The 72,089-nt window shown below is 35.2% G+C and overlaps 5 protein-coding genes across 6 annotated transcripts; 2 read left to right on the top strand and 3 right to left on the bottom strand.

Annotated features, from left to right (window-relative positions):
- Positions 1–4,112: 4,112 nt before the first annotated feature.
- Positions 4,113–5,985, bottom strand: LOC139849187 (uncharacterized). Its single transcript, XM_071838849.1, has 3 exons — positions 5,584–5,985; positions 4,774–5,364; positions 4,113–4,631 (listed from the first exon to the last, which is right to left on the bottom strand). The coding sequence occupies exons 1-3, from the start codon at positions 5,983–5,985 to the stop codon at positions 4,113–4,115; spliced, it is 1,512 nt and encodes a 503-aa protein (XP_071694950.1).
- A 12,405-nt stretch (positions 5,986–18,390) lies between these two features.
- Positions 18,391–22,971, bottom strand: LOC139849186 (CDK5RAP1-like protein). The gene is made up of 5 exons (XM_071838848.1): positions 22,661–22,971; positions 21,211–22,262; positions 20,007–20,502; positions 18,877–18,963; positions 18,391–18,502 (listed from the first exon to the last, which is right to left on the bottom strand). The coding sequence occupies exons 1-5, from the start codon at positions 22,960–22,962 to the stop codon at positions 18,391–18,393; spliced, it is 2,049 nt and encodes a 682-aa protein (XP_071694949.1). The 5' UTR covers positions 22,963–22,971.
- A 22,223-nt stretch (positions 22,972–45,194) lies between these two features.
- Positions 45,195–46,607, top strand: LOC139847948 (epoxide hydrolase 2-like). The gene is made up of 4 exons (XM_071837683.1): positions 45,195–45,497; positions 45,579–45,758; positions 45,865–46,106; positions 46,292–46,607. The coding sequence occupies exons 1-4, from the start codon at positions 45,195–45,197 to the stop codon at positions 46,533–46,535; spliced, it is 969 nt and encodes a 322-aa protein (XP_071693784.1). The 3' UTR covers positions 46,536–46,607.
- A 1,775-nt stretch (positions 46,608–48,382) lies between these two features.
- Positions 48,383–51,330, top strand: LOC139846965 (epoxide hydrolase 1-like). Of its 2 annotated transcripts, XM_071836551.1 has the most exons (5): positions 48,383–48,491; positions 49,706–50,036; positions 50,137–50,316; positions 50,386–50,627; positions 50,915–51,330. In XM_071836551.1, exons 2-5 carry the CDS (start codon positions 49,734–49,736, stop codon positions 51,156–51,158), a joined length of 969 nt encoding a protein of 322 aa, XP_071692652.1. In that variant the 5' UTR covers positions 48,383–48,491; positions 49,706–49,733; the 3' UTR covers positions 51,159–51,330. The 2 variants fall into 2 exon arrangements, with proteins under 2 accessions (XP_071692652.1, XP_071692653.1); XM_071836552.1 differs by lacking the exon at positions 48,383–48,491 and having other exon boundaries at positions 49,610–50,036.
- Positions 51,331–51,334: 4 nt separating this feature from the next.
- Positions 51,335–54,407, bottom strand: LOC139846966 (folate transporter 1, chloroplastic-like). Its single transcript, XM_071836553.1, has 11 exons — positions 54,226–54,407; positions 54,048–54,124; positions 53,849–53,925; positions 53,255–53,345; positions 53,059–53,152; positions 52,829–52,902; positions 52,596–52,706; positions 52,326–52,397; positions 51,996–52,016; positions 51,772–51,839; positions 51,335–51,664 (listed from the first exon to the last, which is right to left on the bottom strand). The coding sequence occupies exons 1-11, from the start codon at positions 54,344–54,346 to the stop codon at positions 51,532–51,534; spliced, it is 939 nt and encodes a 312-aa protein (XP_071692654.1). The 5' UTR covers positions 54,347–54,407; the 3' UTR covers positions 51,335–51,531.
- Between the last annotated feature and the right edge of the window lie 17,682 nt (positions 54,408–72,089).

Below are 72,089 nucleotides of genomic sequence, written 5' to 3'. Positions count from 1 at the left end.
TTTATGTTTTACACTTGACGTTTGTGGTGGTTGTGTTAAATACACCACTTTTATCTATTTTATTTTGTGTGTTTGTTTATTTCTTATTGTTAAGGTTTAGTGATGCTGGCATTAAATTCAGCGAAGTACAATCAATTTGGAATTTGTGATAGGGATCAAGGAATGAACGTTGTTCTTATGCTGGCATTAAGTTCAGCGCCATCGTTCACCTACATTTCACGATCTCCGGCTTTATGCCAAGATTTTTCAAACTCTTTTCACACTAATGCCCTCGTGAATTTTTAAATTATTTCTGATTTTAAGTGATGAGGGCCTTACTTAATCTTAAGTGTGGGGGAGGGGGTAATTCTCTCAGATATGCAATGCAACTTGTAATTCTCTCGGATATGCAATGCAACTTGGCTTATTGTCGCATTTTATGAAAATTTTTAAAATTTTGAACTAAAAGTATTAGCGAAAAAGCCAAGTGTAGGGGATGTTACTAATCTTTTCAAATTATTATCACAAAGTTTTGCAAAGTTAAAACGATTAAAGTACTTTTGGCTTGGAAATAAAAGAAATAAAAGTCACTAAATGGAAAGGATGCATCTAGTCCATCCTTGAAGGAAGTAAAGTCTTTCGAAAGTCACCTTACTTGATATAGCAAACTTCCTAAACTATGTCATTTCATACCGATATCATTTCACGATATAAGGTACAGTGGGAAGGGAAAGTCTTGAACTTTCAAACCCGAAAATAAACTTGGTAGGGTAAATCCAAGGAGCTGTCCAGTGTAAAACCGATTACGGTATATAAGCTGGAGCAGGATCTGTCCCGCGCGATAGCTCAGTCTTCGCAGTTTTAATCCTTGATCTAAATTGTACAAATTGACATGCAAGACCGATATTTATATCGCGTCAGGGGGCGCCCGGTTAAGAGTTCCATGATACTACAATCATGGGGGTGGATAGCTTGCTAATCGCCGACTGAGACTTCGGTTTTCAGTTACCCTCAACCAGAATTTGAGGTTAAAACCGGAAAACATGTCTACTTTAAAAACTAGCATTGACATTTTCAAAATCTTAAAACGTTTTCTCAAAGATCCAATTTTCCCTAAGGATCCAAACTTTTAAAGAACTTTCACCGAAGTTCGTCTCTCCCAAATAATCCAAATGTGTGCGTGTGTTTTATAAATTGTGTGTGTACCTCAATGAGTGTGTATTCCAATTGTGTAAATATGTGTTCATAAAAGTGTGAGTGTGTATTCCAATTATGTTTTATGGGTTTCATATAGCATGAGTTTGTTTGTGTTTTGCGTGGTTCGTGTGATTCGTGTAATATGTACTTCAAATAATGCGTGTGATTCATTTATGTTTGTGTTTTGTATACGAATGATTAGAACAAGACTTGATTGAGGACAAGCAAGAGTTAAGTATGGGGGATTTTGATATTACTCAAATTAGTCATATATTTATTCGTAATATCACGTCCTATTATTGTTTATTTCGTATGTAAACATAGTAATTCCGTTTGTATTTCATATTATTGTAATATAGTCTAGAATCATTGTAAACTTGAAGAAATATGGAAGATTATGTATGATACAGCTCAGAGATCGAAAACAAGACCAGAAATCCAAAGACAGAAGGGTGCGCTCAGCGCACCACAAAGGGTGCGCTCAGCGCACAATGCATAAATTTGATCAGAAGATTTTTTGGCCAAAACCAAAGTGCGCCAAGCTTTGTGCGCGCCGCGCACAGTAGTGCGCTCAGCGCACCCCTACGCGCACTTTTACCAGAAAATAAGATTTGAACGTGCGATGTCGAGCTGTAAAGAAAAACTGGGTTAGGTGAAGAGTGCGCTCAGCGCACTCTTACTGTGCGCGCCGCGCACAGTGCTTTTCACCAACTGTTCAGCTTATTTAATTCCATTTCCAGCTTCATTTCTTGGGCAGCAGTTTCCTTTCTGCTCAGAGAGGAAAACATACGATTCAAAGCAGTTCTTGGGCTTATCAAAGTGCATCTAAGCACTCAAATCATTGAAGAATTAAAGATCATTCAAGAGCTTCATCCAAGATTACTCCTAAAAGGTTAATCTTTTATTTACAATGAATTCTATCTTTGTTACTGTTGTGTTTAAGTTTTCAAGCATGATTGTTGGCTAGTCCATTTTATGTTCATCTAGATAAATAATCGAGATGTTGAATGTTTACTATTGATTGATTGTTATTATGCACGATAGTTTGATGTTTGAATACAAGAACCATTCTTGTTAAGTTTAATCCTTTCGATTCAACTAGTTGATATGTTCATTTGATTAAGAAACATCATCTTATTAAGTTAATATACTGATTTACACCTAGTGACATGTGTTTATCCGTCTTTTACCAAAAGGGATAAGTTGAGTTCAAATGGTTAATTTACATAAGAATGTAAGAACGACTCTTGTAGATACTTTGGAATAGCTTAATTAGTATGTGTAATTGTCTAGGAGAATGACCAATTCCTTAGAATCTATTATACACACTTTCAACTACCTAGTTCCATTAATTAACATGTGTTAGTGATTTGCCTTATCTAGTGACGTTTATAGGGATCTTATTATAACACTTAGTTAATTATTTGGGTTGGGTGAATTGAGCATTTAACCAGACCAAGGGAATGAACTAAGTTAAACCTTTAGTTGATATAGGAGTGGATCATGTACAACACACCATTGACTTGATCATTCTTCAAGTCTTCAAACTAGTTGAATTAGTTGATTACGAATAGGAGGTCTTAGATGACAAGAACATCACTTACGTCGTGTAATACCGTTTGAGTGTTTGCGCAAGACTACTCTTGGTGAACCAATTAATTAGTTCTCGTGCATAACCAATCAATCCGATCTTAATCCTAAATAACATTCAACATTAAGAGTAAAAAGTCTAGATGAGCATATTTCCTTAATTTGATATCAAAACTATCTTTTACTTTCATAAACTTAAAATACCAAAAATATTGTCTTTTTAATCTTATTCATCTCTTGATTCGCCCATCGTAAAAGGGCAAACCAAAATATATCTTGTACTTGTAATTTTATTAGTTAATCACAATTTAGTCTATAATCCTAATTTGATTTAGATATTGTTCATGGAACGATACACGGATTTTACCATTTACTATACTACTACACGATCGGGTACACTGTCCGTTAGTGTGTAGCAATCTTTAATCGGTATTTTTCCATACTATTTCATACAACAATTCATATACCACGTTTTGCACATCAATTCCCCATATTTTCACGAAAGCCATCACGTCACCCCATGTTATGGGACCTTTTGGTAGGCTTCTCGATGTTGCCGAAGGTGTGGGGCGTCTAGAAACGTATACCGTTATGAACGAATAGGTCACGCTTCCGGATCCGTTACCAGACGCGGTTAAGAATAGCATAGATCTGGATGCGTATGATAAGTATGACGCGGCTGCGACGTAAGTGAAGGCGGTTAAGGTCCCCTTTATTGAGGCCATTGGGAGTCAACCAGGATTGGACGCAGCCAAGATTGAACAGATGATTCCCAAGTAGTTTAGGGCCTTTGTAATTTTTTTTTGTTTTTATTGTTGATGGATGTAATCAAACAATATTATGAATGAAAATATGTAATTATATCTTCCGTATTGCAATTACTTTCGTTGATTTGTATCATTTAGATAATATTCGACACGCTGTCGTCGTCATGGTAGCGTGGCATTTCAAGGTTATACTTGATAAAATTGTCATGACTTGCATGTATCTAGACCATGCTGGGATGGACACGACGGGTACGAAACCCGAAGGCATCCCGTTACGGTGCCACTTCGACGTAGGTTCAACGCGAAGTGCCGTTCATGCTGTTAGAAAGCTAGAATATTCTTTGTTCAAGACATGTGTAACGTATGAATGGACTTATATTTACATATTTTTTTACAAAAACACCGAAGTGATGCCAAAAATAGTTACTTAGCGCATTTAGACAAACTGAAATGCATTTAATTCAAAATGAAAATCAACCAATTCATGGCGCATCGCGCTTATAAAGTTGTGGTGATCAGTCACAAACTACAGTAAAAAACACTGAATGAAAAGACAAAATTCGAAGTGCTAAAAATATTCTAGACATAGAATTTCTTGAGATTGGTTGCGTTCCAAATGCGAGGCACAAACTTGCCATCATGCGTCTTCAAATTGTACGCTCCGTTACCCAAAGCGTCAACAACCACACACGGACCCTCCCATTTAGGTCCCAGCTTACCAGTGTCCTCAACCCAGCTAGCATTGTTGTTGCGCCATACGTAATCACCGGGACGGAAACTACTGTCCTTTACGCGTTGGTTGTAGTACTTGGAAATTTTCTGTTTATTAGACGCTTCCCTGATAGCGGTGATTTCATGCCTCTCTTCCAATAAATCCAAATTTTCTTTCAAGTTAACAATGTTAGACTCATCATTGAATTCTAAAACGCGTTGGGTAGGCACAGCGATTTCTGCTGGTATTACTGCTTCCGAACCGTAGACGAGGCTGAATGGCGTTTCTCTGTTACTGCCTTTGGGTGTTGTCTGGAAAAGCCCACAAGACTTTCGAGAGCTCATCAGCCCAGCCTTTCCTATCTGTGTCCAACCTACCCCTGATCCCTGCAACGATGTTTATGTTGGTAACTTCAACTTGTCCATTTGCTTGCGGATGGGCAACAGAACTAAAAGTTTGTTTAATGTTCAATCTGCCGCACCAAGATCAAAATGGGTCATGAGCAAACTGCTTGCCATTGTCGCTTACGATCTCATGAGGTATCCCGAAACGGCACACTATTTCCTCCCAGACAAAATTCACAATTTGTTTTCCCGTTATGCTCTTCAATGGTTTCGCTTCAACCCATTTGGTGAAGAAGTCAATCGCTACCACTAAGTGTTTTCCATCCGAGAATGCACCCACCAAATTGATTGCCCATTTGTAGAAGGGCCAAGCCGATGTGACGGGAATCAATTCATGTGGCGGCATGTGAATTTGTGGGGCATGGCGCTGACAAGAAGCACATGCTTTAACAACTACTTCAGTGTCACGGTACATGGATGGCCAATAGTACCCCAACCTCATTATCTTTCCAACAACAGTTCTAAACCCTGCATGCATGCCACAAGTCCCCTCATGTACCTCCCTTATAATCGTTTCCGCCTCGTTTGGACCAATGCAACGCAATAACGGTTCCGTAAAAGATTTTTTAAATAGGACACCGTCCTTTAGCGTGTATGAGGGCGCTTTCATTCGAATTTTCCTTGCCGCTACCCTATCGACAGGTAGCGTACCGTGTTTGAGATACAAAATAATTGGACTTATCCAAGTATCGACCTCCTCCACAGGAGCGACTTCCTGCAACACGTTTATGTTGCCAGAAAATTAGCATGTCAGGTGGTATTTAAGAATGATTATGCGTATAGCGTACATATTAACGAAGCGCGTCGATACATGTACCACGTCAGTAGATTTTTAATCCAAGACTTCCAACCAAACATCCTTGGCGAAGTGGCTAAACACGCTCTTGGCGAGTTTACTTAGTGCGTCAGTCTTCTTGTTCATGGATCGCGGCACTTGAGTGATTGAGAAATGTTCGAATTTGTTAGCCATATCTTCTGCCAACTTGAGATATTTTTGCATAGCTAGATCCCTAGCCTCAAACGTCTCGTTCATTTGATTTGATACGAGCTGAGAATCGACCGAGACTTTGAGGGCTTTGATGCCCATCTTTTCATCAATTCTTAAGCCTGATAGGAGTGCCTCATACTCAGCCTCATTGTTGGAGGCGTGGAATGTAAAACGCAATGCGTAAGTATGTTCCTCCCCTTCTGGGCCTGTTAAGATTAACCCGGCACCTGCGCCATCAGTGCTCGACGCCCCATCAGTGAATAGTTCCCACGTGATTATGTCAGGTGCTTCTTCAACAGTTGATGCTGGTGGCGTGGCGCAGATACATTCGACCATGAAGTCCGCCATGATCTGCCCTTTGACCGCGGTACGGGGGGCGTAATTAATTTCATGTTCACCGAGTTCGATTGCCCACTTAGCTAGCCTTCCAGAGACATGTGGTTTGTTTAACACTTTCATGAAAAAGTGGTTAGTAAATTCCTCCAAACGTCATGGCTGTTACTGTCATGTCGTACCTGCTTGATGGGCGAATCCGTTAACACCAGCATCGGGTGCGCCTGAAAATAGCGTCTTAAATGCCTCGCGGTGTTGACCAATGAAAAAATTAGTTTCTCAATTGGCTTGTAGTTGACTTCGCTGTTTTGCAATACTTTGCTAACAAACTAAATGGGTATCTGCGTGCTGCCTCTCTCCGCGATGAGCACCGAGCTTACCGTTTCGGCCCCCGCTGCTAGGTAGATTGTCAAAGGTTCTCCTGAAAACTTGAAATGTTAACGTCCAAATATTTGTTTCACAATCGTAAATAAAAGTTAAAACGTATACGTTACCCGGCACCGGGGCGGTAGGCGTTGGCAATGTTCTGATTAGTGTCTTCATGTCCTGAAAAGCTTGTTCCACTTCAGGTGTCCAGTTAAAGTTCCGGCCTACGCTTTCCTTCAACACTTTGAAGAACAGCAATGACCTTTCCGCCGCTTTGGATAGAAACCTGGACAACGCCGCGAGCTTTCCGTTCAGGCTTTGCACCTCTTTCTTTGTTCTTGGCGCCGTCATCTCATCGATGGCTTGTATTTTCTTGGGGTTTGCTCTAATGCCACGCGTCGTGACTTCGTGTCCCAAGAATTTTCCTTCTTTAAATCCAAAACTACACTTCTCCGGGTTGAGCTTCATGTTAATGCTTCTCAAAGAGTCAAACGTTTCCTGGACATCTTTCAAAAGGTTCGCTTCGCTGTGATTCTTGATCACAATGTCATCAACGTACTCTTCAACATTTCGATCGATCTGTCCCTTGCACGCGGATTATATCACCCTTTGGTACGTTGCCCCTGCGTTTTTTAATCCGAAAGGAATCTTTTTGTAGTAGAAAATGCCTTGATCTGTGTGAAACGTAGTTTTATCCTCGTCATGCTCCGCCATTTGAATTTGTTGATAACCCTTATACACGTCGAGGAAACATTTGAAGCAAAATCCTGCTAACGATTCAACCTTCCAGTCGATTTTCGGCAGCGGATAATTATCCTTGGGGCAAGCTCTGTTAATATCTTTGAAGTCTACACACATTCTCCATGATCCGTTGGCCTTTTTGACTAGTACCGGATTAGCGACCCACGTCTAATACTTGACTTCCCTCAATATGTCAGCTTGTACTAGTTTTTCTACTTCATTTTCGAGAAAAATGCTACCTTCTACGGCCATGCCTCGTTTCTTCTGCCGTACTGGAGTTAGGCTGGGGTTAGCATTTAGATGATGTTCTGCGACGCTACGCGGCACCCCTGTCATATCTGACTCCTGCCACGCGAACATGTCAGCGTTGTTTGCTAAAAGTTCACATAGTGCGCTTTTTGTCCCGTTGGTGTAAGACCCTAATATCGATTGTAAATAGAGTTTAAATGATGTACGTATAGTGGGCAAAGCGTAGTATGAATCTAAAGCTCAGAAACTGCCCAGATCATTGTGCGCGCCGCGCACCCTGCCAGCGACAGATTCCTGTCTTTTTCTATTTTTAGATATTTGAAGGGCTTTTTGGTCATTTCACTTGAGGTCGGATCTGAGAGCTTATCAGCTGGTTTGGATCCACTTTTGGATCACATTTCAAGTCCACAAACACTCTCATTTCATTCTTAGAGAGAGAGATTTCTAGAGAGAGATTTGGAGATTTGGAGAAGAAGGAGCTTGAATTGATCAAAAGTCTAAGTGTTAAAGTTGTTCATCTCTTCTTTGACTACGTTTTGGTAGTGTTGGTAAGTTCTAACTTCGAATTTTAATTGTTAGATTTGATTTCCAAGTTAGGGTTTTGACTTGTGTGTTCTTGAGTAAACCAACTAGTTGATGATTGGGTGATTGAGCTAGTAAGTGGTGTTAATAACCATTTTTTGGTGGGTTTTGGGTTGGATGATGAAATTGATTAGTTGATAATCACGTTCGGGTGTTAAAATCACTAGTTAACTTAGGTTATAAGTGATTAGAGGTGTAAACTTGCAAATGGGTGTTTTGACTTGAGATTAGGTCAAAATGGGTTTTGTGTTAAATGATGCAAGTATTGTGTTTTGTTGGTTAAACCTTGAGTAAAATGAGTTGTTAGAACATAATCACTAGTCGATTGTGATTATGGGGATTTTCGGGTGAGATTTGACTTAGTCAAAGTGGAAGTAAGTGCAAATGGGTCAATATTGCACTTAATGGTGTTTTGGGTATAAGCTAGAGTGTTTAGCTTATTTGTTTGTGAATTACTTAGGTGATTGCATTTGGACGATTAGGAGCTCAAGCGGGATTGCTCTTCAAGTAATCAAGGTGAGTGGAATATTTATACGTTTATGTATATAATTTGGTTGCTTGTGTACGATGTGGATGTGTTATTCGGTAGAATACACTTCTCTTAGGCCACATTGGGGCCGGGGTGCGGGAAGAGGGTTTAAGTTCGCTAGTGTCGATACCTCATATCTATGGATTTTAAGTTCGCTAGTGTCGATGCCATACCACCATTTCGTTGTTCGAAGAGGGTTTAAGTTCGCTAGTGTCGATACCTCATATGTATGGATTTTAAGTTCGCTAGTGTCGATGCCATACCACCATTTCGTTGTTCGAAGAGGGTTTAAGTTTGCTATTGTTGATACCTCATATGTATGGATTTTAAGTTCGCTAGTGTCGATGCCATACCACCATTTCGTTGTTCGAAGAGGGTTTAAGTTCGCTAGTGTCAATACCTCGTATGTATGGATTTTAAGTTCGCTAATGTCGATGCCATACCACCATCTCGTTGTTCGAAGAGGGTTTAAGTTCGCTAGTGTCGATACCTCATATGTATGGATGTTAAGTTCGCTAGTGTCGATGCCATGCCACCATCTCGTTGTTCGAAGAGGGTTTAAGTTCGCTAGTGTCGATACCTCATATGTATGGATTTTAAGTTCGCTAGTGTCGATGCCATACCACCATCTCGTTGTTCGATGAGGGTTTAAGTTCGCTAGTGTCGATACCTCATATGTTAGGATTTGGATTTTGGTACTATGTGATGTTGTGAACATCCGTGGCTTCCTAAGGGGGATTATTCCCTTGTGATATGGTGTTAACCGGTGATTTGTATGTATTTCATATTTAGCATTGTATTATGGGCGTGGCCCTTATGTTATCATTGTTGGCTTGTTATACAATTGAATACGTGATATTATGTTTTGCTAATCATGTGTTATTTTGTGTAGGGGAATGCAAGTAATTAAAATATGTATGTATGCGTATAAGTATTGCATTCACTAAGCATTAGCTTACCCTCTCGTTGTTTACATTTTTATGTTCGGAGGCGGACGTGGCAAGGGTATGCTCGGGATTAGATGATTTCCCATTTTGATGCTTGCTTGGATTACTTTTGGTTTCGACTTAGGATTGGGTAGTTTATCCCCAAAAATCATGCTCGTGGTTGTGTTTGGAACTTAAACTCATGTAGTCGAAAACTTGTATTTTGTACGAAAGTCGTAAAACGGCCGATGTGGGCCCGGTGTCGTAAATCTTGTTTTATTATTGAAACGTGTTAGTTTTACATATTATAAAATGTTGTAAAAGCATTTTGTCTAAAAGTGTCGGAAAGTGGGAGATCTTTAATCGAAAAATGACAAAACCGGACAGAACTGATCAGGCCTTATGCGCGCCGCGCACAATGGGTGGTGCGCGCCGCGCACCTTATCTGTATAAAAAAAATATATATATTTCGTGTTTAAGGTTGGATAACGGGTTGGGTTGTTATAAGTGGTATCAGAGCATGGTCTAAGGGATTTAGGTGACTTGAGATAGGCGCCTAGACTTAGACTTTTTGTGTGTGCTTATTTGTTGCGGGACTTGTAGGATTACGGGTCGGTTCGGGTTTTAGCTAGTGCCTTAGATTGTAGGTGAACTAGCTATGTATTGATTATGTGTTACTAATCATGTTGTTTTGTGTTGAGCATCTAGCGAGATGGTTGTTGTATTCATGAGCTCGGCATGGCGTGTGAGCGTAATAATGCTTCACGACCATTATTACGGTTGCAAGCCAAGTCAAGTAATTGATGTACAACAAGTATTGAACTAGATGGGATGTGCGAACGGTGGCATATTTACTTGATTGTGATTATTGTTCGCGACGGTGTATATAATTTATTCGTGTTGCGTTCCTAACCGAGTTCATTTCTTAGAATGAAGATGAGGAACGGACATGATAATGGAGATCAAGGTGAAGACGTCGAGTTCACGGCTAACGTTGAGGACATCTTTAAACGTCAAAAAGCGGAGTTTCTCGAGGATGTTAGAAAGGTCTTCAAAGATTCGGTTGATGGGAAATAACCGATCTAATTGATGAACGAATGAAGGTCGCAATTGAAGAGGCGTTCGAGGCTCGAAACATCCATCCTCGTGATGAAGGGGGTGATGGTAACGGTGGACATGGAAGGCGAGACTTCCATTACAAGAATTTCAAGGATGCTCAACCCCCGATGTTTAATGGGGTACGAGATCCGTTGAAAAGCACATGTTGGATTTCCGACATCGAGGGGGCTTTCCGTACTAGTGAATGTCCTCCCGAGAAGAAAACGAGATACAGTTCTAGTATGTTACGTGAAGAAGCCAAGTTGTGGTGGGATGACAAGATTCAATTGTATGGCGAAGAACAATGTATGAGCTTGTCATGGGAGGAGTTCAAAAAGGAATTTTTCAAACAATACCGAACTTCTTCCGACCTTGATAGAATCCAGGACGAGTTGCACAATTTGCAACAAGGTTTAATGGACTTGGTTACTCTCAAGTCTACCTTCTTGGCAAAGACTCGTTTTTGTCCAGAATATGTTGGTGACGATCACAAGTTGATGAAAGATTTTTATCGTACTTTAAGCGATGAATTGAAACGTAAGATTAGTCGTGGGATGGCTAAGTCTTTTGAGGAGCTGTTTGAGTTGGCTCGGGGTTTTGAACCGGAGGTGTCAAAGGAAAGTGTTTCCGATGTTAGTAAGCGAAAGTCCGAAACTACTATGCATTCGAACAAGAGGAGTAAAAGTGTGACCGAAGTTGTTGGTGGTGTGAAGAAGGGTGGATCCTGAAATTATCTCCCTACTTGCTACAACTGTGGATTCCGGGGTCATTTTTCTCGAGATTGTACAGAGCCATTTTCCAATCAGGCTACATGTTTTAATTGTCAGAAAAAGGGGCACCGAAAGTCGGAGTGTCCCGATTTGGTGGGTGATGCGCGGAGGAACTAGCCATAACATTTGAGGTACTTTTCGATTATGTTAATGAAATGTACTTATGAATTTTGGTTGATGCATTGTGTTAATGCGTAGTGTTACGAAGGGTGGCATTCCTAATGGAATTACCCTATGTTGATGGTAGGTGGATGTTCGAAGGGCGTAAGACTTGGTGCTTCCAAGCATTCCTTAGTGTGGGGTAAAATATTTCACCAAGCCATGGGTGTAGGCTTTGGTGTTACTTTTTAGTGCGTGGTCACTTTTGTGTTGTGAGATTAAGAAGCATAAGGTTCGACAAAAACGTATGTCTTGAGGTCATTCTAATTATAATACGGGTGTCCGCGGGCGGATGGAACCCTAGGTAACAAGTCTTTTGACTTTGATAATGTTAGTAGTGGAGTCTAAATGACGCGATGTCAGGTGCCTCTTTCATACCTGCAAGCGTAATGTTCGACTCCGACGATGTCGTGGTTACGTTGTACTTAGGGTACCAGAGAGAAACCCTTAGGTACATGAGTGACTAGGTGGAACTTTGACAAATTATGGCTTTAGGAGGGTTGCAAGAATAACGTTTGTGTAATTTGTGATTAACTCTTCGTCGAGTTGATTAAGGCTAGGTTAAGATCCTTCGCATGCCCAAGATTGGAGCAAAGTGTTGTGACGGGTCGGGCGAACCCACTTGTTAGAAAAGTCTACCTTTCGGTAGCATTGTACGGTTGTACAAGGTGCGTGTTGTGTTGACTTTGTGTCATTGTTAAATTAACACCAACGGGAGACGATGAACGTCAATCTCTAGTGTGCTAAATGAATTCTTGAGAATTCAAGGACTACAACCGATGGAGTGATTGGTCACGTATTTCGGAAAATGATAATTATCGTTGGATGATATTATCTTGACAATGTGATTATGGGACGAGATCCTAAGTGGGGAGTGTTACTCCCGCACGAAGGGTTTTTAATGTGAAATTCCGAATGGTGTTTGTGTTAAATTGGAATTAGTGTCGAGACCTTGAATGGTCGAATGGTGGAAAAGTACGATTCTGGGTGAAATTTCATTTATTGATTTTGATATAAGTTGCTACTCGAGGTAGTAACATCGATAACTCATTGGGAGTTAAGTGAGCGGAAATTCCAAGTCGAGTGGAATTATACTAAGTATGTGTACATATTTAGCTTACGTGCAATGAGGGTTAAGTTCGGTTTGACGATACCTCATTTGCAAAAAGCGGTTGAAGGAGATATGGGTTTAAGTTCGGTTTGGCGATACCATATCAAGGCGTAAGTTGGCATGAGATGTGGGTTTAAGTTCGGTTTGGTGATACCATATCGATAGGTGCGTTAGTATGTGACGTGGGTTTAAGTTCGGTTTGACGATACCATGTCACTTGGTGAGCTTGCTTTCTTGCAAGTATTATGTCGAGCGCTATCCAATCGGGAGGATACACCTTTTGTTGGCTCCGATGAGTCGTTTGTGACCATGTTAGTGGTACAAACGTTATTTTAGCAATGTACGTGATCGAAGTACGCTAAGGAAATTACTAACTCGGTACGAGATTTTGAGTGTTAGCTTCTGTATGCCGGGTGTTTGGAGCATGAGTTCGTTCCGGTTGGGGAATGAAGCGAGGCTGAGTGCTCGAATTTGATAGATTTGGTTAATGGCGAGTGACGATTTTGTTGTTAAAGGTGATTCATTGGGAAGAATTGTTTAGGAAAGTCGGATTGGGACTTATGTTGAGGACCGTGGAGTGTAGGTCCGGATGGTTAAGTGACGAGGATCACGAGGACGTGATCGATTCTAAGTGGGGGAGAGTTGTAAGACCCTAATATCGATTGTACATAGAGTTTAAATGATGTACATATAGTGGGCAAAGCGTGTTATGAATCTAAAGCTCAGAAACTGCCCAGATCATTGTGCGCGCCGCGCACCATTAGGTGTGCGCGCCGCGCACCCTGCCAGCGACAGATTCCTGTCTTTTTCTATTTTTAGATATTTGAAGGGATTTTTGGTCCTTTCACTTGAGGTCGGATCTGAGAGCTTATCAGCTGGTTTAGATCCACTTTTGGATCACATTTCAAGTCCACAAACACTCTCATTTCATTCTTAGAGAGAGAGATTTCTAGAGAGAGGTTTGGAGATTTGGAGAAGAAGGAGCTTGAATTGATCAAAAGTCTAAGTGTTAAAGTTGTTCATCTCTTCTTTGACTACGTTTTGGTAGTGTTGGTAAGTTCTAACTTCGAATTTCAATTGTTAGATTTGATTTCCAAGTTAGGGTTTTGACTTGTGTGTTCTTGAGTAAACCAACTAGTTGATGATTGGGTGATTGAGCTAGTAAGTGGTGTTAATAACCATTTGTTGGTGGGTTTTGGGTTGGATGATGAAATTGATTAGTTGATAATCACGTTCGGGTGTTAAAATCACTAGTTAACTTAGGTTATAAGTGATTAGAGGTGTAAACTTGCAAATGGGTGTTTTGACTTGAGATTAGGTCAAAATGGGTTTTGTGTTAAATGATGCAAGTATTGTGTTTTGTTGGTTAAACCTTGAGTAAAATGAGTTGTTAGAACATAATCACTAGTCGATTGTGATTATGGGGATTTTCGGGTGAGATTTGACTTAGTCAAAGTGGAAGTAAGTGCAAATGGGTCAATATTGCACTTAATGGTGTTTTGGGTATAAGCTAGAGTGTTTAGCTTATTTGTTTGTGAATTACTTAGGTGATTGCATTTGGACGATTAGGAGCTCAAGCGTGATTGCTCTTCAAGTAATCAAGGTGAGTGGAATATTTATACGTTTATGCATATAATTTGGTTGCTTGTGTACGACGTGGATGTGTTATTCGGTAGAATACACTTCTCTTAGGCCACATTGGGGCTGGGGTGCGGGAAGAGGGTTTAAGTTCGCTAGTGTCAATACCTCATATCTATGGATTTTAAGTTCGCTAGTGTCGATGCCATACCACCATTTCGTTGTTCGAAGAGGGTTTAAGTTCGCTAGTGTCGATACCTCATATGTATGGATTTTAAGTTCGCTAGTGTCGATGCCATACCACCATTTCGTTGTTCGAAGAGGGTTTAAGTTCGCTAGTGTCGATACCTCATATGTATGGATTTTAAGTTCGCTAGTGTCGATGCCATACCACCATTTCGTTGTTCGAAGAGGGTTTAAGTTCGCTAGTGTCGATACCTCATATGTATGGATTTTAAGTTCGCTAGTGTCGATTCCATACCACCATTTCGTTGTTCGAAGAGGGTTTAAGTTCGCTAGTGTCGATACCTCGTATGTATGGATTTTAAGTTCGCTAGTGTCGATGCCATACCACCATCTCGTTGTTCGAAGAGGGTTTAAGTTCGCTAGTGTCGATACCTCATATGTATGGATGTTAAGTTCGCTAGTGTCGATGCCATACCACCATCTCGTTGTTCGAAGAGGGTTTAAGTTCGCTAGTGTCGATACCTCATATGTATGGATTTTAAGTTCGCTAGTGTCGATGCCATACCACCATCTCATTGTTCGATGAGGGTTTAAGTTCGCTAGTGTATATACCTCATATGTTAGGATTTGGATTTTGGTACTATGTGATGTTGTGAACATCCGTGGCTTCCTAAGGGGGATTATTCCCTTGTGATCTGGTGTTAACCGGTGATTTGTACGTATTTCATATTTAGCATTGTATTATGGGTGTGGCCCTTATGTTATCATTGTTGGCTTGTTATACAATTGAATACGTGATATTATGTTTTGCTAATCGTGTGTTATTTTGTGTAGGGGAATGCAAGTAATTAAAATATGTATGTATGCGTATAAGTATTGCATTCACTAAGCATTAGCTTACCCTCTCGTTGTTTACATTTTTAGGTTTGGAGGCAGACGTGGCAAGGGTATGCTCGGGATTATATGATTTCCCCTTTTGATGCTTGCTTGGATTACTTTTGGTTTCGACTTAGGATTGCGTAGTTTATCCCCAAATATCATGCTCGTGGTTGTGTTTAGAACTTAAACTCATGTAGTCGAAAATTTGTATTTTGTACGAAAGTCGTAAAACGGCCGATGTAGGCCCGGTGTCGTAAATCTTGTTTTATTATTGAAACGTGTTAGTTTTATATATTATAAAATGTTGTGAAAAGCATTTTGTCTAAAAGTGTCGGGAAGTGGGAGATCTTTAATCGAAAAATGACAAAACCGGACAGAACTGATCAGGCCTTGTGCGCGCCGCGCACAATGGGTGGTGCGCGCCGCGTACCTTATCTGTATAAAAAAAAAAAAAAATATTTCGCGTTTAAGGTTGGATAACGGGTAGGGTTGTTACAGTTGGACAATGTGTTCCCAATCTGTATAACTTTCTCTGGGAAGGAGTGATTGATAATAACGTTCCTCCCCTTTTCAATGGGCGTCATCGGCTGTCTTGACGGCTCAACTTGAACTACAATCGGTATTCGGTCCGAGAAAACAGTTGCAACGCCTAGCGGTGTAGGGAATTTCATCATTTCGTGAACAGTGGATACAATCGCGCCAAACTCACAGAGTGCTTCCCGTCCCATGATAATGTTGTATCTTAACTGACTTCTAACTACCACGAAGTTCAGGGCCACCGTTCGACGCTTTTCATTTTCCTCCAACGTAACGTCAATACTTACCCGCCCAAGGGGCCAAGTGGTTTCACCTGTAAATTCCGCGACGGGATGCAGTGGCGGCTTCAACTTGTCCTGCACGTGTTGGGGTAGTCGTAGGAAACAATGTTCGTATAAGACGTCAAATGCGCTGCCCGTGTCGACATAAATTCTAGAAACCTTGCATCGTCCTACCGTCACAGTTATCATAACGGGAAGGTCAGTAGGGCATACTCGCCAAAAAGCCGGGAACGTGATCGGGGCACATGCCCATTCTTCCAACACCTCAGCCTTTCGGACGTGGCCGGCGTGCCACATCTGTATCATGTGAATATGCTTTTCTGGAGCATTATCTTTTCCTCGTTGCCAAGCGAATTTTCTTATGCCGGGAACGTTAACACGCGACGGTTTGAGGTGGTCAAGTTCACCTAACTTTAATTTTTCACGCGACGGTTTGAGGTGGTCAAGTTCACCTAACTTTAATTTTTCGATTATTACCTTCTTAAGTTCTCTGCAGTCATCGACCTCGTGACCTTTATCTTCATGAAAAATGCACCATTTATTTTCGTCAACCGCGAAGCGCGGCTGCATTGGCTTTGGTGGCGGGAAGTGTTTGCTTACCTCCTCCGTCGCCAAGATTTCCTTCGGAGTTTTAGATAACGACTTTATCAGACTTTCCTCCTCATATGACAACCTCTTAGAACCGTAACATTCATACGGGCGATAGTTGTGGCGATCGCTAGATTTATGGTTAGAACGTCCATAGTTGCCGCCGCCGCTACTGTCGCTGCCCTTATAATTGCTGCCAGCGTGTCCCTTACCATTGCCCTTGTCCTCTTTATTATTGCTATCTGTTGTCATGTGTTCACCGATAGCAGCGTCAGCGAACTCCTCTGACCGTACATAGTCTATTACCATCTTCACCGGCCTCAACATACGTTTTTGGTAACTTACGCCGCATCGTTTTCACCAGGGACAAATGCCTAACTTGACAGATTGCCATGATATACGCAGAAATTTGTTGTGACTCCGGCAAATCTGGAATTTTCTGGCATTTCGCCGTGAAGCGGGAGGTGAAGCTCATCAGGGACTCGTGTGACCTCATTTTGATGATGTGCGCATCCAAGTGGGTCAACTCCGTTCGCTTAAAATTCTGGAAGCGTTGCACGAACTTGGTCCTGAGGTCCGTAAAGCTAGTGATACTTAATGTGGGTAACTTGGCAAACCACTCCTGCGTGACGGACTGAAGTTGTCCCGGGAACATGTGGCATGCCGTCGGGTTATTCCAATGCTGCGTCTTGACAGCATGTTCGAATTGCTGCAAAAAGTCTTCTGGATCCGTGCTACCGTCATACATCCCTAGAGTGAGGGGAGTGGTGAGTACGGCGGGTAACAAATGGGTAGTTATTTCTCTGGTAAACTTTTCCGACGTTGCGGAAACCTTGAATGACCGCTTGACATTGTCTCCCATCATAGCATACCAGTTATTCAGCATGTTGTCCGCCATGCCGGGCTGCTCGACCTGAGCACTCATAGATTCCGGTGCGGCAAGAATCAAGTTCTCGATTAAGTCCTTGCGTGCCTCCCCCCGAGTTTTGCCAGAACTCTTACCGGTCTCCGACACTAAACGTGTAGAGCTACGATGTGCGCCTTGGACATGCCGGTAGGCCTTTCACCACCTTTGGACATGAGTGAGGGTAAAACAAATCCTCCTTTAGCCAGGAAGTGTATGGCTTCCTCTCCATTGATGGGTTAGAGCTGATTTACGTTCTTTTCTTGGGTTTCCGTTTCTTCCGAGTCACGTCGGTCGGTTTCCTCTTCGTCACCATCGAACTGCAACCGGGTGCGTTTGATGGAATCATTAGGAGTTTCATAAGTGCTATCGTCATTAGGTTTCAAAGGGTCATATGGTTCTTTGCCAGTGTTGGTAGTGGGTGGTGGATTGGAACCTCCTGTCATCTTGTACGAAAGCGCTGATCAAGTTGTCCCACGGATGACGCCAAATGATCAAACCAAAATTGTTCGGTTTGAGTATAGATGAATAAAAAGGAATCTAACCTTCGGAAGTGGTTCCTTCGGTTAATTGGGATATGGATGTGGTGGTGTTTTTTGTCTTTTGCCGAGCCTCCAAGGTAGGCTTCAAGCGAAGATTAGTGCTTGGTCAGTTGTTTTGATGATTGATTGATTGGCCTTAAAATGAAGCCTTGAAGTGCTATTTATAGATTAATAGTCGACGGTTATGCATGATAACCATCATAATAGCACCCACGATCTGTAACTGCCACTAGAACCTTCTAATCATGCCTACAGCCTACTCCACGTTCTCCACATTCCTGAAATGTAGGGATATAGTCCAGTTCAGCAATACCAAGTCAACCTTGTGAGTATGTCACGCTACCAATCGCTTGGCGTTGATTTGAAAGCACAAGTTTGACCGTTTAACTGGACATCACGTTTCCTCACGTGACACAACACTAGGTTCTCGGCAAGCTCGTATGTTGGACGTCATGCGTCGCACGTGATTAGTCACGTGACGGTGCATGGCGTGACGTACGTCATTACTGATATTATTACGGATTATTAAATTAATTTAAAACAAAAAAGTATCTCACTTGTCGTCAAATCATTATGTTACAAGAATTGAACCTACACTTTTGATATATATATTTGTTTGTATACGTTTACTAGTGAGGTGTTTGTTTTAACTTCAAGACATTATATAGCTTATGTATGCATGTGAAAAAACATTTTATTTTCAGACCATTTGTGTTCCGATACATAAGACATTAAAGGGACCTTCAAATAACCATCCGGGCATAGCCGGGATGGCCACTGAGCTATCCCCATGATAGCATCCACCCGGGTTCGAGTTTGAGTTCCGCCTCGGCTTGTTCAAAAAGGGAGATGACTGGAGGGATGTCGAAAGACAATTCACCCGGTAGCGGATCTGGCACTCAGCGGGCTCGTTCCTCCAGGTTTACCCTCTGCGGGGGAGTCAAAAGATTCGTTCGTAAGGGGGTTCCTGAGTAACCAAAAAAAAAAAAAAACCTTCAAATGTCTTATAACTACAAGACAACTCCCTACAGCTCGTTATCCGCTCATTACCCGTCATTACTCATAACTAACCATAGGCACGAGCTAGTTACCCGCACTCACCATCAATTTAACGGAAGTGTTTAGGTTAGTTATAGGAATTGTGAGTCCCAGTGACTTTTTATTGTTGGACTTGAAGCTTTATTGCGTGTACATTGTATATTAAGAAGAGTATTGCTATGATAGGGAGTGGCCTAAGACCTAAAAAATTGCTTCCAAATTATTTTCAACCTACTCTTTCCTTCACATGTCACACCAACCTTCCATTCCCAGCCACTCAACCTTCCTCACCCATCACCTCCATCATCCCCGTTGCCTCCGACCTCACATCCATTTAAATCATGTCCGACAAGTATATTTCTTTCCACAGTTTCCCCGATGCTGACAACTTGTCTTTTAAGTATAGTTTTTATCACTTTAATCAACAAATGTTACTTTCGTAATTGATGAGCATACTTTCGTAATTGTTGCAGTAACAAATGTTATACTTCTTTAAAACTGCGATTTAATCTTCTCAAATCGCTAACACTACTAACTAATTAATTAGATTCATTAGATTCATAGGTCCACAACAAGTCAATCTTTTGTGGAAAAGCACGTTCAAAGACTACTATCATAACTACTTTCACCGAACTTCTTAGCGCCACATCAACATCACCTATTACTAAATTATAAGTAAAAATTACTATATTTATCATAACTAAACAATACCAACAAATAAACAACACAACCACAAATACCACACACAAAAATAGAATTCCGAATAGAGGTTTCGTGAGGTAGAGAACATACCTACTGATATCCAGCTCTTAAAACCATATATTCATAAAGTAATAAGCATTGAACTATAATTAATGAGTACACGAGAGTACTAGTTTTAAGTAGAGCTTATTATATAAACTTAAACCAAAACAGTGAAGCTACACAAAATGGCACCTCAAAAACAGCTAAAAACAAAAACGCACAACTTACAAAGACGCAACAGCTTCTTCTTGTGCAACTTTATAATAAGAGCTCATTGTAGTAATACCAATTGCAGCACCAAAAAGTGACGCTCGTGACGATTTCAATATCCTAACTTCAACATAATCACCAACTTTTGGTATCCTATCACCATCATTATCCACCCAATCGGGAACCGGCAAATTACTAAAAATCACCCTATGGCCTCTATCGCTCTTTCCTATGAGTTCGGTTTCAGGAGCTCGTTTATTCGGTCCTTCAACTAAAACAAGCTGAATAGTGCCGATTTGGGAGTCAAAACACTGACCCGTACTCTCACGGAATGCTTCGATGAGTTCGGTTAGTCGTCTCTGTTTTACGTCTTCGGGAACGTTATCGGTATAGTTTCGATGAGCGTGCGTTTTCTCCCGCATGCTATATGCAAACATGTACGCCATATCGTAACCAACGGCCTTTACTAAACTCAAAGTGTCTTCGTGTTCTTCTTCTGTCTCATCACAAAAGCCTGTCGAATACAATTACAGAGCTTCAAGATAGTAACAAAAATATAGCGAAAATAAATAGTAATCAGTGTTGCAGAACTCAGAATTGCTAAGGTTTTTGCAACTCGGGGAGTACTCGGCCAAACTCAGTCAAAATTTGACCAAACTCGGCCAAAACTCAGGATTACTTCGGTCAAAACCAAGTCAAAATGGGTCAAACTCGGTGAAAGTCAAACTTTCTCAACATCTGAGTACTCCCGAGTTGCCAAGTACTTCCTATAAAGTCCTAATCGAGTACTCCCCTTGATAGTAATATTTATTAATATCAATATTTAACTAAAAAACGTATAAAGAGTATCACTAGGTTTTGGACGTGTGCTTTGGAACTGATAAGAGGGATTCAAGCAATAGTATCAGATAAGCTGCAATAATACATGGCACATACTGCAAGAAAAATACTAGGGTTTATAGTTTGAGAGTGCATGTAACTTTAGACCTTTTCCTATTGCATGTATCTAACTTTGGAACCTTAAATTGTATGTATTCAAGTTTCAAAACCATCTTTTGTATGCATATAATGTACTATTATATGTAGTAAACTTACAAAACGCGTCAATCTATGTAGTCGAAAACATACAATCGACAGTTTTAAAACTTTAATACATACAACAAAATGAATATTTCAAAGCTAATACAAATTACAATATATGCAAAGCTAAGAGAAATCTTACCACAAATGAAATCACTTGTTAATCCGACATCTGGAATTATACTCCGAATCTTTTGCACAAGTTCTAAATAAGCTTCCCGTGTATACCCTCGTCTCATTCTTTCAAGCATGTTGCTATTTCCCGATTGTGCAGGCAAATGAATATTTTTGCAAACGTTGTGTCTATCTCGCATTATATACAACAATTCATCGGGAAAATCTTTAGGGTGTGGAGACGTGTACCGAAATCTTATTTCCGGGAACTCAAGCGAGAGTCTATCCAAAAGATCCGCAAACCGCAACCCCACTTTTTTCACTTTACATTTGCTCGAAAACCCGTCACTTAGTTTCCAATCACCGTTTAATTCAATCTCATCATCACACGCGTCGTTATAACTATTGACATTTTGACCAAGAAGTGTAACTTCTTTGACTCCTTCGTTTTGAAGTTCGGCCACTTCTTTGACTATTGACTCCACGGGTCGAGATCTTTCTCTACCTCTCGTAAACGGAACAATACAAAACGAACACATATTATTACACCCTCGCATTACCGACACGAAAGCGGAGATAGAAGTTTTCGAGATTCGCACTGGGCTTATGTCAGCGTAGGTTTCTTCAAGAGATAAAAGTGTATTAATCCCTTTTTGACCGTTGTCCACTTCCTCTAACAAACGTGGCAAATCACGATAGGCATCGGGCCCACAAACAACATCCACCATTTTATCCGAATCCAAGATTTTATCTTTTAATCTTTCGGCCATGCAACCGAGTACAACTACTTTTGGAGGACGAAAAGAGTGGGACCGTCCGGTTGCGACGTTACTTTTCCAATGTCGTTTTAAAAACCAAAAATAATTAAGCCGTTGCCATACTCGTTGTTCCGCATTGTCCCTAATAGCACAAGTATTAATAAAGATGATTTCGGCACTTTCGGGGTCGTTAACGATTTCGTTATATCCAGCAGTTTTCATAACAGACAAAACGATCTCCATATCGTTGACATTCATTTGGCATCCGTACGTTTCTTGATAGATACGACCTCTTGGAAGAACTTCAGATGATGAAACATCACTAGAAAAAGTATAATAAAAATTGAGAAGGAAAAAAAAAAAACATAATTAAACCCGAACATAACTATACAAAACAATCCTAAAGGACGAACGTGATCAAAATCCAACAGAAATTGGAAAAAGAAAACATCTAATTCTGATTTATTGAGTACACAAGGTCAAATCATAGTTTAAATAAGCAATTGAAGTACATTATGGTTAAAGGTGCAAGCTTTTTAACCTAACTTATAGTACTAATGCAAGTTTACTCAACTACACTGTAACAATTAGGTATTACTTGGAAAGCTTTAAAATAAAGGGCGAGCACAAGAAAAATAATAAAATAATTAATAAATCATGTTGACTACTAATTGGAAACAAAACGATATATCAAAATTAGGTTAAATGATATGAACTTACTCGGTTAAAGTAGTAACATCAGGGGGGTTGAGGGCAGTAGCATGAGGTTGAGCAAGAAAATGATGAAAACTTGGAATAGTGTTATTTTGGTTATTGAAAATGGTGGATTTAGAGTAATTTTTGGAGAAATTGAGGAAGAAAGGAGAGGGTTTGAAATGGCGTTTTTGACGAGGTGAGATTATGAATAATTGTTGTTGAGGGTTTAAAGATGAAAGAAGGTGTCTGTGATTGAAAGAATGTGGTTGAAATTTTTTGATGCGAAGAGGGTGGATACTAAAGATGGAGGATACACAGGCCGCCATGTTTGTCTCTGTTTTTCTGAATTTTTTTTTTCCGGTGAGATTTGGATAGGGAACGACACATGGATGGACGCCCTCGTACCCGCAACAATGCCAATACAACCCGATTCGGAACACCCGAACACCCAGACCCGAAATCATGTTGCCAAAATGATTGAAGTATTATACACTTTATTTTTTAAACCTATTGCGGATCTAGGATTGGTAGTCACTGGTGTCACCCGTTAAAACCCTCAAAAATTTCCTACTAAATGTTTTATTTCAATGGTGTCACTTAAAAAAATGTACACTATCCAGTGGTGTCACTAGTTAAAAATCTCAAAAAATTTCCACTACATCGCGTATTTCAGTGGTATCTCGTGCCACCATTGGACACTATATACATCCGCCCCTGTACCTAAATGACTAATCTCAAGACGACTATATGTTCTGCGAGCACTTCCAGAGTCTTTGTAGGTGAATCTCTGTGACTATGAAGAAAAATAAGTTTATGTTTGCATGCAATCGAACCCTTGTCAATTACATTGGAAGACCAGAGACTTATCACTTCACCACTACCCTCATGGTTTGTATACACTTACTTGGCTGATTTAGCAACTAATTAAACTAAGGGTGCGTTTGATAAAACTGAATGGTTTAGCGCTGAATGATTTAGAGTTCTGAATAATTCAAAGACTTTGAATGAATATGGTTCTGAATAAAAATTGATTGTTTGATAAATATTCTGAATTGATACTCTGAATGACAGAAAATTACCATTTTGACCTTTTGGTATAAATTAAACTAAACAAGTTTGTTCTAAGTTTGTTCTAATATGTTATGAACTGCATTAAGTTATCTAAGTATGTTGATACAGATACAATTAATATTTTTAACAAAAAAAAAAAAATACATTTTGTTATAATATATAAATATATATATATATAAATGGATAGTCAATTATTGATACACAAAAGTAATATTATTGTATTACCTAAACTTGTGATATTTTTGCTATAAATAGCCATGAATGCAAGCATTAAACTTGCACCATTTTCTCACACTTACAAAGTGTTTCTTTCTTTCTCTCCATTATCATCTTTGTTCTTACACTTCATTATTAGCATTCTTAATCAAGAATCAAACCACTAAAGGTAGTTATAAGCCTACTGAATTATAACATCAAGAATCAAACCACTAAAGGTAGTTATAAGCCTACTGAATTATAACACGTTATCAGCACGATAATCTTAATACTAATTATGGTTGGCTCTGCCACCTAAATGATATATGGTCGGTTATACCACCTGAATAATATATGATCGACACTGTCGCCTAATTATCATTTATGTTACTAACATTTATATTTCTATTATCTAACATTTATATGGTCGACACTGTCACCTAATTATCATTTATGTTATATAACATTTATTTATGATTGCTTACATATGGTCGACAATGTCGCCTACTTATCATTTATGTTATATTAAATTTATGTTTAATGTTTATATACTTATGAATATAAATTGACTCTAATTTATCATGTTGTTTGTTTTAATTTTTGATAATAGAAAGTGTCGAATCTGAAAAAGCTTAAATTTACTCCTTTAGAATCAACGGGAAACAACTACATGCCATGGGTTATAAAAGTAAAAATGCATCTTAAATCAATGGGCATTCTTGAAACCATAAATGAAAACAACACTTGTTCTGAAAAAGAACAAGCAACGGCATGTTGCTTTATTCATCAACATATTGATGAATGCTTACAAAATAATTATGTGACTGTATAAGATCCCCATATTTTATGGGAAGGTCTCAAAAGCAGATTCAATAATCAAAGAGAAATTTTACTTCCAGCTGCTATGGAACAATGGAGAACATTAAGGTTCCAAGACTTTAAGAAAGTAAATGAATATAGCTCAGCTCTGTATAATACATGTTCACAACTTAAATTCTGTGGACATGAAATAAGTGATGCAGACATGATGGAGAAAACTTTCTCCACAATGAATGCTGCAAACATCACAGTGCAAAGAAATTTGAAAATGCTAAAGTTCAAAACATATCCTGAACTTAATTCATATCTCTTAGTTGCAGAGCAAAATGATGAGCTATTAATGAAAAATCAGCAATCCCGTCCTACTGGTACACTTGCAATCCCTGAAGCAAATACTGCAAATAATTATAAACAGGGACAAGGACGCGGGCAAGGTCGTGGTTATAATTGTGACGACCCGGAGATTTCCAACCAAATTTAAACTTAATCTTTAAATAATTTCGACACAATAAGCAAGTCTGTAATGTGAGTCTCGAAAATTTTGGAACAATTTACAAGAAACACATTTGCCCTTTTACTATTCCCGATGATTCACGAACGACTTTGTATAAATAAGAAAAGGTACATAGATATATATAGATATAAATATAAATATTAGTGTATATGTGATATATTTTTTTAATACACATTAAATAATTGGAATTTAAAAATATAAAATAATAATAATTAAGTATTACTAAAATGAATATATATAATATAAAACTATATATAATCCTTATTAATAATTATATATAAATGTATAAATATTAATTATTTGGCATATTTTATCATATAATACTAATAATTAAAAGTTAAGAACATATTTGTTATAATATTTTTGCTTTTATTATCAATTTCACTAAAGGTATTATTATTGTGACTTATTATTATTACTATTATTATTACTACTAAAAGTTAACATTTTTATTTAAAATGATTATTATCTTTACTCTTAATACTGTTATCATTATTTTTATTAATATTATTATTATTATTATTATTATTAGAATCTTTAATAATATTATTATTATTACTAGTAATATAATTATTATTAATCAGTATCATTATAATTACTAAATATTTATTAATTATCAATAATAAGTATATAAATCAATAAAAAAAATTAAAAATTAAAAAAATAAAAACAAAATAATAAATAAATAAATAAAAGGTACGAATAGGTTATACATAGCTATCGGCACTGTGTTAATTTTTTGGAAATGTCGAATTTTGTTACCAATCACTCTCAATCACAATTTAAAACAGCAAATCATCTGTTATATACGATCACTACAATAATAGGCTGAATTAAAAACCAAAAATACTTAAAGAGTGCTCGTTCTTCCTCTGTTCTTGAGATTTTTAACCATATTTCGATTCTTAATCAATTTTCAAAATCTAAGAATGCAGATGTGTTAGGATACGTATAGTTGAACTATCTGCAAAATTACAAACTTTAATTCTTCCTAATGATCTCGAATTTTTGAGTCAAAGTTTTGAGATCAAAAGTCAAACTTTTTGTTCTTGGTAAAATTCGTAACCAATCTGATGTTTCAAGTTAAATTAAGAGTTTATAGAGTTTATAAGAACGATTTACTACCATTTTCATGTTGTAATTATCATGTAAAACATCCTTATTTTTGAAATCAAAGTTTATTTTTTTTTTAATCGCGAACAGTCCCCAGCACTCTTTTTCTTTGAAATTTATTTTTTTATTTGCTTGATTGAACAAAAGCATCTATTATAAACCGATGTCTGTTGTAGTTATAATTCGTAAATCATTTTTAAAATTTATTGATTGTGGTAAAGAATCTGGTCGACTTGAATGAATGAAGAACAAAGAGAAAAAGGAAAAAGGAGGTTAAATAAATTCTAGTTGAGATATAAGTCAAATAATACGAAACAGATCAATGGTAAGGGGTGTTTGTGCGTAAGCGGGAGGTCACGGGTTCGAGCCCCGTCATGGGCAATTCTTTTTAGAAAGGCTTTCGAAAGGGTATAAACTTTTATATTATTATTATTATTATTATTATTATTATTATTATTATTATTATTATTATTATTATTATTATTATTATTATTATTATTATTATTATTGTTATTATTATTAGTAAATAGTTATTAGGATTAGAATTAGTACCATTATTATTATTGTTACCAACATTAGAATATATTTGATATTATCCCTAATTATTTATATTAAGTATTTTTAGTTTTAATATTACTATCATAATTAAATTTAATATATCTATCATTAATATTAGTAGTATCATCACATTTGTAATTATTATTGTCATGGTTATTATTATTATCATTTTGTTACCAAGTAACATCATTAAATATTATTAGTGTTATTATTATAAGTGTTAGTAACATTGATATAAGTATTATTATTATGATTATGACTATTATTATTAGTGTTATTATGAAAATAACACAATTTATTATTATTTTCATTAATATTAGCAATAGTACCATTTTTAGTGTTATTAGTATTATTATTATTAACAAAAATATTATTAATATGAATATCATTAGTAGTAATGTTATTATCAATATAATTAAATACAACTTTTTATATATATCAAACATTATTATCTATGTAAAAATATACTTAAAAGTACATTACATATATGTGTAAATTAATTAGATTAACAACCTTTATATAAATATCCATATATAATAAATTAAGTATTTTCAATATATATGTATATATATATGTATGTATATATATATATATATATATATATATATATATATATATATATATATATATATATATAACTAAATAGATAATAATCATTATCAAATATATATACAAATTAATTACATAAAATTATAATTATTCGTTTACGAGTATATGTTTTAATATATATACGAATGATATAGGTTCGTGAATCGAAGGCCAACCCTTACATTTGTTCAATGTCGTTATATGTATTTTTACTACAAAATACAGTATGGTGAGTTTCATTTGCTCCCTTCTACTCATTACATTTTTGGGCTGAGAATACATGCAATGCTTTAATAACTGTTTTACAATATTTATATGCGTGAGTTCATTTGATTCCCTTTTACTCTTTACATTTTTGGGACTGAGAATACATGCGCTGTTTTTACAACTGCTTTATTAAATATTTTTTTTTAAATATATTTTGAACTGCGAATACATGTAAATGCTTATTTAACTGTTTTACAATATTTATATGCGTGAGTTTCATTTGCCTTTTTACCCTTTATATTTTTGGGCTGAGAATACATGCGCTGCTTTTATAATTGTTTTACAAAATAGACACAAGTAATCGAAACTACATTATATGGTTGAATTATCGAAATCGAATATGCCCTTTTTATTAAGTCTGGTAATCTAAGAATTAGGGAACAGACACCCTAATTGACGCGAACTCTAAAGATAGATCTATCGGGCCCAACAAGCCCCATCCAAAGTACCGGATGCTTTAGTACTTCGAAATTTATATCATGTCCGATGGAGGATCCCGGAATGATGGGGATATTCTTATATGCATATTGTGAATGTCGGTTACCAGGTGTTCAATCCATATGAATGATATTTTTGTCTCTATGCATAGGACGTATGATTATGAGAAATGGAAGTATGAAATCTTGTGGTCTATTAAAATTATGAAATGATTCTTTATGATAAACTAATGAACTCACCAACCTTTTGGTTGACACTTTAAAGCATGTTTATTCTCAGGTACGAAAGAAATCTTCCGCTGTGCATTTGCTCATATTAGAGATATTACTTGGAGTCATTCATGACATATTTCAAAAGATGTTGCATTCGAGTCGTTGAGTTCATCAAGATTATTATTAAGTCAATTATATTTGGATATATTATGAAATGCTTTACATGCCTGTCAACTGTCGATGTAACGAAAGTTTGTCTTTTAAAAACGAATGCAATGTTTGTAAAATTTATCATATAGAGGTCAATTACCTCGCGATGTAATCAACTGTTGTGAATCGTTTGTAATTGATATGGACTTCGTCCGGATGGATTAGGACGGGTCTTTTCAGTTGGTATCAGAGCGGAGGTCTTAGCGAACCAGGTCTTGCACTAGTGAGTCTAACTGATAGTCGTTAGGATGCATTAGTGAGTCTGGACTTCGACCGTGTCTGCATGTCAAAAGTTTTGCTTATCATTTCTAGTCGGAAATCATCTGCTTATCCTCCTTAGAAAATTACCTGCTTATCATTCTTAGTCTAGGCACATCTTATTGCATTGATTGCATAAATAGTGTATAGACAAAACTCATATCTTAGCGTATCTGCTAATTCATATTTTAGCATATCTATTACTGTAAACTCTGCCTGACATACTCCGTATATTCCTCCGTAACTTATGGGATTTTAGTATTATATATGCATATGTAACTTATGTATTGCAGAGCACTAATCTACATCCTGTAATCTGTTTCTTATCGAAAATCCTTCAGCTGATAGTACGAGATGAATCTCTCAACCAGTTCGAGTCCCTCAGATTCCGATAGCTATTCCGATAGTTATTCCGACAGATATTCCGATATGGATTTCCACTCGAACTCCGAAAGCAGTATAACCAGAATGAATCAACCAATCAGCCATCGTCAATTCATCTGATGGGTTCATAGTCGACTTAATCCATGGAGACGCGAAGAAGGCGATCCTTTCCATCAACCAAATTCACCTCTTGGTGAAGAACCTGAAGCACTTACCGGTGAACCTGTCCGAAACACCATTTTCACACTCATTTCCAGGATACCACGCAATGATATTATGATATCAAAAATTCTAAAACTTTATTCATTCGCTCGTTCCTACCGACAATCATTCTGGAGTAATAAGTCAACGAGCTTCGAGCCCGAGTTGTAGCCTTGGAAAATATGGTGCAAAACGTACCAGCTTCAGCAACATCACCGGCACCAGTAGTACCATCAATAACAGCATCAGTACCATCAATAACAGCATCAGTACTATCAACAATCCATGCCTCAACATCTCATTCTGTACCTCGAGTATAATCATCGATCTACATGACATTCTACATCTTCGTACGACATGATGGATATGTAATCTCTAAATGTTTTAGAGATTATGTACTCTAGTTCTAGCCATAAATCAGATGAGTTTAATATCATATTAACTCATTAAATTCATGATTACATCTAAAGAAAATATATATATGTATATATGTTTTTATAAAGATTGTAATTAAAAATTCTTTCGTACAAAGTGTTAATTGTGAAAATATTTTAACAGGTAGGTAATACCCGAGGAATATTCAGATTTCACATTAATAAGTTACACTGTACATTCTTTGAAGCTGATTCAACAGTCGTTTACTATCCTACTTACATCCACCGATATACAAATCCGTTCACCACGGAATAACCATATTCATCCAATCTCATATTTGAATTTTGATTTATCAGAATTCAACAAGTGGCATAATGAAGAAAACATTTGACAAAATAAAATTTGTTAGAAACAAACAAATTAACTATGAGGAATTTTGTTAAGAATCCACGCTAACTGTTCCTAGCTAACTGGTTAATTCTGTATTACATTTATTTATCACAATTTATTTATCGCAATTTATTTATCGCAATTTATTTATCGCAATTTAATTATCGCAATTTTAATTCTCGTAATTTTATTTATCGTCATTTAATTTCTGTTATTTATTTTACGCACTTTATTTATCGTCATTTAAATACTGTAATTTACGCATTTAAATATCGGGACACGTATACAAGGTTTTGACATATCATATCGACGAATCTATATATATTATTTGGAATAACCATAGACACTCTATATGCTGTAATGATCGAGTTCACTATACAGGGTTGAGGTTGATTCTACAATAATATATATAGTTTGAGTTGTGATCAAGTCTGAGACATGTACACGGGTCACGATACGTATTAATTAATTCGAATATTATATATTAAACTATATATGAATTATTGGATTGTTAACTGTGGACTATCGACTGTGGACTAATAATATTGGACAATTAAAATGAATTAAAATACTGATTATAACATATAAAACTAAATAATTCTTCAAGTTGCCACTAGATTTCATCTTAAACCTCATTTATATCTTGACGATTACAATCTGCGTTCAAACCTTTCATGATTCTTGAAAACATCTCAACCGAGAGGATGAACCAACCATACTTCATCTACGGAAGAAAAGATTTATGCATATAGTTATGCACCTGAAAAATACTCAGAACCTGAGTAAACGTTTAACACGCATCTGTGCTAGCTCCTTCGGCATTGCTATTACCGAAAATAACCATGCAATTCCTTTTCAAAGTAGCCAATTATGTCACAGCTTCAGCAAACCAATTTCAACTTTTCATTTGAATAAACCTTATTATAACTTTGATATATAAGTTTACCTTTCGTCATCATTACCGGGGAACTGTTTATATTCCACCACATTAGAAGTAAACTTGCCAGCAACTCCATTGATCTTTGACTTTCCGAAAAATCTTTATACTCATTGAAACTCTATCATATACTCATTCATATCTTATCACGAGAATTGCCATTCTAATTATCGAGAATTTGCAATCGGTATTTTGAAATCTCGCAGCATGTCTACATCAACAGATATATGTATACATATAACATTTATATCTTAGAATTATGATCTTTTATTCTGAAATTCTGAAAACCACCCAGCCTACGAATCAATACTCCAAATTTTGAGGAAGCTGAATGAAGCAACAGAAACTGTAGACAATCGTAAACGACTTTAATCGTCGAAAGTTTGATGATAAAGAATAGTATATTGGAAAAGCTCAGAAAAGTGGAACTGGAAAACGGATTGAGCTAACCAGGAAGGAAACCGTGGACAAATCACAAAGACTAAACTTGTACATTAAGAATCCTGATGATTCTGTTTCGGATGAAATCTTTAGCGAATACCTTGCTTCTGACTCCAAACTCTTGCGGACAAATTTTCTTCACCATCCTTCGATAATAGAAATTCCAAGATATTATCGTATCTTTCATTATAAATATCCTCCATATTTCTGAAGATATTTTCATAACTATTCGTATCTAAAATCATTAATCTCTTCGTGCTATCAGTGTTACATCATATAGAAACTGTTAGTTTCTATATTCTGTAAACCTTCGAGTTTAAAATATGAATGTTATTGAAGTAATGTTGGGAACTGATGCATGAGTTAGTATAATATAATGACACTTGATCAACGTGATTATATTACAGTAAGTCATGCTGAGTTTTTAATGAAACGTGATGATTCACAGATCCTAACGTCATCATGTGCCATATTACACGACTCTTACATTCTATCTAATCTATAAACAAATCAAGAACATATTTTCTTGATAGTTCTATCTTTTCCATGATTTCATCAGTTGCTAATTTCATCGTGCCATTAATAATCATTTATGTTTAAGAATATTATTAGGTTCATTCGAAAATTCATATCTATGAATTCTGGACCGTTGCTCGCTTTACTAGAGGTCGAGAGGATAATAAAAAGGCAAAAAGATCCAAAATATAAGAGAAAATATAAAGCCTAATGACAACACCGAAATTACAAACCGTGGATATCAGTACGTATAGCAATATAAAGACACGGGAGGATTATAAATACAATAATCCCTAGAGCATAATAGAAATAAAGAGATTCTTCAGGTGGGAGTTGGAAAAGAAGAATGATCATTGCGATAGTTAGAATAAGAACAAGGATCAGAACAGGGTTAAGCATTTTCATAAATCTTTTGAATTTGGGAATTGAGTATAGAATTGGTGAAAACTAATGAAACGGAAAAGATAAATTTATAAAGGAAATATCGGACAAAGCAATCGAGGAAGATCATCGCATTTAATTAAGGAGATCTTAATTTCCTTATTCGCCGAAGAATCAAATCTCTTAGATTCCAAAGATTTTCTTTAAATCCCTTGAATTCCGGAATTCAACCAAGACAATGTCAAAAGTTAAAACGAAACTTCATTTATTCATTTCACTCTTTTGTGATAACTTCACTCATACGATTCGAGTAATCGAATTCATTTTATCCATATTACAATATGGTAATAAAATTCTACTTTATCAACTCATATTCGTCATGAAAACATTTTTATGGTTAGCCATGACGACCTTACTCAAATTTCGGGACGAAATTTCTTTAACGGGTAGGTACTGTGACGACCCGGAGATTTCCAACCAAATTTAAACTTAATCTTTAAATAATTTCGACACAATAAGCAAGTCTGTAATTTGAGTCTCGAAAATTTTGGAACAATTTACAAGAAACACATTTGCCCTTTTACTATTCCCGACGATTCACGAACGACTTTGTATAAATAAGAAAAGGTACATAGATATATATAGATATAAATATAAATATTAGTGTATATGTGATATATTTTTTTAATACACATTAAATAATTGGAATTTAAAAATATAAAATAATAATAATTAAGTATTACTAAAATGAATATATATAATATAAAACTATATATAATCCTTATTAATAATTATATATAAATGTATAAATATTAATTATTCGGCATATTTTATCATATAATACTAATAATTAAAAGTTAAGAACATATTTGTTATAATATTTTTGCTTTTATTATCAATTTCACTAAAGGTATTATTATTGTGACTTATTATTATTACTATTATTATTATTACTACTAAAAGTTAACATTTTTATTTAAAATGATTATTATCTTTACTCTTAATACTGTTATCATTATTTTTATTAATATTATTATTATTATTATTATTAGAATCTTTAATAATATTATTATTATTACTAGTAATATAATTATTATTAATCAGTATCATTATAATTACTAAATATTTATTAATTATCAATAATAAGTATATAAATCAATAAAAAAAATTAAAAATTAAAAAAATAAAAACAAAATAATAAATAAATAAATAAAAGGTACGAATAGGTTATACATAGCTATCGGCACTGTGTTAATTTTTTGGAAATGTCGAATTTTGTTACCAATCACTCTCAATCACAATTTAAAACAGCAAATCATCTGTTATATACGATCACTACAATAATAGGCTGAATTAAAAACCAAAAATACTTAAAGAGTGCTCGTTCTTCCTCTGTTCTTGAGATTTTTAACCATATTTCGATTCTTAATCAATTTTCAAAATCTAAGAATGCAGATGTGTTAGGATACGTATAGTTGAACTATCTGCAAAATTACAAACTTTAATTCTTCCTAATGATCTCGAATTTTTGAGTCAAAGTTTTGAGATCAAAAGTCAAACTTTTTGTTCTTGGTAAAATTCGTAACCAATCTGATGTTTCAAGTTAAATTAAGAGTTTATAGAGTTTATAAGAACAATTTACTACCATTTTCATGTTGTAATTATCATGTAAAACATCCTTATTTTTGAAATCAAAGTTTTTTTTTTTTTAATCGCGAACAGTCCCCATCACTCTTTTTCTTTGAAATTTATTTTTTTATTTGCTTGATTGAACAAAAGCATCTATTATAAACCGATGTCTGTTGTAGTTATAATTCGTAAATCATTTTTAAAATTTAATTGATTGTGGTAAAGAATCTGGTCGACTTGAATGAATGAAGAACAAAGAGAAAAAGGAAAAAGGAGGTTAAATAAATTCTAGTTGAGATATAAGTCAAATAATACGAAACAGATCAATGGTAAGGGGTGTTTGTGCGTAAGCGGGAGGTCACGGGTTCGAGCCCCGTCATGGGCAATTCTTTTTAGAAAGGCTTTCGAAAGGGTATAAACTTTTATATTATTATTATTATTATTATTATTATTATTATTATTATTATTATTATTATTATTATTATTATTATTATTGTTATTATTATTAGTAAATAGTTATTAGGATTAGAATTAGTACCATTATTATTATTGTTACCAACATTAGAATATATTTGATATTATCCCTAATTATTTATATTAAGTATTTTTAGTTTTAATATTACTATCATAATTAAATTTAATATATCTATCATTAATATTAGTAGTATCATCACATTTGTAATTATTATTATCATGATTATTATTATTATCATTTTGTTACCAAGTAACATCATTAAATATTATTAGTGTTATTATTATAAGTGTTAGTAACATTGATATAAGTATTATTATTATGATTATGACTATTATTATTAGTGTTATTATGAAAATAACACAATTTATTATTATTTTCATTAATATTAGCAATAGTACCATTTTTAGTGTTATTAGTATTATTATTATTAACAAAAATATTATTAATATGAATATCATTAGTAGTAATGTTATTATCAATATAATTAAATACAACTTTTTATATATATCAAACATTATTATCTATGTAAAAATATACTTAAAAGTACATTACATATATGTGTAAATTAATTAGATTAACAACCTTTATATAAATATCCATATATAATAAATTAAGTATTTTCAATATATATTTATATATATATATATATATATATATATATATATATAACTAAATAGATAATAATCATTATCAAATATATATACAAATTAATTACATAAAATTATAATTATTCGTTTACGAGTATATGTTTTAATATATATACGAATGATATAGGTTCGTGAATCGAAGGCCAACCCTTACATTTGTTCAATGTCGTTATATGTATTTTTACTACAAAATACAGTATGGTGAGTTTCATTTGCTCCCTTCTACTCATTACATTTTTGGGCTGAGAATACATGCAATGCTTTAATAACTGTTTTACAATATTTATATGCGTGAGTTCATTTGATTCCCTTTTACTCTTTACATTTTTGGGACTGAGAATACATGCGCTATTTTTACAACTGCTTTATTGAATATTTTTTTTAATATATTTTGAACTGCGAATACATGTAAATGCTTATTTAACTGTTTTACAATATTTATATGCGTGAGTTTCATTTGCCTTTTTACCCTTTATATTTTTGGGCTGAGAATACATGCGCTGCTTTTATAATTGTTTTACGAAATAGACACAAGTAATCGAAACTACATTATATGGTTGAATTATCGAAATCGAATATGCCCTTTTTATTAAGTCTGGTAATCTAAGAATTAGGGAACAGACACCCTAATTGACGCGAACTCTAAAGATAGATCTATCGGGCCCAACAAGCCCCATCCAAAGTACCGGATGCTTTAGTACTTCAAAATTTATATCATGTCCAATGGAGGATCCCGGAATGATGGGGATATTCTTATATGCATATTGTGAATGTCGGTTACCAGGTGTTCAATCCATATGAATGATATTTTTGTCTCTATGCATGGGACGTATGATTATGAGAAATGGAAGTATGAAATTTTGTGGTCTATTAAAATTATGAAATGATTCTTTATGATAAACTAATGAACTCACCAACCTTTTGGTTGACACTTTAAAGCATGTTTATTCTCAGGTACGAAAGAAATCTTCCGCTGTGCATTTGCTCATATTAGAGATATTACTTGGAGTCATTCATGACATATTTCAAAAGATGTTGCATTCGAGTCGTTGAGTTCATCAAGATTATTATTAAGTCAATTATATTTGGATATATTATGAAATGCTTTACATGCCTGTCAACTGTCGATGTAACGAAAGTTTGTCTTTTAAAAACGAATGCAATGTTTGTAAAATTTATCATATAGAGGTCAATTACCTCGCGATGTAATCAACTGTTGTGAATCGTTTGTAATCGATATGGACTTCGTCCGGATGGATTAGGACGGGTCTTTTCAATAATAACCATCACCATCATCATGCCAAAAGCCATAACTATGGTAGAAACCATCCTTATGGTAATGGTAATGGGCGAGGACGTGGTCGTGGCCGTGGTGGTCAAAGAAATAATAATCCACAAAAATATAAATATCAACCACAAAACAAGCCCACTAAACAAGATGTTGAAGAAAATTCTTCTAAAAATTCTGAAGAATCTTGCTACATATGTGGTAGAATGGGCCACTGGGCTAATACTTGCCGAACATCTAAACATCTTGTTAAGATGTATCAGGATTCGCTGAAAGATAAAGAAAAGGAAGTAAACTTTGTGGATAACGTCGATCCAACAATCACTGAGAAACCATCTGATTTATATGAAGATTTCTTGAATTAAATTAATATGTTTCTTTTATAAATAAAACGATTTAACCTTTATCATCATATTTTTCTCAAATGTTTCAGTTCTATATGTTTTATCAAATGTTCCAGTTCTATGTTTGATGTTTCAATTCTATGTATGTCAAATGTTTCAATTTTATCTATTTGTGTGTAATAAACATTTTGTGTAACATTTATATACTTACTGTTTGTTTCTTATATATGAAGTTTAATATGAATTCTGCTGGAACACAACATCAATCAAGTAGTGGAGATCTCTGTATAGCAGATAGTGGTACTACACACACTATACTTAAATCTGAAAAATATTTCATTGATTTGAAACCAACGGAAGGAACTATACATACAATATCAGGTGCTGCTAACTTGATAGAAGGGATAGGAAAGGCAAAATTCATATTACCAAACGGTACAACATTTTTAATTAATAATGCCTTATTCTCTCCTAAGTCAAGCAGAAATTTATTGAGTTTTTCTGACATATACCTTAATGGATATGATTATCAGTCAGTAACGGCAGAAAATGAGAAATATTTAAGTATCACTAACAAGAATCATGTGATTGAAAAACTGCCAAGACTTAATTCTGGATTACATTATACACATATAAATGTACCAGAAGCACATATTGTGATTAAAGAAAAGTATATTGATCCTGGTGTATTTAATTTATGGCATAACAGATTGGGCCATCCAGGATCAACAATGATGAAAAGAATTATTGAATGTACACATGGACATCCACTGAAGGAAAGAAAAATCCTTCATGATACAATGGTTCCATGTATATCTTGCTCTCTTGGAAAATTGATAACTAGACCCTCACCACTTAAGGTTGAGAAAGAATCACCAATGTTTCTTGAAAGAATTCAAGGTGATATTTGTGGACCAATTCATCCACCATGTGGACCATTTAGATATTTCATGGTCCTAATAGACGCATCTAGTAGATGGTCTCATGTTTGTCTGTTATCAAGCCGTAATGTGACATTTGCAAAATTTCTTGCCAAAATTATTAAATTGAGAGCACATTTTCCTGATTACATCATTAAAAAAGTGAGACTTGATAATGCTGGTGAGTTTACATCTCAAGCATTTAATGACTATTGCATGTCTATAGGAATTGTTGTTGAACATTCTGTTGCTCATGTGCATACACAAAATGGTTTAGCCGAATCACTGATTAAACGTTTACAGTTAATCGCTAGACCATTGATAATGAGAACAAAACTCCCTGTATCTATATGGGGTCATGCAATTTTACATGCTGCTGCATTGATTCGCATCAGACCAAGTGCAAGTCATAAATATTCCCCCCTACAACTTGCTTTTGGTCAAGAGGCAAATATTTCCCACCTTAGAACATTTGGTTGTGCAGTATATGTTCCAATTGCGCCACCACAACGTACAAAAATGGGTCCTCAAAGGAGGTTGGGAATATATGTTAGATATGAAACATCTTCAATCATAAGGTATATTGAACCTATGACAGGTGATGTTTTTACAGCACGTTTTGCTGATTGTCATTTTAATGAAACATTGTTTCCTAGATTAGGGGGAGAAATAAAAAATAAAGAAAATGATGTTTCATGGTGTGAACCTCAATTAAAATATCTTGATCCTCGCACAAAAGAATGCGAGATAGAAGTTCAAAAGATAATGCATATACAAGAACTTGCAAATCAATTGCCTGATGCATTCACAGATACAAAAAGGGTGACTAAATCATATATACCAGCAGTTAATACTCCAGCTCGAGTTGAGATTCCAAATCAGAAAACTGATAATGTAGTCACTCAAGAATCTATGCCACGTCTGAAACATGGGAGACCAGTTGGTTCCAAAGATAAAAATCCTCGAAAAAGAAAATCAGTTGATAATAAGGTAAAAGAAAGTGTTCAAAAAGAACCACAAATCAGTACTCCTACTGCAGAGGAGATTGATGATGTCAATACAGAAATTGCAATCAATTATGCACATTCAAAAATATTATACTGAAATGAAATGAAAAATCTTGATGAGAAATTTTCATTTAATGTTGCATATGACATCATGAATAATGATGATGATCCAGAACCAACATCTATGGTTGAATGTAAAAATAGACATGATTGGGCTCAATGGAAAGAAGCAATACGAGCTGAATTAGAATCACTCAATAAAAGAAAAGTTTTCGGATCCATCATTCTCACTCCTAAAGATGTGAAACCTGTAGGATACAGATGGATTTTTGTCCGAAAAAGAAATGAGAAAAATGAAGTTACAAGGTATAAAGCTAGACTTGTAGCTCAAGGTTTTTCTCAAAGACCGGGAATTGATTATGAAAAAACTTATTCCCCTGTTATGGATGCAATTACTTTTAGATACTTAATCAGCCTGGCAGTTTCTAAAAATTTAGAAATGCATCTCATGGATGTTGTGACTGCTTATCTATATGGATCACTTGATAGTGATATATATATGAAGATACCTGAAGGATTTAAGGTACCAGAAGCATCAAATGCAAAACCCAAAGAAATGTATTCGATTAAATTACAAAGATCTTTATACGGGTTAAAACAATCGGGACGTATGTGGTATAACCGATTAAGTGATTACTTGATAAGCAAAGGGTATACAAATAACCTCAAACAACATCCGGATATGTGATCATAGTTGTTTATGTTGATGATCTTAACATCATAGGTACAAATAAAGAGATCCATGAAGCCATTCAACTTCTAAAGAAAGAATTTGAAATGAAAGATCTCGGAAAAACCAAGTATTGCCTTGGTTTACAAATTGAGCATATGCCTAATGGTTTACTTGTACATCAAACAACATATACTGAAAAGATTCTGAAACGTTTCAATATGGACAAGGCAAAACCATTAAGTACTCCTATGGTTGTTAGATCACTCAATGTTGAAACTGATCCATTTCGTCCATGTGAAGATCATGAAGATATTCTTGGACCAGAAGTACCATATCTTAGTGCAATTGGAGCTCTTATGTATCTTACAAATTGTACAAGACCTGACATTTCTTTTGCAGTTAATTTGTTGGCAAGGTTCAGCTCTGCTCCTACCAAAAGACACTGGAATGGGATCAAGCACATATTTCGATACCTTCGAGGAACTACTGATTTAGGATTATTTTATTCTAACGAATCAAAACAAGATTTGGTTGGTTATGCTGATGCAGGTTATTTATCTGATCCACATAAAGCTAAATCTCAAACTGGATATGTATTCCTAAATGGAGGTACTGCAATATCATGGCGTTCTCAAAAACAAACACTTGTTGCTACATCATCAAACCATGCCGAAGTGATTGCATTACATGAAGCTACTCGGGAATGTTTTTGGTTGAGATCAATGACACAAATCATTACTAATTCTTGTGGACTAGAACGCGATAAAAGTTCAACAATTATCTATGAAGATAATGCAGCTTGCATAGCACAGATGAAAGAAGGGTATATCAAAAGTGACCGAACCAAACACATACCTCCTAGATTCTTCTCATACACTCAAAATCTCATTAAGGACAACGAGATTGAAATGAGATATGTTCAATCCAGCAAAAACTCTGCTGATCTTTTCACGAAAGCACTTCCAACTGCTATTTTCAGAACACACGTTCATAACATTGGCATGAGACATGTTCAAAAGATGTAACAACCGAAGCGATGTCTACTTGAGGGGGAGTCAACTCCATGCTGCACTCTTTTTCCCTTAGCTAAAGTTTTTCCCACTGGGTTTTCTTTAGCAAGGTTTTTAACGAGGCAGTAACTTACAGTTGATCTTCAACAAACAAAATTGATATCCAAGGGGGAGTGTTATAATATATATATATATATATATATATATATATATATATATATATATATATATATATATATATATATATATATATAAATGGATAGTCAATTATTGATACACAAAAGTAATATTATTGTATTACCTAAACTTGTGATATTTTTGCTATAAATAGCCATGAATGCAAGCATTAAACTTGCACCATTTTCTCACACTTACAAAGTGTTTCTTTCTTTCTCTCCATTATCATCTTTGTTCTTACACTTCATTATTAGCATTCTTAATCAAGAATCAAACCACTAAAGGTAGTTATAAGCCTACTGAATTATAACATCAAGAATCAAACCACTAAAGGTAGTTATAAGCCTACTGAATTATAACACATTTAATAGAATATAACAATAACAATTTAACCAATTATATGATACTAGTTATGTTATTTCGTACATAATACAAATAGTCCAAAAGCTTTATATCAATATTCGTTTAACGCTAAATGATTCACTGAGTACTTTTAATGGTCATTTGTGTTGATCAACGTGTTATTAGAACATTCATTTTAATGAAAAGTTGTTATCCAATGTGTACTTTAAATTTAACCAAAATACAAATATAAATTTATTGTCAATTACATATTGAAAATTTGGCTTGTAAAATGTAAAAGGAAAAGTTAGGTAATTTTATGTGAAAGTGAAAATACAATATGAATAACTTTAGATGTAAACGGTAGATATAAAGAAAAGAAAAAAAAAAAAACTTTTACATGTATTTGAGGGTAAATATGTAAACATATCTACGCTGAATGGTCAAGAGTTATATATGACTCTGAAACATTCCGAGGCAACCATTCAATTCAGTGGTCCCTAATTTCCAAATCAAACATAAACATTGCTGACCGAATCAGAGTTAGGACTCTGAACCATTCCATTCAAAGGGTAACAAACACACCCTAAAGTATAAGTCATTAACATGAATACTGTTTTTGTCGTCTTTAATTTGTTGTTTTATTATTCAAAATCTCTTTTTGAAAAACCCTAAAAATGTTAGTTTAACTGTGAGTAATTGATTTGTTAAATTACATGCTTTTTGTGAGACGAACTTTGCTATCTATTAATCCTTTCGTCTCATATCTATTGTCCACTATTTCATTTTGAGATATATCAAATTAATTTTCCACATTTATAAATGGATAGGAATAATGTGATAAAAATCTTTTGTGCAAACTTTATTCCTGTAGGTCAAAAAGATAGGTAAAAAGTAAATGGTAAAACTGAAAACTTAACAAAAATGTACATGTGACATGTATTTTTTCTTAAACTTTGTGTTTTATTTTTGGGAGAATACATTTGGAACGGAGGGAGTACTACACTAATTAGGAGTAGTTGTCTGTCAAGTATGATAGTATTTAGTTGTTTGTCCTGTTTTTAAATTTAAAGGTCGATCATAACAAACTAGAAAAAAAGGTCTGCCACTTCGTTGGCCATAACACGGGGAAAAAAAAGGAAAACAAAAAGAGAACCACAAAAAGAGTGAGAACTGCGAGAATTGTTTAATTTCATAGTTTTTATGCATTTAAATGCAACAAATTACATGCAAATGTTAATTAATACTCATATCATTAACAAACATATGTTCATTATCACAAATTACATGTTAAATTGTTAATTATATGAAACTGTTCATATGTTCATAAACAAATATGCACATGTGAACGAGAAACTATATATTTAATTATATAGGTAAAATATAAGTATTTTCAAACTATTTTATGTTCATTCTTTATAAATCGGCTCGGTTGTTCGGCTCGATTTACTGTTTATCGGCTCAGTAGCTCAGCTTACTATTCATTGGGGGAGCCTGATATACTTATTGAAAATAAGCACTACAAAATATCTACTTTTTGGGATGCCGCTTTTTCGGTAGACATTATATCGTCTTGAAAATGTACACTAAACTACAAAACGTTCTCGTTTTTACCCGCGTTTTCTAGAATTTTCGACATAAATTTTTTCAAATGACATGTCATCCGAGAAGGGTTAATAATTTTATTTATTTTCATTCATGAATAGAATTTTGGGTAAAAACGGCATTTTTTCCCGGACGATACCGATAAGTCGAGGCATGTAGTTTTCATATATTTAGAATTGTACGAGAAATATTTTTATAATTTGTATGATTGTAACTTATCAATTATAGTAGTTTGTTTTATTTTATTAATTCTTATTTTTTATTGGTGCATGCACTTTAATAGCGGGTTGATAAGTTATTTACTCTCTCCGTCTCACCAGAAGTGTCTACTTTGACTTTTTCCAGTCTTCTTTATTCAACTTTGACTTTAGATATTTTTGTTGGTGTTGTATAATATTTGATGAAAGTTATATCAATGAAAACACAATTGAAACGCAATCCATTCATATAATTTTCATCATATATTTCATAACACGAACATAAATATTTATAGTCAAAGTTGACACATAAAGACTGTCAAAAGTCAAAGTGGACACTTCTGGTGGGATGAAGGTAGTGTATTCTTTTCTCGTCCGGTTTGTTGATTCATATGATTATGTTAAAAGCCTAGCTAGGCGTGTTGATATCGTAGTCGGGTTCTTGTTGGTATGTTGTATATTTTTATTCGGTTAAGGTTGGTTCCATTAGGTGCGGCTCAGTTATACATAATTAGTTTGTTTTACCGATTTTTATGTTCGAGCTTCATCGGTTTCATTCTTCTACTTTCGGTTAAAGACGTTTTTAATTGGGAAACGTCATTTATGCAAGTTTTCATTTTTTCGGACAAAAAGACATGCACTTTAAAACTTACAGACGCAAATCCGATCTAATAACAATTATAGCAATATTTTAACTTTATAAAACTAGCATCAGACGATCTCAAGACCTAGCGATGAAACATAACGTAAAGATTTTTAAAGGAAACAAGATCATAATCATTTCGATTCTCTATAAAGGCCCTTTAAAGGAAACAAGCTCATAATCATCTTGATTCCCTTTGTCAATAACATAAACTAAAAACTCTTTGATATCCGTATCATCATCCTCAGCGTAAATAGTCATGTTGTAATTTGTCCCGCCATCATCCTTGGTCTCACCATCTTTTACACTTACAAATGACATAAGAGTACTCTTCTGACGGTTATGTTCTTCTACCGCAAAATCAGCACATTTCCTCACGTTTGCATCGTCTGTGTTTTCTATGGGGGTCCAATCTCCATTGACTATTTTCCCACCTAGAGTGGGGGACATGTTTAAGATAAAGAATCCCGATAAGAAGATGAAAAAAATTGTAAAGAGGAAGGTATGATGACTTGATCGCATTGTACTAGTAACAAAATGTGGTTTTGAAAATAAAATGGATATACACTGTGTGAGTCATTTTGATTGGATAAAATAGTGGTAAGTTCACATGTAAACAATGGTCATAAGTGTTTTTATGAAACATGTGAGATACTATACAATGACAAAGGTAACTGTACATCAAGTAATTGTTCATAGAATGCATGTGATATGTGACTTCAAAGTAATCCTAAAATGTCCACGCAAAACATGTGATATGTGGTCAAATAGACGAGGTAAGATGAGTAGGATATAAACATTTAAGTAGAAATATGTTATAATAAAACCGCAAAACGGTAGCAGAGTGCGTCCATGGCGTGCTGATAGGGTTAGCTACCCACATGTTGCATGTTCGAACAATGAGGAGGTGTAAATTCACTCGTAACCAGAAATAAGTTATGTTTGCTCTTTTTACATAGTTGTCCACAAATGTCGATCACTTGTTAGTCGCATGGTCAATGGTCAATCCTTATAGTTGGATAAGGAAAAAGTAAGAAATGTCATCTCAGCCACCAAAGCTGACATTTGACTATTTAAACACTAGAACATGCTTGTTTTGTTAATGAACCTTTAGACCATTTATAACCGACACACAGTTTTGACACTTTTTGGTCAAAAAGTGTAATTCGACCGTAATTTGGCAATGTCAGTTTCTGATATTTTATAACCGTGTCGGTCAGTTTCTTGTGTTAAATATTGGGTAGGGTGATGTGGTAAAATCTGATTGCAAATGAAGTGGGAAAAATAAATTAATTGTAAAAAACATATATTAAATATAATTGGAAAATCATTCATTGGATAAAAAGCAAACTGACGAATTTTGTTTTTTGCGTTGGTGGTCTGACTGACTGACTCCCGATTAAGGTCCGTCAGTTAAAATCATGTCATTTGACGAATGTGACTGACGCCACGATAGAATCGGTCTTAGGGAAGTAAAAGGTTAGTACTACTTTATTGGATACGACATAATCCTTAATTTATGGATCTCTATGCTTGCCCAATATCTTTCTATAAGAAAAAAAACAGCCATCTATAACTTATAATACTAGAAATATCCATTGACCTACTACCAAGATTAGCTTTGACTTTGATGCTAAATTTTTCAGAAACAAGGTCTCACTGAGTTAAAAAATATGGAATCTATTATGAAGATGGTTGATGTAAATCACCATAGAATCAAAACGAATGGAATATGGATGCATGTAGTAGAGAAAAAAGGTCAAGGACAATTTGTCCTTCTTCTTCATGGTTTCCCAGAAACATGGTTTTCATGGCGCCATCAGATCACTCACTTGGCTAACCATGGCTACCATGTGGTCGCACCCGACCTCCGTGGCCATGGTGAATCCGATTCCCCACCATCTCCCTCTTCCTACACTATGCTTCACATAGTTGGCGATCTCATCGGCCTTCTTGATCACTTCAATCAGCAAAAAGTAATTTTTAATCTCCCTCTTCCTACACTATCGATTTTTTGTTTTGATCTCGTTTAACTTATGAAAAGTATGATTGGATAGGTGTTTGTGGTGGGACATGATTGGGGTGCAGCAGCTGCTTGGCATCTTAGCCTTTTCAGGCCGGATCGAGTCAAAGGAATGGTTGCTATCGCCGCTCCATTTTTTCCTAGAGACTCGAACATAAAGCCTAGTCAATTCTTCAAATCATTTGGAGATGATTTTTACATACCCCAGTTCCAGGTTTTTATCTTTCAGTCTTTCACTGACTGATCAGCGTGTGTGTGTGTGTATTGTTGGATATATAATTTTTTGTTTATATACTTTCGGACTTTTGAAATAAATACAGGAAGCTGGAAGAGCAGAAAGATCTTTTGAAAAATATGATCACTTAACAGTTATTAAGAAGTTTCTGTCGATCAATAAGACCGATTTAATTGTACCGCCACCTGGCATGGAGTTCATTGATTTCCTGGAAACACCTTCAACGTTACCGGTGTGGATTACTGAAGAGGAACTCCAAGTGTATGCAGAAAAGTTTCGAGATTCTGGATTCACTGGGGGGTTAAACTACTATCGTGCTATGGACCTGTAAGTATCTAATCACCTGATCAATATTTATGTATGTGAAATGTGGATTGTTGGAGTATGCACACAAGGTGTTTGATGAATTGCTTGATATTGTTGTGGTGCAAAGTGTGGATCGGGGGATTAGTTTGAGCATGGGCAACCTGCTTTCTAATTTTATGTGACTATATTAATTAACTGAATTGCAGGTCTTGGGAGCTGGAAGCACCATGGCAAGGGTCAAAGATAACAGTTCCATCAAAGCTAATTGTTGGAGACAAAGATATTGGATTTGAAATTTTTACAAAAGGTTATATTTTGAGTGATGTTCAGAAAGAATTAGTTCCTGATATGGAAGTTGTTATACTTGACGGCCACCATTTCATCCATCAAGAGAAACCTCAAGAAGTTTCTGATCAGATCTTATCTTTTCTTAACAATTTAACCATATAATGAGGATTTGAGAGTATGTTGTTTTATGTAATAATTCTAGCTCTGCCCTTGGTGAAAATGAAAATGGAAATTGAAGAGTATTCTAAGCAATGCAATGTGCTTCTTATCTAGTATTACATGTGTCGTTGATGTTGTTTGACTCGTATAATTATAATTAATCATCATATATGAGGTGACAAATTAGGTTAGCCAAGTCGAAGAATTTAAAGTACCCCAGCTCGAAATCATCATGATCCGAAGAGTCTCAAGTCCAATCAAGTTGGCTGGTTAAGAGTACCCGACCCAACCTAGACATGATCTTCATAACTTGTTTAGCTATTCATGTTTTTTTTTTTATTTTTTTTATTTTTTTTAATTTATTTTTTTTAAACAGCGATTGGGATCACCCGAGGGGACTAAATCACCCGATGCGATCATCTCCCGTTTCGACTATGCCGATGCAGCGATAATAACCCCACCTCCATCGCTGCCCGGGAGGAAATCTTGAAACCGATCCAAGAGCACGGCCAAGTAAAACCCCCTCCCCTTACCCCCCAAACGATATGGGAAATGTGTCATGGGTGGATATTTCATGGCAGAGATGAAATTGTGTTTTTAATATGTAGTCAACGGGTGTGTTTTTAGCTATTCATGTCTTATCAAGTTAATCTCCATCGGTGGGTTGATTTTAAGAGTACCCAACTTTCGATGGTCCTGTCAACATTGTTGCAAATTGAATTTTCTCCTAACGTGTGTGTGGGTAGTTAAGTACTATCTGGGTGATACTGATATCGCTGTTCGAAAAGAAAAACATTAAATTAAATTAAACCTTTACCTAAAAGACAAAGCTTATGAATAGTAACCACCTTCGAATTTAAAATGCTTGTCCCTCCGATCCAAGAGTTGTACCCACAAGCACTACACACTAAAAGGTAAACCTCATGAATAGTACTCATATTTGAGCTTAAAATGTTTGTCCCTCACGCTCTAAGAGTTGTACACACAAGCACTAGACACTAGAAGTTAACCATTCAAAAATTCAAGAGCAAACAATACCTTTATTAAAAGGCAAAACGTATGAATAGTACCCACCTTTGAGCTTAAAATGTTTATACCTCACGCTTCAAGAATTGTACACACAAGCACTACACACTAAAAGGCAAAGCTTATGAACAGTATCCACCTTTGAGCTTAAAATGTTTGTACCTCACGCTACAAGAGTTGTACACACAAGCACTACACACTAGAGGTTGACAACCATTAAAAAATACAAGGGCCAACAAGTAAATTATTTTGGGAAAAAATTGAAACTCTATGGGGGTCAAACGGTAACTTCTCATTTTTTCATAAAACCTCAACTAAACTCATCTAAATTTTTGACAGACTTTATCTCTTCATTGGACTCGAGGTATGTTTCACCGACATAACCGTTAAACACGTAATAATTTTACGAACTAATCGCAACAAGTTATATTGGAAACAGAGCCCCGATGTGAAGTGAGAGCTCTTAAACTAGTTTATACGAAAGCAACAATAAAAATGATGTAAAAAAATTAATTGTTATTTTATGACATTAGTGAACAAAATTCCCGCCCCTGCATCAAGGTGTAACAATTTTCAGTTTTGACAGTTTTACGACTAAATCTAGACACATGAGATTAATGTCTATTTGAACATACATATGTTTTACTCAAACACCCCTCGGAGTAAAACCACACATATTAGTCCATTATCTAGACTTTAGTAGAATGTTAAAAGTCAATATGTCAAATTTTGGCACCTATGTTTTATTAATTTACGTGGAGGCCACGATATTAGCCATTATAAAAGATGCAAAACAGTTCTTTCATTTCCCTACCCATTTTTCCTTTAAATATAGGACACAGGGGCTGAGGGTTTATGTGAAAAATACAATTACAAGGTACAACTTGAGCTAGGAGTATAACCATTTCAAGGCATTACTAGCGAACAATCAAGGTATTGCTCTAATTACTTTTATAATATGAATTTGGGCCACCACCACCACCACCACCCCCGCCCACCACCACCACCGCCCACGACCACTGCCCCCGACGACTGCTGCTGCTGCTCCTCCTCCTGCTCCTGCTCCTGCTGCTCCTCCTGCTCCTCCTCCTCCTGCTGCTCCTCCTGCTATTATTATTATTATTAATTATTAATTATTATTAATTAACCTTGTATGCTAAAAGTGGTCCAAAATGTTGTAGTTTTAGCTGTATTTGTTGTAGTTTTGTCTTTGCGTTCACATTACAAGCGGTCCCTCAACATGCTAAAAGTGGTCCAAAATGTTGTAGTTTTAGCTGTATTTGCTTGTAATTTTGTCTTTGCGTTCACATTACAAGCGGTCCCTCAACTTCGCCTCAGTTTCCACAACGGTCCTTCAAGCTTACATCTTTCTAGGGGTGAAAAGTGTAAATATATAATTTAATTAAAATATAAGACACTAATTCCACCCGAAATTATAACGGGCCCTATCATCTCGCTGGGTCCGAGTTAAATTTTTCAAAGACCACCGTTCAACTCGAAAAAATCTTACGAACCCAACGGGATTAACTATACGCGAAACGGCCACTTCTCAAAAAAACGCTAAACACAACGACAGCCCGTATCTTCCCGCTCGGCACGAGTTAAATTTTTTCGACAGCAGCGCCAGACTCGAAATAATTTTATGAACAAAACGAAACTAACCACGTCCGAAACGGGCACTTTTTAAAAAACGCTAAACACAACTACATCTCGTATCTTCCTCCTCGACGCGAGTTAAATTTTTCCGACAGCACCGTTATACTCGAAATAATTTTATCAACAAAACGAAACTAACTACGTTCGAAACGGATACTTTTTAAAAAACACTGAAGACCACGACACCTACAACGGCGTTTAACACAGCGTTTAACACATGACCCGTTTTCCCCTCTGTAAATACACAACGCTATATTAAATATGAATACGCATGCCGAAAGCTCCCGCCGCAACGCGCGGGCCGGTCCGAACTAGTTAGTACTATGTATAATGTATAATATGCTTCTAGTTCCACTTACGTTTTCACTTTTCAAGTGTTTTGGTTTCACAAAAACCGGTATCAATCCTTATTAATTCCTAGTTATGCTATCTTGAACTTATAAGCTTAATTCAGCAAGTCTAGCTTTGACTTTGATCCTAAATTTATCCAGAAACAAGGTCTCAATAAGTTTAGAAGAAATGGAATCTATGATGAAGATGGGTGATGTAAATCACCATAGAATCAAAACAAATGGAATATGGATGCATGTAGTAGAGAAAAAAGGTCAAGGACCATTTGTCCTTCTTCTTCATGGTTTCCCAGAAACATGGTTTTCATGGCGCCATCAGATCACTCACTTCGCTAACCATGGTTACCATGTTGTTGCACCCGACCTCCGTGGCTATGGTGAATCCGATTCCCCTTTATCTCCCTCTTCCTACACTATGTTCCACATAGTTGGCGACCTCATCGGCCTTCTTGATAACTTCAATCAGCAACAAGTAATCTTTAATCCTAATTCCTAAACTTGTTCTATAGTGTTTGTGTGTGTGTGTTTCTGTTTTGATGTTGGTTGACTTTTGTAAGTTGTAATATGAATAGGTGTTTGTGGTGGGACATGATTGGGGTGCAACAGCTGCTTGGCATCTTAGCCTTTTTAGGCCAGATAGAGTCTTAGGAATTGTTGCTATATCCGTTCCCTTTTTTCCGAGAGATCCAACCACAAAACCTACCGAATTCTTCAAATCGTTAGGTGACGGTTTTTATATCTCCCAGTACCAGGTTAGATATAGATACAAATACAGATGTAGATATTTTTAATACAATTGTGGACTTACATGATTAGCACAGGAAGCAGGAAGAGCAGAGAGAGCTTTTGCAAATTATGATTACCTGACAGTAATGAAGAAGTTCTTGTCGATCAATAATATCGATTTATTAATAGCGCCACCTGGCATGGAGTTTATTGATTACCTGGAAACTCCTTCGACGTTACCATCGTGGATTACTGAAGAGGAACTCCAAGTGTACGCAGACATGTTTCAGAAGTCCGGGTTCACCGGGGGATTAAACTACTACCGTGCTATGGACCTGTAAGCAGAATATTTACACATACGATATGTCCATTAAAGTAACAAGTTTGAAGTATTTCCCGGCTTATTTTTAAATGGGCTTGGATTTTTTGTTTACACTGTAACAAGGCCAGACAAAAAGACAGACTTTTGACCCGACTTTGACCTGAATTCTAGTGTTGACCGACTAATTAAACGTTTTGGTCGAAAGGGGACGGGCTAGTCACCAAACTGCCGCATAAACCATGAGTATTGTGTACAAACAATCTATTTTCTACTTCTTTGTAACTAAATTAACTGTATTGCAGGTCTTGGGAGCTGGAAGCACCATGGCAGGGGTCAAAGATAACAGTGCCAGCAAAGCTAATAGTTGGAGACAAAGATATTGGATTTGAAAGTTTTTATAAGGATTTTATTGAGGGGGATGTTCAGAAAGCAATAGTTCCTGATATAGAAGTTGTCCTTCTTGACGGTAACCATTACATCCAGCAAGAGAAACCTCAACAAGTTTCTGATCAGATCTTATCTTTTCTTAAAAAACTAGCCATATAACGAGGCTTTAAGAATCTGTTGTTTATATTTATATGTAATATGTAATTATTGATCCATAACTGAGAATAAATTAGTAAGAATCCTAGTTTACAGATTTCAGCCACCAAAGTTATTAGAAAAATAAACTAGACTAGGCATAGAATGTTAATTTTGTATGTGTAATCCTGTAAATGACAACAGAAATGAAATAAGAACATCTTTAGTATAATCTATCATCTATAATGAGGCTTTAAGATTCTGTAGCTATATCAATATCTACTGTTGTGATATTATACATTTAATTCCGAAGTTAATTAATTTTCAGTTTCAAATTTACAAATCATAAGCTATACGGTTAAAGCTTAATGAGAAGAATAGAGTGTAAGACCACATGTCACTTCTTAAACCTTGCTAATTGCAGCATGTCGAGAATAGTCTCGTATACAACGAAAGTAAGTGAAGCAGAAGGAAGGTTTTTCACAAGATTTGCTGTAATGCCTTTGTAAAAACCATTTACGCCTTCTAACCTACAAACCAATTAGGTTTAAATTCTTGAAACAATTAACCTAATATTACTCATTTCACCAATTTGTAAATTAGCATTTGAAAATGGATTGATACTTAACAGACTCACCTAGCAGTTTTCGTCATGACATGCCAACTATCCATATATCTCGGAAGACCATCTATACCCGGCCGTTGCTACAAAAGTTGGATAGTGACATTATAGAACTTTAATAACTTTGCTGGTCCAAAACATAACTCTACAAGTCTTTTAAGCGTTAAACTAATACTTTAATAAGAGTAACAGTCAAAAGCATATTAAAGAAAGATTTAGATATGTAGAGACTCAATTACCTGCAAACGAGCACGAATGACCTGAAAACAACACATAAAACGTAAAATAATCGCATTCGAATGCGTAGTACCAAGTTGCAAAAATCGTACTAGGGTAGTACTCTGACGGGACTTTTTAGGGAGTACTCGGCAACTCGGGGAGTACTCGGTTGTTGACCAAATTTGACTTTAACCGATTTTGACTGATTTTTCGAGTAATTCTGAGTTCTGACCGATTTTCCGAGTAATCCCGAGTTTGACCGCGTTTGACCGAGTACTTGCCGAGTGATTCGAAGTTCTGCAACACTAGTGTAGTAAATAAAGAGTAACTTATGTGATGACTATGGTTACCTGGAATGGATATGTCACAAGGATTGCAGCCAGTTTTGAAGAAGCTCCTAAAGTTATGTAATCAATCGTCTTCTGCAACAAAAATCGCTATAAATTATGAGTCATGACCCGCCACATGGTATTTATCACCTTTCTCAATATAAAATTTATTTTCATTTGTCATAAGTAGTTGAACGAAACAGAAATCAGACATTAAAAATAAACATAAATTCATAAGCACATGCAATATATCTTTAATTTAAAAAACTATATTAGTCACATGAACTTTACCAATATCTCAGCACTACCAGAAATCAACACACTTTGCTCAGTCCTAAAGTTGACTAGGACTTTACGAAACTCCTCGTATGCAGTAAACTGAATAGCCCCGTGCGTGACTTGCTGCATAAGCATTCATTACAACCATACATATAAGCTTATATATTTATCAACCAACTTAATGTTTTGTAAGTGACAATATATATATATATATACATAGCAAATATAGCAAACCAAAATCTGACCAGAAAAAGACCAGGTGCAAGCCCTTTGTATAATGCCCTCCATCCTTCATCTTTCACTACAGTTTTTAAAGCATCTGTAATCATGTAACAATATTATTATCAATATCTACTTCTAGAATTCACAAATTATGATAAACGCAAGAATGGTGGATTCACTGGGATGGAAAAAGAGAAGGATAATTTATCAAAGAACATCGAGATTTCAATTGATTCAAAAAATCAGAGCTAACCATGGAAACCAGAATATGGTCGAGACTGATACTCAGGAGTCTGAAGTTGTAATCTTGTTTTCACAAGCCAAATAGGATTGGTAAGCAGACACACCTACAAAAATTGAAAAATAATTAAAAATTCTTGAATAATAATTAAGCAACGGTCTTAAGACTTGACTAACAGGACAAAAAAAATAAGGCAAGACATGCTCACCAAAGCTCCTGCTTCTGCAGCTGAAGCAAGATGAAGACCTGGAGTCAGCTCATCTCTATTTTTTAAATATCGTTGTTTAGCTTTGCTATATCTATACTAACAAGAATTACAAATTACAAATTAGTTATGGAATATAATTAAAATAAGTAATAAGTAATCAACTCCATTAGATTTGACAGGTACACCATGCCATGCTACACGTGACGTAGATTCATATTTTAATTAAACAAGATGGAGTAGAGTAAGCAAAAAGAGATTCCAAGAGTAGCTATGAACATTCATTTTCGCCCTTAATACTTCGTATTTACTATCCCTAAATTTATATGAGTTAACATGTTCATTGTACAGTCGATTATTGTTACCAAAATGCGGTTGAAAGATCATTCAATTATCACATTTGGACACGTTTGTTTCTGAAGATCATATTTGTATCTACAATATTTTTTTTTTTTTTGGGTAAAGGGAATCACCCGATAAATATATTGATATAAACAAATATTACAAAAAGGCACAAGAACGGCTAATTTGTATCTACAATATGAAAATTGAATAGAGAGTTTCTACTATGCATAAAGCTTCTGTAAATTAACTTACAAGTAGAAGTATAAACCCCAAGAGATTGTCGAACCGAGCACAGCAGGATAAAAGCCACCATAGAGCCCTTTGAGACCCTATATAATAGTAATAAATATGTAAGTAATAACCACTAAGTAACTCATATCAAATAATGAGCAATCATTTACATTTATTTGCAATTGGCAGTAGTTGAAATTAAATATGAAAAATACAGCACCTCTGATCGAGCAATTGTAAATAGGGCATGAGATGTATTCTTATAGCTCGGAAGATGAGGATTTCTGCCATCATTAACTGTTTAAAAAAAATAATAGAGTAATTATAATAAGTGTATGGTAGGGCATTTGGTTTTATTGTAAATAATTTAACAGATTGGATTGACACTGTTAACGAACCTTGAAATCTGGTACGAACGACGTCGAGAGGATGGGAGAATGTGACGGTAGCAAGTCCGGCAGCGGATCCGGCCGCGGCGTTCTTCCATTGCCAGTCCGCCACCGCCTCAGACGCCCTCATTTTTTTTTTTCGAGGACGTTTGCTTGATTCGGTAGTGTGAGTGTTTTCACCTTTTAGTAACTTTCACATATTTCAGGGAGACAATATAACAGAAAAGAGGATTAGTTATTGGATGACAAATTGTTGCATCGCCGTGATTGTACGCAAACATTTTATTTTATTTTTTTATTTATTTTTACTTTTTTCTCCGTTCGTCGCTCTAGGAGTCAGTCGAACCTTTTTTTCGCCGATAAAGGGATTTAACGGTGGGGACGGTGGGGAATCATACTCCTTTCCACCGTTAAATCGCCGTTAAATTTCTAAGTTGGGCACCATCGTTGCTCCGGCGACGGTGAGTTTTTTTGTTTTCTTGATTTTTTTTTTTATTTTCTTTGTTTTCGTTTCCTTTTTCCTTTCTTTTTTTTTTTCGTTTTTTTTCAGCCTATCACCATTGTTGATGTAGATTTTAAGGATGAGGATTAGAGAAGTATGAGGTAGAAAGAGAAGGAAGAAAATAAAGGATGCTGTAAATTTAGGTTTTATTATTTAATTTTTTTTATAGAATTTTAACTTTAATTTATAGTGGACTAAAAGACATTGGGCTATACAACTAAAAAATACATGGATCAATTTTATGGGCTAAATGGTTAAAAAATTATATATTTTTTATTATTTGAATTATATAAATAAAAATAAATAATAAATAAATATTAAAATAATTAAATAATAATAAATAAAAGTATTAAAAATGAATTAAATAATAATAAATAAAAGTATTAAAATGAATTAAATAATAAATTTAACACTGAGATTTAACACTGAACCATTTCCCCTGTTTTGGCCTCAGTGTTAAATCAAGTGTTAAATTTAACACAGAGATTTAACACCGAACGACTCCTAGTGTTCTTAGATTCACCAAATAGCAAAGCAACCAAAGTTCCTCAGTTTTTTATCTGCTTTTAGAATTGTTTAATTTTCACAAAAATGCAATAAGAGTCTCTTTATCTAACGGCCGTCCAAAGGGTTCGTTAAGTCTTGACATGTGCATTGTATGTGAGGGTAAAATCGTCTTTTTACTGTTCTTCTCAATTTAAATCTGAAACTTGTTCGAATTCTTTTTCCTCCAAATTACAAACCCTAATTCTTTTAAAAAAGTAAAACCAAAAAACTAAAAACTAAACTTGAATCAACACAAACCTAATTTATGTAACATCCCACATTTTTCCGTTTACTTTCCGTTTATTTATTTAAAGTCCGTTATAGAATTATAACATCTTCCGTTAATACGCGTTTTAAAATATTTCGTTTAGGTAATCCGTTTGGTTAATACACGCACCCGCTTCAAACTTGAGGGACCAATGTTGTCATTTGACCAAACCCGTGACTAGGTCAAAGAGTCAACATCCATCTCCTCCATGCATTATCCATTTCCTTTTTCCTTTTTCTTAATATTTTCATCTTTTCTCTCAAAACTCCAAATCAAAGATTCATCATCCTTTTTCAATCTAGCAATCAAACATCAAAACAAATTACATAGTTGGAATCCTTGCATCTTCCTCTTCAATTATATACCGATTTCATCAAGTTTGGGTAACTTTCTAAAATCACTAGATTCTTTGTTCTTGATGTTTTTAACTTATAAAAGTGTTAATTAGTGTCTATGGCTCAAGTCTAACATGAATATATGATTTGTATGCTTGCTCTTGTTATTTTGATGTAACTAGCTTAAACTTGAAATGGGTGTGTTTGATCTTGAGATTTGGTCGCTTAAATGTTGTTAGATGTTAAAAGTGCATGTATTAATTGTGTTACTATCACTAGCTTCAATTTGATGTGTAGGTTGATTAAGAACACTTCATTAAAATGATTATTGATTTTGTGATTTTGGGTTAGGGTTTGATAGAAGTAAAATGGAATTTAAATACATTGAATGCTTTGCAAGGTTAATTGTAAGTGTTTATTAGCATTGTATGCATGATTACCTACAAAACGGCGTATTATATGTGTGCATTTAATTCCCGAATCATCAAAGTGCATTTATGAACTTGAAAGCATTTATGGTGGGCATTTAATGAGCTTTCAACTTGGACTTGATTATTGTAAATGATGATTTTGGTTGATGAAAGGTGTTTAGTTGTGTTCCTCGTTAAATTACCTTTCCAACGGTGTATGGCACGCATTTTGAGTGTTTTCGGTTCATGAGTTATTTTTGTTTGATGTTTGGTTCGAGACTTAACAAAATTTCAGCAAACAGCACCTTTTAGGTAGTAATGCGCGCCGCGCAATTTGGAGGATGCAGATGCTTACCCCCTTTAGACAAGTCCTGACCTGAATCCACGCTTTAGTGCGCGCCGCGCATACCTGCGCGCGCCGCGCACTTTCCCTGGCCAAATTTTCCTTTTGTTTTATTTTTCAAATTCTTTTCTCGCTTAACCGCAACTTCGATTAACATGAAATTTGGATAACATGCTCATATATGAATTCTCATCATGTGAAAATTGTCGGATACCCGATCCGACCCCGTTGACTTTGACTTTGACCAAGTTTGACTTTTAGTCAAACCTAACCAAATACGTATGCAATCGTTCTAACATGCTTTTATACTTGTATCTTGCATGAAACTTGACAATTTGATTCACATGCTATATATTCAAGTCATAACGAGCCGTAGGACTAATTGAACACCTTTGACCAACCGTGTTTACCAATATTGATACGAACCTATTTGTTTAGGTCAGGACTAGCATTCGTTCTTGCACACGTTACTTTGTGAAGTACATTTTACTATTCGTGCAACCAAGGTGAGATCATAATCCCACCTTTTCAATAACTTTTACTCTTTAAACTATGGGATGAGAAACATATGCGTATTATATTTTTATGCTTTGAACACAAGTACGAAAACAAACATTCCACAGCGAGTTAGAACAAAAAGCCTTAATTCAATTATCATTAGCTACACTTGCAGGGTGTAAATGTGAACTTATGTTATGTGATCACATTGGGCCTGACGAGCCCTCATTCGGACGGTTCGCTACTGTTAGCGGATGAAATATATTTATATTTTCGAGTATAGTGTATGTTCTAACACTACGTAACAGGGTACAAAACAGTTAAGTCTTGATAATTGGGTGCTCGCGAACATACTTTTGGAATACAAAAGATTTAGATAATCAACTATATTAAATCTTGTGGTTCAAAAACATCGTTACTATTACACCTATGATTTCACCAACGTTTTTCGTTGACAGTTTTCTATATGTTTTCTCAGGTCCTTGAACGCTAGGTGATACATGCTTCCGCACTTTATTTTTGATATTTGCTTGGATGTCGAGTATACATGCATACGTAAAGCGTCTTTTGACTTAACTTAATTTGTGTCGCATGGGTTTCAATTGTACTTAACGTTGTAACATGTTTAGACTTGAACTACTTTGTAAACTTTGAAACATCTTTATAATTGAAATGAATGCGACATATTTTGGTCAAACATTGTTTTAAAGACTTATGACCACGTAACGGGGCCTAAGTAGACGGCTCCGTCAATGACGATTTTGTCGGGTCGCTACAGATAGTATCAGAGCGTTGGTTGTAGGGATTTAGAGTTCATTGGTGTCAACCCCGGGTCGTAGGGTACATTAGTGAGTCTAGACTACAACCGGCATATAGACTTGAAGTAGGAATTACTTGACTACTTGTGCATTTATACTCAAACTCTTCTATTCATATCTAACTTATATTCCATCTTAATCTCACGTTGTTTAATTTGATTGACACGCCACCTTGACTTCGTGAAATAATGTCGAATGCACATATGAATTAGGGTAATATAATTTCTGGGATTATATTACGGTGACTCATATGAACGTTCTGACATTATGACATAAAGAATTTAAGGCGAGTCAAGGAAAATTATCTCTTTATCCTCATTCCATATCACGGTTAGTATTATTGAAAATACTAATCAATGATATTCTTGTGTTTTGAAGGAACAATGCCTCCTCGCCGTGTACCACGCCATGAAACACCCGAACAAGCTCTACAACGAATGATAGCCACTGCCGTGGATGCGGCCATGGCCGGTCACTCTTCCAACAACAACAACAATAACAACAACCACAACAACAACAACAACAACAATGGAGCTGGTAATTCAAACGAGGGATGCTCCTATAAAGCTTTCATGGGATGCAAACCTCACACCTTCGATGGAACCGGGGGACCGGTTGTGCTCACCCGATGTTTTGAGCAAACGGATGCTGTCTTTAGCATAAGCGGTTGTCGGGACCAAGACAAGGTCAAGTACTCCACTCACACTTTCGCCGGTGTCGCTCTCACTTGGTGGAACACCTATGTGCAATCGGTGGGTACCGATGGAGCCCACGCCCTCTCTTGGGCCGATTTAAGGGAAAAGATGATCATCGAATATTTCCCTCGTGAAGAAACTGGAAAGCTTGAACAAGAGCTAAGAACTCTAAATACGGTCGGAGACGATCTCAAGGCTTACAATCAACGATTTTTCGAATTAGCCTTGATGTGCCCAAACCTTGTGAACCCTGAGTCTTCAAGGGTTGAACTTTACATGGATGGTCTTCCAAAGAGCATCAAACACGGAGTAATGTCATCCAAACCCACTAATCACCAAGAAGCTTTGAATATGGCCCGCAAATTGATAGAAACGGTGGGCGAAATCGTAGTACCGGCACCTAAGGCCGAGGATAAATCGGGTGGCAACAAAAGAAAATGGGAAGCCACTCCATCAAGCAACTACCACAACAACACCTTCACCAAAAAGTCTTTCACCTCTGACGATAAGAAAGGTTATGTCGGGAATAAACCATTTTGTAACAAGTGCCATAAACATCATTATGGTGAATGTGGCAAGCCATTTTGCAACAAATGTCAAAGGAGTGGCCATGTGACCAACAATTGTGGAAACGCCGCTCCCGTTGCTCAAAAGGGGCCAAATGCACCAAGACCAGGTGTTTGTTTTGAATGTGGCCAACCGGGTCATTATAGGAATGCGTGCCCAAAGAAGAAAGCTAACCCCAATACACGCGGCCAAGCTTTCAACATCAATACCAAGGAAGCCCGGGATGACAATGAACTAGTCACGGGTACGTTTCTTCTCAACGATTCTTATGTCTCTTGTTTATTCGATTCGGGTGCCGATAAAAGTTTTGTAACCAAGACTTTGACTCATTCTTTTAGCACTCCACCACTCCCACTAGATACTACTTATACCATTGAAGTGGCCAATGGAAAACTATTAAGTGCCGACAATTTTTATCGGGGGTGTATGTTAAACTTAATGGGTAAAGAGTTTGAAATTGACTTGATACCTATAGAACTAGGGATCTTTGATGTAATCATTGGTATGGATTGGCTAGCCAAAACGAAATCTCACATTCTTTGCGATCTTAAAGCGATTCAAATTCCTATCGAGAATGGTGAACCCTTGATTGTCTATGGCGATAAGAGTTGCACCAGACTCAACCTCGTCTCGTGCCTTAAAGTTGAAAAGTACCTTCGTAAAGGTTGTTTCGCGATTCTAGCCCACGTTAAGAAAGTTGAAACCGACGAGAAGCATATCGATGATGTGCCAATTGTTAGTGACTTTTCCGATGTATTTCCCGACGAATTGCCGGGCCTTCCACCTCATCGACCGGTTGAATTCCAAATCGATCTTATTCCGGGAGCCTCACCCGTAGCATGTGCACCGTATAGACTTGCTCCATCCGAAATGCAAGAATTACAAAGTCAAATTCAAGAACTACTTAACCGTGGTTCTATCCAACCTAGCCATTCACCATGGGGCGCTCCGATTTTATTCGTTAAGAAGAAAGATGGATCCCTACGAATGTGTATCGACTATTGTGAACTAAACAAATTGACAGTTAAGAACCGATATCCTCTTCCATGCATCGATGACCTCTTTGATCAACAACAAGGATCTCGTATATATTCGAAAATAGATCTCCGCTCGGGTTATCATCAATTAAGGGTTAAGGGGGAAGATGTCTCCAAAACCGCTTTCCGGACTCGTTATGGTAGTTATGAATTTCTTGTAATGCCATTTGGTCTCACTAACGCACCGGCGGTGTTCATGGATCTTATGAACCGCGTGTGCAAACCATACCTCGATAAATTCGTTATCGTGTTCATCGATGATATTTTGGTCTATTCTAAAAGCGAAGAAGAACACGAACAACACCTTCGACTCGTGCTCGAACTCTTGAGACAAGAACGACTCTATGCTAAATTCTCCAAGTGTGAATTTTGGTTGAAGGAAGTTCAATTTCTTGGTCATGTTATAAGTGATCAAGGTATTAAAGTCGATCCCGCAAAAATCGAAGCCATTAGTAAATGGGAGACTCCTACTACTCCTACTCACATTCGTCAATTCTTGGGTCTTGCCGGGTACTATCGTAGATTCATCGAAAACTTCTCTTTGGTTGCACGTCCTCTAACCGCGTTAACTCACAAAGGAAATAAATTCATTTGGGCGACCGAGCAAGAATTCGCATTCCAAATCTTGAAGACAAAGCTAACCACCGCTCCTATCTTGTCTCTTCCCGAAGGCAATGATGATTTTGTTATATATTGCGATGCCTCGAAACATGGTTTTGGGTGTGTATTGATGCAATGAAAGAAAGTCATTGCTTATGCCTCTCGACAATTGAAAATTCATGAACGAAACTATACGACACATGATCTCGAACTCGGAGCTGTTGTCTTTGCACTTAAAATGTGGAGACACTATCATTATGGAACCAAGAGTACTATCTTCACCGATCACAAAAGCCTTCAACACATCTTCGACCAAAAGCAACTAAATATGAGACAACGACGGTGGATTGAAACTTTGAACGATTACGATTGTGAGCTTCGTTACCATCCTGGAAAGGCAAATGTAGTAGCCGATGCCTTAAGTCGAAAAGAAAGAGCGGTGCCTCTTCGTGTCCGAGCTTTAAACATAACCATTCACACCAACCTCAATAGTCAAATTCGTGTAGCCCAAGACGAGGCTCTCAAGGATGAAAACATCTCTCTCGAACACTTGAACGTCCTCACCTCTCGATTCGAAGTTAAGGAGACCAGACTTCAATATTTCGCCGGAAGAATTTGGGTGCCTAGTTATGGGGACTTGCGAAGCCTTATTCTAGATGAAGCCCATAAGTCAAGATATTCGATTCACCCTGGTGCCAATAAGATGTACCACGACCTCAAGGAACAATATTGGTGGCCGAACATTAAAAGGGACGTCGCTACTTATGTTGGAAAATGCCTAACTTGCTCCAAGGTCAAAGCCGAACATTAAAGACCGTCCGAACTACTTCAACAACCCGAAATCTCGCAATGGAAGTGGGAAAGGATAACGATGGATTTTATTACCAAGGTCGCTGGGCGGTTACGATACTATTTGGGTTATTGTTGACCGTCTCACTAAATCCGCGCACTTCCTAGCCATGAAGGAAACCGACAACATGGAAAACGTGCAAAACTTTATATTAAAGAGATCTTAGCCCGTCACAGTGTGCCTTTATCGATTATTTCTGACCGATATGGCCGTTTTGTTTCTAGATTTTGGCGTACTTTACAAGAAGCGTTGGGAACGCGTTTAGACATGAGCACCGCATATCACCCACAAACCGATGGACAAAGCGAACGCACAATTCAAACCTTGGAAGACATGCTACGAGCTTGTGTTATCGATTTTAGAAAAGCTTGGGACAAGCACTTGCCTCTCGCCGAATTCTCTTACAAGAATAGTTACCACGCGAGTATCAACGCCGCACCTTTCGAAGCTTTATATGGCCGAAAATGTCTTTCTCCTCTTTGTTGGGCCGAAGTAGGCGACACACAAATTGAAAGGACCCGTTCATATACATTATAAACGATTCTCAATAGTTGATTACATCGCGAGGTATTTGACCTCTATATGATACAATTTTCAGACATTGCATTCGTTTCTAAAAGATAAACTTTCTTTACATCGAAAATTGACAGGCATGCATACCATTTCATAATATCCAACTATAAATGACCTAATCTGTCATTTACTTAATAATAAACTCTATTGAACTCAACGACTTGAATGCAACGTCTTTTGAAATATGCCATGAATGACTCCAACTAATATCTTTAAAATGAGAAAATGTACAGCGGAAGATTTCTTTAACACCTGAGAATAAACATGCTTTAAAGTGTCAACCAAAAGGTTGGTGAGTTCATTAGTTTATCATAAACAATTCATTTTCATCATTTTAATAGACCACAAGAATTTCATTTTCAGTTCTCATAAATATACGTCCCATGCATAGAGACAAAAGTCATTCATATGGTGAACACCTGGTAACCGACATTCACAATATGCATATAAGAATATCCCTATCATTCCGGGATCCTCCTTCGGACATGATATAAATTTTGAAGTACTAAAGCATCCGATACTTTGGATGGGGCTTGTTGGGCCCAATAGATCTATCTTTAGAGTTCGCGTCAATTAGGGTGTCTGTTCCCTAATTTTTAGATTACCAGACTTAATAAAAAGGGGCATATTCGATTTCGATAATTAAACCATAGAATGTAGTTTCATTTACTCGTGTCTATTTCGTAAAACAGTTATAAAAGCAGCGCATGTATTCTCAGCCCAAAAATATAAAGGGTAAAAAGGCAAATGAAACTCACCATACTGTATTTCGTAGTAAAAATACATATAACGTCATTGAACAAGTGCAAGGTTGGCCTCGGATTCACAAACCTAAATTAAGTATATATATATATATATATATATATATATATATATATATATATATATATATATATATATATATATATGTTGGTCAATATTGGTCTAACAATTTAAATCAGGTCATAGTGTACCACCATCCTAATGCTCGAGACTAATATGCAATAGTTAATAAAAGTCAATTTGACCCAAAATGATTTTCAAAATCCATACATGATTAACATATTACTTGAATATCGTCGTTTTATATTTTTAAATATTTTTAAAAGATTTTAATAGAGTAAATAATATAATTCATTTATTATTAAAATTTATATATAAAAATATGATTTTATATATCTTAAGTAATAAAATTTATAAAATTTATAAAATTCATTTAATATAATATGATAGGTAATATTAACGTAATTATGTTACACGTATAAAATATCTTTGTATTACATATTTATTTGATAAAATAAGATTGATAATAATAATAAGCAAAACTTGCATTATTTTGAGATAATAATTTTTATTATTCTATTAATAAAAATATCAATATTTATATTCACTAAAAGTGATATTATGAATAAACGATAATTCTAATTATGATAACTTTAATATTTACGATACTTTTTAATATTATCTTTAAAATAATAATTCTATTTAAAATGATAATAATAATGATATTTTATAATAACAATGACATTTCTATTAAAATGATAATTTTTGTTAAAATGATAGTTTTAATACTAACGATACTTTTAATAATAGTAATGATAAAATAATAAGAATGATAATTTTATCTAAATCAATATCTTATAATATTTTAATTTCATCATGATACTCTTACTTATTATTTCCTAATTGTTTCGTTTAATAGTTTTTAATCGTCTTTTATATCGTGTTCATAATAATGATAATAATAGTAATCAAAATAATTAGGTATTACAAATATTTATTTTAATTACACTAATATTAATAATGATAGTTACTATAACATTATTAACGATAATACTAATAATTATCTTAATGATAATATAATATTAATAATAATAACAATAACCATTTTTAAATAATGATATATATATTAATAATGATAATAATAATAATAATAATAATAAAAATTGGATAATAATAATAATAATACTAATTATAACTTTAACGATAATAATGATAGTAATAATAAAAAATAACAATTTTTTAATGATAAAGATAATTCTAATGATAATAATAAGATAAAACTAGAACGACGATAAAAATGACGAAAGTAATAATAATCATTTTAACAATAATGCTAAAATCCAGTTGACTATAATTTCTAATATGTTCATCGAAACCATTGGACATCTAAGGGAAAAGTTCTTAATTTTTCGCTAGCTTTCCAACGACATGCATATCTTATACCTTATCTCAATCGCAGGTGTAACTAATTTCTAGATTCAACATAACCTAACTATGGGCAATTTCAAAAGTACAAGCATGCATAATCCTAAATACTCGAGCACTAGTCAGGGATACACTATTGATATGTAAAAATTTATTTACGAGTACTCACGTATCAATATTGAGATTCAATATTGCAGGAAAGGTACGTAGACGCAACGGAGATGACAAACACTAAGTTGACCTTACGAGCATACCCATGATCTATACCCATCACCACCATAGCTATAACCCATAATTTCCTTAACCCTATCCCGCTCAAAAAAACAATTTCTAAATTACTCGGACAGCACTCCGTCGTAATATTTTATGTATACTAATAATATCTTGAAATAATACGGAGTAAATATATATATGTAAATCGATTGAGAGAGTTTAGAGAAAATATTTTCAAGTTTCTATGAAATAATGAAACCAATTGAATTCTATTTATAATAGATTTTTGAATTATTAAAGTGAATTATTAAAGTGAATTATTAAAGTATGAATTATTAAAGTATGAATTATTAAAGTGAATTATTAAAGTATGAATTATTAAAGACAATTATTAAAGTATGAATTATGAAAGTGAATTATTAAAGTTAAAGTAAAGTAAAAATAAAGTAAAGGTAAAGTTTAAGTATAGTAAAAGTATAAAACTATGTACGTATAATACGCGTATAAATATATATAATATTAATTTAAATCGTTATATATACTTAATAAAATAAAATATAAATATCGTTATCTTTATCATACTGGTTAAGTAATGAGTTGTCAAAAGTGGTTCTATATATTTATAAAAGTTATATACGTTTTAATAATAAAGTTCTTCTTAAACTGAAAACATTTTTGTACGTTTGAAACTAAATCAAATAAATATGATAATTTTGTTTTCCAAAACTAAATATATTTAAGAATTATTTTGTTTAAAGGTTAAAATAATGGAAATCGTTATATCATAAAACATTTTAGAAAAGTAGAATCATATATATTCATAATAGGTTTCAAGTTTTTAAATTACAGTCTGTTGGTGAAGCATGGGATAAAGTCCAAAGGTTAAATAAACGTATGAAATCATCTTAATGAAAAATGTCGAGTTACTTAACTTGTTGATATCCAACATCTAAGTTATTTACACTCCACGTTCTTACTTATAAATCACTTTACCATTTTCCGAATGTTGTCAAAAAGAATAGATTTATTAAATCACAGTGAACCTCATAACATAGACCCGTAATCATATCACAATGTATCTGATAAATTAGTCATTTGATATTATCTTCTAATTCCGTTGATAACTATTAGAATATATTTTGAAACAAATACGTTTATATAAAGTATTATACGCATAATACTTTGTTAATGTTTTCAAGTTATAATATATACACATATACATATATAATCATGTTCTTTCAATTTAATGGTTCGTGAATCGTTGGAACTTGGTCGAGGTTTAAATGAATGTATGGACACAGTTTAAAATACTTGAGATTTAACTTAACAAACTTTTCTTATCGTGTGAGAATAATATAAAGATAAAGTTTAAATTTGGTTGGAAATTTTCGGGTTGTCACACAAATCACCGAACCCGAACTCATTCATGAAACAACCGAGAAGATCGTTCAAATCCGAGATAGGCTTAGGACGGCCCGAAGTCGTCAAAAGAGCTATACCGACAAAAGACGCAACGACCTCGAATTCCAAGTCAGAGATCGCGTGATGTTAAAAGTCGCACCTTGGAAAGGTGTAATCCGTTTCGGGAAATGCGGGAAGCTAAATCCGTGGTATATTGGTTCTTTCGAAATCTTGGACGTGTTGGAACCATTGCTTATCGTTTAGACCTTCCGCCTCAATTGAGCTCCGTTCATCCTACTTTCCATGTATCGAACTTGAAGAAGTATTTTGCCGAACCTGAACTCATCATCCCTTTCGAGGAACTTACTATTGATGACAAACTTCATTTTGTAGAGGAATCGGTTGAAATTGTGGGCACCTCCGTCAAGACGCTAAAACGAAGTAGAATTCCGATCGTTAAGGTCCGATGGAATGACAAAAGGGGACCCGAGTTTACTTGGGAAAGGCAAGATCAAATGCAAAAGAAATACCCTCATTTATTCGTGGATTCGAAAACACAGGATCCCGAGGAAGAAGCAACGACCACTACGCCTACTTAAATTTCGGGACGAAATTTCTTTTAAGGAGTAGGTAATGTAACATCCCGCCTTTTTCCGTTTACTTTCCGTTTATTTATTTAAAGTCCGTTATAGAATTATAACATCTTCTGTTAATACGCGTTTTAAAATATTTCGTTTAGGTAATCCGTTTGGTTAATACACGCACCCGCTTCAAACTTGAGGGACCAATGTTGTCATTTGACCAAACCCATGACTAGGTCAAAGAGTCAACATCCATCTCCTCCATTCATTATCCATTTCCTTTTTCCTTTTTCTTAATACTTTCATCTTTTCTCTCAAAACTCCAAATCAAAGATTCATCATCCATTTTCAATCTAGCAATCAAACATCAAAACAAATTATATAGTTGGAATCCTTGCATCTTCCTCTTCAATTCTATACCGATTTCATCAAGTTTGGGTAAATTTCTAAAATCACTGGATTCTTTGTTCTTGATGTTTTTAACTTATAAAAGTGTTAATTAGTGTCTATGACTCAAGTCTAACATGAATATATGATTTGTATGCTTGCTCTTGTTATTTTAATGTAACTAGCTTAAACTTGAAATGGGTGTGTTTGATCTTGAGATTTGGTCGCTTAAATGTTGTTAGATGTTAAAAGTGCATGTATTAAATGTGTTACTAGCATTACTAGCTTCAATTTAATGTGTAGGTTGATTAAGAACACTTCATTAAAATGATTATTGATTTTGTGATTTTGGGTTAGGGTTTGATAGAAGTAAAATGGAATTTAAATGCATTGAATGCTTTGCAAGGTTAATTGTAAGTGTTTATTAGCATTGTATGCATGATTACCTACAAAACGACGTATTATATGTGTGCATTTAATTCCCGAATCATCAAAGTGCATTTATGAACTTGAAAGCATTTATGGTGGACATTTAATGAGCTTTCAACTTGGACTTGATTATTGTAAATGATGATTTTAGTTTATGAAAGGTGTTTAGTTGTGTTCCTCGTTAAATTACCTTTCCAACGGTGTATGGCACGCATTTTGAATGTTTTCGGTTCATGAGTTATGTTTGTTTGATGTTTGGTTCGAGACTTAACAAAATTTCAGCAAATAGCACCTTTTAGGTAGTAATGCGCACCGCGCATTATTTTGCGCGCTACGCAATTTGGAGGATGCAGATGCTTACCCCCATTAGACAAGTCCTAACCCGAATCCACGCTTTACTGCGTGCCGCTCATACCTGCGCTCCGCGCATACCTGCGCGCCGCGCATACCTGCGCGCGCCGCCCACTTTCCCAGGCCAATTTTTTTTTTGTTTTATTTTTCAAATTCTTTTCTCGCTTAACCGCAACTTCAATTTACATGAAATTTGGATAACATGCTCATATATGACTTCTCATCATGGGAAAATTGTCGGATACCCTACCCGACCCCGTTGTCTTTGACTTTGACCAAGTTTAACTTTTAGTCAAACCTAACCAAATACGTATGCAATCGTTCTAACATGCTTTTATACTTGTATCTTGCATGAAACTTGACAATTTGATTCACATGCTATATATTCGAGTCGTAACGAGCCATAGGACTAATTGAACAAATTTGACCAACCGTGTTTACCAATATTGATACGAACCTATTTGTTTAGGTCAGGACTAGCATTCGTTCTTGCACATGTTACTTTGTGAAGTACATTTTACTATTTGTGCAACCAAGGTGAGATCATAGTCCCACCTTTTCAACAACTTTTACTCTTTAAACTATGGGATGAGAAACATATACGTATCATATTTTTATACTTTGAACACAAGTACGAAAAAAAACATTCCACATCGAGTTAGAACAAAAAGCCTTAATTCAATTATCATTAGTTACACTTGCAGGGTGTAAACGTGAACTTATGTTATGTGATCACATTGGGCCTGACGAGCCCTCATTTGGACGGTTCGCTACCGTTAGCGGATGAAATATATTTTCGAGTATAGTGTATGTTCTAACACTACGTAACAGGGTACAAAACAGTTAAGTCTTGACAATTGGGTGCTCGCGAACATACTTTTGGAATACAAACGATTTAGATAATCAACTATACTAAATCTTGTGGTTCAAAAACAACGTTACTATTACACCTATGATTTCACCAACATTTTTCGTTGACAGTTTTCTATATGTTTTCTCAGGTCCTTGAACACTAGGTGATACATGCTTCCGCACTTTATTTTTGATACTTGCTTGGATGTCGAGTATACATGCATACGTGGAGCGTCTTTTGACTTAACTTAATTTGTGTCGCATGGGTTTCAATTGTACTTAACGTTGTAACATGTTTAGACTTGAACTACTTTGTAAACTTTGAAACATCTTTATAATTGAAATGAATGAGACATATTTTGGTCAAACGTTGTTTTAAAGATTTATGACCACGTAACGGGGCCTAAGTAGACGGCACCGTCAATGACGATTTTGTCGGATCGCTACAATTTAATGGATTCATCTTTATTTGATTTATATAGTTGTGTTATTGTATATCTCCATTATTATATATACATATGAATATGATACATATACACACCAAAAACAACTCGACATTATTCAACATTTTATTGTTCAACTTTAACCGATTAAGATCATCAAATTAAAGAACACGAAATCGAGGCTCAAAAATGTATTTACAAATGGTATCAAAGCATATGAGGTCTTCCTCATCTATCCAAGCTTCTAATTCGTGTTAAAATTGCTTAAAATCAAGTTTAGAACCCGATTTGACTTTTATTGACTGATTAATCGATTTCAAAATCTAGGAAGTTTTAACAAAAACTGAAAATGCCAATAATTTCATCATCATCTCATGATTGTGCCTATAAATATTCAAAGGTTAATTTCATTGTTTTATAAGGTTTTGAGCTTGATTTTACTTCGAAAAATTCGTTTTGAATGTCCACAGATCGATTTGCAATGAAAAATGGAAATGTAAAAAAGTAAAAAGTTTCTAAATCGACTAATGAAGCTACACCAACTGGATTTTCGAATTTCTGATAATCTATCAAAAATATTCCCAAATTAGGGTTTAGAGTATTATGTGCATTATAGTTACATGCTTGAGTTACTGATGTGTTTAATGTTATATCAATGTTTTAATGCATAGATAGGGTCTATGGTTGTTGATAACATGAAGAAGAACACATTTATTATGTTAAAATAATCAACTGTGTTCGAACATTTTTCTTTTCGAACTATTGTTTAACTGAAGAGGGTAAATTTAATTGTGTTCGAGCGGGATTCTGTTCAAACATGGTAAATTTAAAAGTGTCCGAACAGATTTATGTTCGAATAGAAGTAAATTTAACTGTGTTTGAGAATATTTGTGTTCTAATTCTATATAATCATTAAACCAAATCTTATCTAAATTTCCTAAGGATAAGAAAATCTACTTTACATATTTTTTGACATTCTGTAGATTTCATCAGATAACGTTTTACCTATATAAATAGACTACATGATAACTCAGTTCTTTACACCTAATTTCAAGTCTCTTTTACTTAATTTTTAATTTGGAATGTCTTCTAGTGATATTGCTGCGAGGGCTATCCATAGAAGAAGATGTCAAATCACGATCTAAACCGTATGAGCCACTGTTTTGAATACCAAATGCTCGAGCTTATGTCCTTAGTTTGTCTTATAATCGAAAATATTTTTTTTCTAACCTTGTCTGAGAGTTCTGTATAATTTGAATTTCAACGATGTTCAAGCGTCTCAACGGTCCATTTTATGCTTGATGGCCAAGCTTATATGGGGGACTCGAAAAGTTTCAACGACGCATTAGGCCTCCCAAACAACGACATACAATTTTACTCTAATACTTTTAACATTGGCCATTTTATGGTTTCTCAATACTATACACGTGTGGACATAAAAGACGTTTGTTGGTCCCTTGATTAACAACAGGAGTATTGTAGGGGGGGGAGTGAATACAATTTCTTTTAATTAACTAACCAATTAAACACAGTTTAGTATTCAAGCATATAATTTAAATAGAGTCAAAGGTAGTTTTTCAACTGTTATTCTTTATTGATTAAATCACAAAGAATTACAACTATCCTTGACGGAATGATAGTTGGTTGATACAGATTTACCTAAGTATAGCTATGAGGATAAACTTAAAGCTATTACACGTTTTGGACTCTAAATAATAAAACCCACACCACTATTTGTTACAATAGTGGATACAACAATTTATAGTAGTCCTATTAATCGTGTAATGGTTCTATTATCCACTGGTACATAAGATGTCTGTACTTGTGGGGACAACTGCATCAGAGAGCGTGCTCTCCTCTTTCCTCTTTGGTAGCTATTTGCAGGAACACCCCAATTTGGTTTGGTACCACTATTTGTTTAAACAAATAGAATGTTGTGTTCCCTAGGCATTGATAAAGTATAGCACATGTCTGCACATGCGTTAACATTCCCACGTAGTCTTGTAAGGTCACTTGTCAACCGCCGATGCGTGTCCTTTCCTGTTCAACTTTGTCTTTGACTTCTGTTGAATAGTACAATTGATGTAGACCACTCAGGAAACCACCATGCTTGTAATGGAGCATGGCTGTCTTGTGTTGTATGCTGCTTACCAGGTTTACTGATTCTTCTTATGCTGAGTTACTTGATATTCTTAAATTGCTGGGTACTCATCCTGTGTTGATTCGAAGAATACACTCTACCTTGTGCTGGTAGACTAGGCAGCATACTGAATACTTAACATAGCAATATTTGCTGTCTATACATAAACAAACTTGTGCTGGCTGCACATAACATCTTAGTGCAAATAAATTACAGTTTTGTCCTAATTAAATCCTTAATTATTTTGGGAACTCAACAATCTCCCCTATTTGATGATGACAAAACTTATGACATTTAGAGAAAACACTAAAGCCAGCACTGAGGAACCTAATGAAAAATAGACAGTAAATTTGTCCCTTTTAAGTTTGTTTTTGGGATCTTTTGCTGAGTTATCTGTGACGACCCGGGAATTTCTGGCCAAATTTAAACTTAAACTTTTATATGATTTCGACACGATAAGCAAAGTCTGTAATGTTGAGTCTCAAAATTTTGAACTATTTTTGTACATTCATTTGACTTCGACCATTTCCGACGATTCACGAATAATAAATTGTAAATAGATATGTGTGAATATATATATATATATATATATATATATATATATATATATATATATATATATATATATATATATATATATGTATATGTATATGTATATATATATATATATATAATAATTGAAAGTATAATTTTAAATAATTATATGTTGTTGTTATTAAAATTTATTCTGTCAAATAAAATAAAATATAATATTATGATAATTATTATTTAAAACATATCTATTTATATGTAAATAAAGTATACTGAATATATAATTGGTGATTTCGAATTCATTAAGTAAATGTCA

The sequence above is a fragment of the Rutidosis leptorrhynchoides genome, chromosome 5 (genome assembly GCF_046630445.1).
Source record: "Rutidosis leptorrhynchoides isolate AG116_Rl617_1_P2 chromosome 5, CSIRO_AGI_Rlap_v1, whole genome shotgun sequence".
In the NCBI taxonomy this organism is placed as follows: Eukaryota; Viridiplantae; Streptophyta; class Magnoliopsida; order Asterales; family Asteraceae; genus Rutidosis; species Rutidosis leptorrhynchoides.
The sequence above is the reverse complement of the archived record's forward strand: the minus strand, read 5'-3'. Positions and strand labels throughout refer to the sequence as shown.

What these genes read in the sequence shown, in the direction of transcription:
- LOC139849187 (XM_071838849.1), bottom strand. Translation starts at nt 5,985, where the DNA reads ATGGCGGACTTCATGGTCGAATGTATCTGCGCCACGCCACCAGCATCA. An exon ending in AACATTTCTCAATCACTCAA is followed by an intron (nt 5,365 to 5,583) that starts GTGCCGCGATCC and finishes AACGTGTTGCAG; the next exon opens with GAAGTCGCTCCTGTGGAGGA. An exon ending in TCGGGATACCTCATGAGATC is followed by an intron (nt 4,632 to 4,773) that starts GTAAGCGACAAT and finishes ACATCGTTGCAG; the next exon opens with GGATCAGGGGTAGGTTGGAC.
- LOC139846965 (XM_071836551.1), top strand. Translation starts at nt 49,734, where the DNA reads ATGGAATCTATGATGAAGATGGGTGATGTAAATCACCATAGAATCAAA. An exon ending in ATAACTTCAATCAGCAACAA is followed by an intron (nt 50,037 to 50,136) that starts GTAATCTTTAAT and finishes TAATATGAATAG; the next exon opens with GTGTTTGTGGTGGGACATGA. An exon ending in TACTACCGTGCTATGGACCT is followed by an intron (nt 50,628 to 50,914) that starts GTAAGCAGAATA and finishes ACTGTATTGCAG; the next exon opens with GTCTTGGGAGCTGGAAGCAC.
- LOC139849186 (XM_071838848.1), bottom strand. Translation starts at nt 22,962, where the DNA reads ATGGCGGCCTGTGTATCCTCCATCTTTAGTATCCACCCTCTTCGCATC. An exon ending in GATGTTACTACTTTAACCGA is followed by an intron (nt 22,263 to 22,660) that starts GTAAGTTCATAT and finishes TACTTTTTCTAG; the next exon opens with TGATGTTTCATCATCTGAAG. An exon ending in AGTGCCAGATCCGCTACCGG is followed by an intron (nt 18,503 to 18,876) that starts GTGAATTGTCTT and finishes TAATAATATCAG; the next exon opens with TAATGACGTACGTCACGCCA.
- LOC139847948 (XM_071837683.1), top strand. Translation starts at nt 45,195, where the DNA reads ATGGAATCTATTATGAAGATGGTTGATGTAAATCACCATAGAATCAAA. An exon ending in ATCACTTCAATCAGCAAAAA is followed by an intron (nt 45,498 to 45,578) that starts GTAATTTTTAAT and finishes ATGATTGGATAG; the next exon opens with GTGTTTGTGGTGGGACATGA. An exon ending in TACTATCGTGCTATGGACCT is followed by an intron (nt 46,107 to 46,291) that starts GTAAGTATCTAA and finishes ACTGAATTGCAG; the next exon opens with GTCTTGGGAGCTGGAAGCAC.
- LOC139846966 (XM_071836553.1), bottom strand. Translation starts at nt 54,346, where the DNA reads ATGAGGGCGTCTGAGGCGGTGGCGGACTGGCAATGGAAGAACGCCGCG. An exon ending in CGTTCGTACCAGATTTCAAG is followed by an intron (nt 54,125 to 54,225) that starts GTTCGTTAACAG and finishes TTTTTTAAACAG; the next exon opens with TTAATGATGGCAGAAATCCT. An exon ending in GTCATGACGAAAACTGCTAG is followed by an intron (nt 51,665 to 51,771) that starts GTGAGTCTGTTA and finishes ATTGGTTTGTAG; the next exon opens with GTTAGAAGGCGTAAATGGTT.